Here is a 70918-nt window from a genome sequence, read left to right on the forward strand (position 1 = left end):
TTTTGTCCTGAATAAATAATACCTTGCATCATGAGAGCTGGTTAACCCTGTCCTTGCCCCTGTGATAGAACAGGATGGCAGGTGCTGAACTACCCTCTGACTTGATCATAGTAAATTGCAGCATAATTCACCAGTCTGGAGGGACCTGAGAAGGGTGATGACTACCAGCTGGAGACCTTAGTGGAGTGCCCTCAAAGAGGCCAGGAAGGAAGGCCAGTGCAGTTACCTCAGGAACCATGTGTGACAGAGATGGCAATTTCTTCCAGTGTCTTTACTGCATTAGCTTTATGTACTGTGGGCCGGTGATTGTATATAATTCCGTAGGGGAGAGGAACTAAGAATGGTGGAGGTGATTAGGCAAATTCACACAGGTTGTAACACCTCCAAGGAGGTGTCACCATGCGGAGAGTCTCACCTATACTGGTTCAACTGGATTCTCCAGAGACTAACAGGCAAAAACAGGATGTTTGCAATAATAATCTGAGTTTAAACTGACACCAGTGCTGATCCAGCAAATGGACAGGACCTTCTGTCCAAGGGGGCACCTAATCCTTCTTGGGAAGGTTTGGAAGGACTTTCATCTGTTGAGGCTCCATAAGACTGAGGAGTGGCTTCTAGTAACCTTTGCATATATGTGTTATAGCATGTGTATAGAAACTCTTAATGTTTTTGTATATTTTCTCTGTCATGCTTTCACCTTAAGGATAAACATGCTTGCTTAAAAGAGCTGGGTGGGAACTTGTGACTGCTGGCAATTACAGCTATTCAGAGCCCACAGAGAGAAAGCAAAGTGCAGGTGCTGATGTGGTCAGGCAGTCTGGTTTGCTGGGGATATCGTACTGTAGCCAGGGAACTGTGCAGTGTGGGAAAGACCCCGGTCAGAATGGGGAGAGATGCGAGTCTTTGTACAAGCAAGGTGGTGGCTGAGGAGCCAGGGGGTTAGAGTAAGTGCCCTCAAGGGATCAGGGAGGGGAAACACAGGGGCAGTTGCCCTGAACTGTGATACCATGACAATAGGGTTTCATTTCCGGGGCTGCCTTAGACAAGCAGTGATGGAAAATCCAACCACTTCATCCACTCCAGTAGTGGGGCACAGTCAACATAAGGGCTCTGGGCTCCCCGTTACAACCCATGGTGTAACAAACGCAGTGACATGACCAGAGTCCTGCTGTAGCCTGGCTCTTGTCAGCTGCTCAGATGGCCTCTTGGGGCCATAGGCAGCCCTATGTAAGTTACAGCAGCCCTGAAGGAGCTGCAATGTACACTAGGGGCCTAGTCTGCAATCAGGGAGGCACAAGGTGACAAAGTCTCCTTGGCCTTCTTCTGCTGCCCCACATTTCCTACCCTGAGCAGGCTCAGCTGAAACAGAAAATCAGAACCTTTCTTCTTTTTGGAAACAAAAGCTCAGCTTCTCCTTTGCAGGGCCCAGTGTCACCAGTAGCAAGGAGTTTGCTCAAAGCCCTTTAGCTCTGCAGTGCAATGTAGGTTGTGGAACCAGTTTGCAAGTCAGCATCCCTTCTTGCCAAACGTGTCTTGCTGAAATTGGGGAACTATTTAGCTATATCCACCCTGAAGCGATAAGCATCCTTCAGCCCTTGCTATCTCTGGGTCTCCATCTAGTCTCACAGCTCAGATTGCACAGGTCCCTTGCTTTGATGGTTTTGGAAAGCGATCAGACAGCCTCCCACATCTGAGAACTTTGCTCCTGCCAATCCCAGCAAGGATCAGTTATGTAACAGCAAAGGGAAAGGGGGCGGTTCCACATTAAGAGAACTCCCCACTCCCCCGAACCTATTGTGTGTCCAATATTCCTCCAGTGCTGTGCAAGTTGAATTACAGTGAGTGACGCTTTCCCTAGCTGCCCAGACACGCTTGTGAAGAGACGTGGCTTCAACAAACAAGACACAGACGTGAGGTAAGGGAACTAAATCAACCTATGCATGCAGAGGGTAAAGTGGACACCACATAATAGGGGGACAGTTAATAGGCACAGCTGTTTAACTAGTACAGATGGCTAGGGATGGTTTTCCTGCAATGCATTTGGTTTGCTTTAGAATCTCTTCTGCAACTTTGCATTGACTAATAGACCAGCTGGAAGCAGATTTTTTTTTTCCATCTGCTGCTGAACTTCTATGACAAGCAAGTCTCAAAGCATGTGAGACAATAGAAGCTAGGATGTGCCTTATGCAAGCTTGGTTCAGTTTTGACGTGTGTATTTGCTTCACAGCAGATGGCTTTAGAGAGTCCTTAATATAAATGGATGCAAAAAGGTGCAATTACTGGGCAGAAAAAGTGCTAATTCAGTAAATAAGAGCAGGTAAACATGATGCATTTCTGAAGTATACATTCAGATTTCTGTGCTAGGAGGTAAGAACCGAAGCAATGGAGCTGGTCAGGAAATGATCTTTTTTCCTAAAAAAAAAAGTCAATGAAAACAAGCAAAAACATCCAAACCTCATAGATGTTGAAATTTTTCCATGAAAAATATTGGGTTTTCACCAAAAACAATATGAAAGGGAAAAAATGTTTTCTCCTAAAACTTGAACTTATTAATCAAAAACTTATTGTCAGAGAGACATAAGGCATTCCAGTGGCTGGGAGTTGATGCTAGAAACATTCAAACTGGTAATAAGGTGCACATTTTTAATAGTGAGGGTAATTAACTATTGGAATAACTTACCAAAGTGTGTGCTGAGCCTTTATCACTTTGAATTCTTTCAATGAAGCCTCCATGTCCTTCTAAAAATGGGCCTGGTTCAGCCACAAAGTATTGGGCACAATGCAGAGGAATTATCGGATAAAATTGTAAAATTCTGTGTTTATGCAGGAGGTCAGACTAGATCATGATAGTGGTCACTTCTGGCCTTAAATGTTTGTTAATTACCTTGCATAAAAATAGCTATGTTGAAAATCCCACATTCTTGTTGCAATATTCAATGTACTAGGTCCATGTCTGTATCTTCGGAGAACTCTATCACTGCAATGTTCACTTAGTACTTGCAAGAGGGACTTTAGTCTGTGTCTCTTGCCAATTTTGGTTGGACATCTTCCTGGAGGTTTCATCACATGACCTAATCTTTAAAGATTAATGTTTAGGTCCTGGAGATTTCCGGACAATCCTGGAGGGTTGGCAACCTTTACTCTGGTCCCAAATGGCTGTGCATAATAACAAGAGATTCACAGTGCCCCCACCCAAGCTCTCTGTCTGGGAAAGTCCGCCCATAAAGGCACAGTCCCAGTATCACAACTATTAACTGAATTCTGTTGTTCTTTAACCACACATGAGCATCTGCTACTTAAGATCCAACCCCTTTTGTATAACGAACAGAAATGGCAGATGTGCCTGTTAAATCTGAGAGGAGAACTAGTAATTACTTTCTCCATAACACTCTCCTCTTTGTTTATAATACAAATTGCTAATCCTTTTCACTGAAGTGATACCAACTCTGTTCACTGAATTCTACCCACCAGCAAGACTGCATGATCTCCCCCCAGTAAAGGAGACCATGGTGAAGAGAGTTGCAATTATCGGAGCTGGCGTGAGTGGACTGACCTCCATCAAGTGCTGCCTGGATGAGGGGCTGGAGCCCACCTGCTTTGAGAGAAGTGATGACATCGGGGGTGTCTGGAGATTCACAGTAAGTGAGGGGGTTTGTTGCCCAGGGAGTGAGCTGTTTACATGTTACTAGCTACACCTGTGCGTCCCAGGCCAGTAACCAGAAGAGACTATTTATTAACCGAGAAATGAAGTCAAGCCAGCTCAACAGCAGCCTTAAACAGAACTAGTTTGTTCAAAGAATGGCAGTGTCCCGTTCAGACACTGGGGCGTGGCAGTCACCAGGCCTCTGTATTGGATGCAACCTTTGGATCCCGCATGCTCCCCAGCCCCCTAGGTTTGAGCAGCATTCAGACACAGTGCCAGGATGCAAACTCTCTGGCTGGCACCCTCCATGCTGCCCTAGGCCCCAAGACCAGTGCTGGCCCCCCTCACGTACCTTATGCACGCTCTCCCCAGAGTTCCGCCTCTGTGGGCACTCAAGTTTAACCCTCTGGGGACATGTGACAGATAAAGTGAGGAATTCAGCCCTTGCAAAGGAACACCTTAAGCACACACACTTTACACTCAGGGTATCTCTACACTGGCGCTGGAACTGTTATTTCCAGCTTGGGCAGACATACCTGCCCTTGCTCTGAGAGAGCTGGCATACTAAAAATAGCAATGGACAGGTGATGCATGAGCCGTGGGCAGGGCTAATCACCCAAGTACATACCTAGGGTCGTGGATGGGATCATACCTGGGGTGGCTAGCCCCTGTCCCCACTTCTGCCACCATGGCTAGATTGCTGTAATTCATGTGCTAACTCAATCTGAGCTAGCATGGGTATGGGGATTACGCTCCCTGCCCCAGTGTAGACATACCCTTCGAACACACATGAGGTACAGATCTATGGGGAAACAAGTAACACCTGTATGTAATACCTTCCCTTAGCAACCTCACCAATCTCTTTGGGGTTTGATCAGCGTTCTTCAGGGGATAGAGCCCTCCAGCCTGCCCTTCCTCCTGCTCAGTTTTCTGCATCTAGCAATGAACTCTTGCCTTCTTGTTAGGGAGCTTGTCTCTTTTAAAAGCAGGGCCTGACACCTCTTCCTGCTTCTCTTCTCACGCTGGGGCTTTTCCATTCCCTCTTTCTCCCCTGGGGGACTGTTGGCACTGGGCCATTGTCCCAATTTCAGACATGGTTTGTATTGTGCCACAAAACAAAAGTTTTATTCCACACTGAGGGTTAGAGTAGAAAATGGAGTTCATAGAATCAAATGGAATTCAGAAACATACACGGACATATTCCCAGCACTGTAATGGGGGCAGGGGAAGGGGGTTACATTAAGCAGGTCCTAAGTCCCTGCATCCCAGTCTGTCCTTATTGTACAATGATACTTAACATCTTCAGCCGGCCATACTGGTAACTAACTAATCCTTAGACCACTGTGAGTTAGGCAGCCACAGTGAATGTTGGTCATTAGCAACTACTCATTTCACAGCAAAAAGCAGCTTACTGGCAACTTTTGAATAAAGGCAAAAGTCCCATGCAAGCTGTGACAACAGAGGCTGGCACTTTCTGCAAGAGCGGGGATGCTGGGGAATGGTGGGGCTGCATAGTACTTCCTCCTGCTCTCTTTGCCCTGCACCCTGCCCTGGCATCAGGAACCTGGGCTCGGCCATGTCCCAGTGCTTCCTTCCCTGGCTGCAGCCCACAAATCTGCCTGCAGCCAGGGTTTTCCATGGACAGTGAGGGTCCTTGGGGGCCCATGGGGCTGCACAGTATCTCTCTACCAGCTGTCTGGGCTGCAGACTCAAAGCCAGCAAATTCATTACAAGGGGAACGTCTCTTCCCAAACAATCGTCAATAAGCAAGAAGCCAATTGCTAATATCTGAAAGCCGTTAACATTAAAGTGAAGGGGATGGGATCAGTTCTCAGGGAAAATGTTGCTAATAACCACAAGTTGTCGATATCAAGCTTGCTAATAACCGGCATCCGCTATATTATTAACACCACTTGATGGGTGGGGAAACTGAGGCACAGAGAAGTTAAAATGTGCCCAAGGTCACACCAGTAAATTAGTGGCAGCTGAGGAATAGAATTTTAAGAGCCCTGACTCCCTCGTCCCATGTTTGTTCTTCTAATCCACTCCCCCTCCTGGAAGTTCTTCCTAAAAACTGGAGTTGGCAAAATGTCTTCAGAGCTGCCTAGTAATTGGCCCGAGCAGCAGATGTGACAAAGTGCCAAGCAATACAACAGAATTCAGCTGTGCAAGCCTAAGTGAAACCATCAGCAACATATCTCCCTTAAGGTTGCTGTCAATGTGCCACGATGGAACGTTTCTTCTCAACATCAAGGCTCAGGTGGTAGGTGCTGCAGCCACAGCAGCAGTAGGACAGCAGAGACATGCATTCTGGAGGAGGCATTCTGCCCATGGAGTGGTGATGCAGGCAGAGTGCAACCATGGACGCAGCTATAATAAAAGGCTGTAGGACAGTCTCCTAGCAGAGTGCTAGCTGATCATAGAATCATAGATTATTAGGGACCTCAGGAGATTATCTAGTCCAACCTCCTGCTCAAAGCAGGACCAATCCCCAACTAAATCCCCAAATGCCCCCCTCAAGGTTTAGCAGGCCAACGCTCAAACCACTAAGCTATCCCTCCCCCCAGGGAAGAGGGAACTGGCCTCAGATGACTCATCTAGTAGTGCTCCAGAGGCAGTGCTCCCTCTTGGGTGTGTAGTGCTTCCCTCTGCACTGAGTCCTTAGGGAATGCCAGTGTTGATGTCCCCCCTGCCCTCTGTGCAGCTGCACAAGGCACAGGAAAGGGGCCCTGCTGTTGCCCCACCATGACATTTGTGAAGAGATCAGATGTGATTTGGCCCCAGATAGAGAGATCAATTTAATTCTGTTGTGAGCGCAACAGCCTGGGCCAAATTCTAATTCCTAATCTTGTCTGTGTCCCACCATGAGTGGAAACCAAATGCTATATACAAAAAGGGGTTGATAGGCATATTCTCTCCCTGGCTGCATGTGTGAATGCATTCACTCTTCCCTGTGACACTGTGCTGATAGGAAGATGTTGAAGATGGGAGGCCCAGCCTTTACAAATCCATGGTCAGTAACACCTGCAAAGAGATGTCGGCCTTCACAGACTTCCCGTATCCTGAGGATTTTCCAGTCTTTGTGTCCAACTCCCAAGTCCTGGAGTATCTCAGGATGTATGCCAAGCATTTTGGCCTTCTGAAGCACATCCAGTTCAAGGTGAGCTATAGAATGTAGCAGCTGGTCCACATGAGAGGATAACAGTCTACGAGAGCTGCCAGCTGATGGAGTAACTTCTTTATATAAACAGTTTAGGCTCATGCTTTTGACACTGAAAGCACTGAGCTTGGGTGGTGTCAGACAAGGATCAACAGAATCAGACATCTCTCCAAGGCAGGCTATTTAATATGTATAATTTGTATTGTGGTGCCTATGAGCCCCCACCCAGTCGAGAAGCCAAATTTCTAAAGGTATTTAGGTGCCTAAAGATGCAGAGAGGCATCTAATGTGATTTTTCTAAAGCATCATGGTACCTAACTCCCACTGAAATCAACAGGAGTTAGGCACTTCTGAAAACCCCACTAGGTGCCAATTTGCATCCTCAGGTGCCTAAATACCCTTGAAAATGTGGTCCAGGGCCCTGCTGTGATAGGCGCTGTACAAACATACAACAAAAAGACAGACCTGGCCCCAAGGAACTTACAATCAGAATTGGCTGAAAAAATGGAAACCCCTCCTCACACAAAATGTGGTGACTTTGGGGTGGGGGGAAAGTCCCAAACTGGGACAAAATGTCAGAAATGCAATTTTTTATTATATTGCACGAAGAGTTTTCAAGAAAAAAATCTATTTCAAAATTGAAAACTTTGCAGCTTCCCAGCTAACCATCTGGAAGACTCTTGTCAATTTCACTTGACATTAACAAGACCCCTCCCCTGGGGATGTAAGAGAACCCAGCCACTTAGCCTCCATCTCTGGGTCCCAGAGCTGCAGGATGGGGGAGAAGCAGGGAGGCCAAGAGCAGCCCTCCAGGAAAGCTTGTCTCTTTCACTGGCAAAAGGTTAAATTGATAAGAGCATTCCAGGCAGGCAGCCAGGGCTGTCATAAACATTTTCTCAACAGAAAATCAATTTTTTTTCTGCAAACTTTCTCGTGGAGAATTCTGGTCTTGCGAAAGTGGCAAATTTTGACCAGCTCTACTCAAGGTTTAAATAAATCCTCCTCCAGGCCAAAGTCAGGGCTCTCCCCCTCCCTAGCTGGAAAATGGTCCAGCAAATTTTCCCAAGCGCACATTGTCATAGACTGTTTACTCTACTTATGTTTGTTACACTCAAATCTCAAGCTGATGGATGATATCTGTTTGGTTCAATGTTTCAGACCACAGTCATCAGTGTAAGGAAATGCCCAGATTTCTCTGCCACTGGCCAGTGGGCTATTGTCACGGAGTCTAATGGGAAGCAGGAATCATCTGTCTTTGATGCTGTTATGGTTTGCATTGGCTATCTCTCTGATCCATCCCTGCCGTTGGAGTCTTTTCCTGGTACAGGATGTCTTGTGTTTACTATTAAGCATTTCTGTGTTTGACAAGAAGACTAACAAATCCACAGATGGAAACATTTTTGTTTCCATGTTCTAATTTCCTGGATCTGGCAACTAACGTCATATTGACATACGTAATTAGGGGACTAATTCCCATTTGGTGATGGGAATTAGTCCCATCACCAAATCATTGCTGGCCATGGATTAGAATATCTTGTTTATTTCTGAACCAGTTGCCCGTACAAGCGTAGTTCTACAGTAGATCTAGTATGATTGTCCAGAATACTGTAGTGCTGTCAGATCTCTATTGTAGCACTTTTTTAAAGGTATAGTAGTAACTCCAGCACTGTTAGTTACACACACACACACACAACACACACACACACACTCAGACATACAAATCACTTTAAAATATCTCGTTTGCTTTACTCACTGCTGGGGGCTGAAGGATCAGGAGGTGGTAGTTCCTTCTCTCCTCTGCTCCAGTTATAGATTCCCTGACCAGAAGGGTCCATTGTGATCATTTAGCCTGACCTACTGTATAGCACCGGCCAGAGAACTTCCCCCAACATAATTCCTAGGGAAACATCCACCCTTGATTTAAAAACTGCCCGTGATGGAGACTCCACCGTGACTTTTGGTGATTCTCCTAGTTCTGGTTTCTGTGAGAGGAGAAGCAGGCTGGAGACAGTTCTGTCTGCTTTCCCCTCATTAGCTCTGCTGACGACTGTGTCTGCAGGGCAAGGAGGGGAGAGCCCGTCTATCACTTTTGATTGCGTCCAAGGCCAAAAGGGTCATCTAGTCTGACCTCCTGCATAATACAGGCCATGGAACCTCTCCCAGACACTGTCTGCACAGCCTATCACTTGAATTGGAACTAGAGCCTCCCTTTTAGAAAGGCGTCCAGTCTGCACAGGAAGATTCCAGGTTTGGGAGAATCTCCCATATCCCTAAAGAAGTCACTCCATTTCTCTTGCTGGGACTTAGGAATTAGGCCCCCTCTCCTCTTCAGGAGCAATCTCCAAGAAAGGGCAAAGATTAAGATTACTAGGACCATTTATCCTCTGAAAAATATAACAGCAAGAAGCCAAATCTTGAGGTCATTTTTTTTCTGTCCTCTCTACCAAAATACACCTCCCATTAACAGCAATGGACTCCAGGATATGGCCTGGAATTATAATTGACTATTATTTAAGTGATATTTGCCAGATACCCTTCCGCTCTTCCTAACAGGGATAGAGACATTTCAAGGCAAGTACTTTCACAGCCGCTATTACAAGCATCCAGATGTGTTTGAGGGGAAGAAAGTCCTTGTGATCGGCATGGGGAATTCTGGAGTGGATATCGCCATTGAGGCCAGTCGTGTGGCTGAAAAGGTACTGTTCTTCCAGCTCCTTTCAAATCTGCAGGGAGGGTGATGTTAATTTTTGTTATGTGCAGCGATGGGCAGCAATGAAGCCTTTTAGAAGCCACACAGAATGAACTGTCAGGAGAAAGGAACTGAGAACCTGATTCTAGAGCAGAGGTCCTCAAACTGTGGGGTGCGGAGGAACCTTGGGGGAGCATGGCAGGGCCTGGGCCAGCCCACACAATGGGTCGGGAGGGAGCGCTACCCAGCCCGTCCCCGCCCTCAGCTCTGCTCCGGTTCTGCCCACAGCTGTGTCCTGGGCTTCTAGCCCCACCCCCACCACAGCCAAACTGCAGCTCCACCAGCAGCTTCAGCCCCTGGCCTCTGCTCTGGCCCCACTCCCGGCCCCAGACCCACCCCCAGCTGTAGCCCTACCCTCAACCCCCTTACTCCTGTCCACATCCCCCACCCCCGAGCTGCAGGCTTTGCTCCCAGCCCCAGGGGGGTGCGGATGGGGATAAAGGGGGGCGTGACCCTCAACATTTGGGGACCACTGTTCTAGAGATTATTTCCACAGAATGGGAATATTGCTTTTTCAGAGACCCAAGAGGCAAGGAAAAGTGCTACCCGACCCAACAGTGTCTAGTCCTTTAACATAACCCAACAGCGTCTTTATGGCATTGTGGTCTCCAAGGTCGTGGCAGTTGGACTAAGGAGTCAAAGGTGGCTTTGTCCTACCCCTACACCTCACTCACACAAATCTGAGAGACCTCAAAGACTTTGCTTATTGGCTAGGTGGGTAAAGTCAGGGAACAATCCTTGTCTGGGTTTAGTTTCATAAACTCAAGGAAAGCAATTCACCCTCCAAAGCTTTGCTGCTCTGTTGCCTTCTAGGTGATGATCAGCACTGGCCGAGGCGCATGGGTGATCAGTCGGGTGTTTGACAATGGTTACCCATGGGACATGGTCTTCCTCACTCGTTTCATGAATGTGATCCGGAATTCCCTCCCTGGGCCCATTACAACATGGCTGGTTGCTCACAGGACAAGTCAGTGGTTTGACCATGCAAACTACGGCCTGATACCTAAGGACAGGTATATCCTGCGTTTCTGTTCCATGTGGTGGTATATTGGTCACTGAGTTAGAGAAGGAAGAGGAAAATGCAGCTAGCCAATGACGTACAATGTGTTAGAGGAGCAATGCAAACCCACATGTCGAGAGTGTAACTAGGATTGCCAACTTTCTGATCACACAAAACCAAACACATCTGCCTCTGCCCTGCCCCTTCTCTGAGGCCCTGCCTCTACCCCGCCCCTTTTCCAAGGCCCTGCCTTTGTTCACTCCATTTCCCTCCCCCATCACTCACTCTCCCCACCCTCATTCACTTGCTTATTTTCACCGGGCTGGGGCAGGGAGTTGGGGTATGGGAGGGGGATGAGGGCTCTGGGGTGGGGCCAGAAATGAGAGGTTCAGGGTGCGGGAGGGGCTCCTGGCTGGGGTAGGGGATGCAGGAGGATGTGGGATACAGGTTCCAGGAGGGAGTTTGGGTGCAAGAGGGGTCTCCAAGCTGGGGCAGGGGGTTGGGATGCAGGAGAGGGGATGGGGCAGGTTTGGCTAGGGGACCCTGGGCTGGGGAAGGGAGTGGGAATGCAGGAGTGCGTGTAGGGAGTGGGCTCTGGGAGGTGCTGACCTCGGGGGGGGGGGGGGTCCCTGGAAGCAGTGACCTGTCCCTCGGCTCCTAGGTAGAGGGGCCAGGCAGCTCTGTGCTGTGCACACTGCCTCCACGCACAAATGCCACCCCCACAGCTCTCATTGGCCACGTTTCCCAGCCAATGAGAGCTGAAGAACCTGTGCTTGGGGAAGGACAGGGAGCTCCCCTGCTGTGCCTCCGCCCAGGAGCTGAGGAACATGTCTCCACTTCCAGGAGCTGCGCAGGGCCAGGTAGGGAGCCTGCCAGCCCCACCAACCAGACTTTTTTAATAGTCCTGTCAGCAGTGCTGACCAGAGCCATCAGGGTCCCTTTTCAACCAGGGTTCTGGTTGAAAAACAGACACCTGGCAACCCTAGGTGTAACATAGGAATGTATAAGTCTACACCAGAAAGTAGGGTTTGGGATGTTGATCAGCTAGATTTTCATAGGACAACTGAAGAAGCGGGTCTCCTGACTTGCTCTGTGTAGAGGAGGGGAACACTAGCATTGTACAGCCCCAGGCAGGGGTGCTGGAATGGGGGGAGCCCAGGGAATCATGGCCCTCCCATAGGGAGAGTGATGTGGGAGGAGGGGGGGAGAGAAGTGAGTAGGGGGGCGAGGTCTTGTGGGAGGAGGTGGCATGGGAGTGGGGCCTCGGGGAGAAGGGGAAGCGCACAGGAGCAGGGCCTCAGGGGGGTAGGGGTTGCATGTGGGAGCAGGGCCTTGGGGCAGGGAAGGGGCGGCACATGGGAGAGGGGTCTTGGGGAAGGAGGAAGGAGCAGTGCAGGGGGCCAGGCCATGGTTTGGCCACTAGCGGTCCCCCACTTTTAGGGACCTTCTGCCACTCCTCTGGCCAGGAGCTAGTCCTGCCCACTAAGCTTTCATTATGTAGAGACTCATAAAGAGTCAGACAGTTTTTGAAGTGCTTTTTTGCTCTGAAAAGTGACTCTGTAAAAGTACTGTGCATGAATTGACCAGAACCCGGGGGAGGTGGCAGTGATGTGAATAAAGCAGGTTGCAGGAGGGATGACTTTATTTAAAGACTTCAAGACCCTGGAGCCTCGTTTGGAGTTGGGTGGGAAACAGGACTTTGCTTTCCCAATTTTGAGTCTTCCAGGTCAGAGGTCATTCTCCAGCTTTTTGCTGAAGCACATGGGGTTGCCTCAGCTGCCCCAGCATTCTGATTGTGTTTCTGTTTGTTTCAATGCAGAGATGTGATACGGGAACCTGTGCTGAATGATGAACTTCCAGGCTGTATCATCACTGGGAAAATCACCATAAAACCAAGTCTGAAGGAGATCAAGGAAAACTCAGTCACGTTTCAAAATAGCCCCACAGAGGAGCCTGTTGACGTCATTGTCTTTGCCACAGGATACAAGTTCTCTTTCCCTTTCCTTGAGGAATCTGTTGTCAAAGTCGAAAAGAAGCAGGCATCCCTGTACAAATATATCTTCCCCCCTCATCTGGAGAAGCCAACCCTGGCCGTCATTGGCCTCATCAAGCCATTTGGTGCAGTCATGCCAGTTGTAGAAATTCAAGCTCGCTGGGTCACACGAGTCTTTAAGGGTAGGTGGAGCAGGAAGGTTACTATGAAGTGAGAACTTCCTCAAAGAAAAAGGCAGTGTTTCAGACACAGGTGGTGAGCAAGTGGGTATGTTGTCCCACGGCAACGCAGACCACAAAGGGATTCATCCAGGACTAGGAAAGGTAGTGCTCATAGACTGGTATCTAAATTGGGTTGCTCCACACTTTACTGTCTTACAGAACATTTTATAACTCAGTGACATCCTTACTATATGAACAAGCGAAATACCCAAAGAACCATCTTAGAAATATTAATCTGGATCTGTCCGAACAGAATTCCAGAGCCCTGTTTTTTCCTCTAGGATACAGGTAACTCTCCTTGAAGAAGAGGAGAGTTTATTTGTATTCAGTGGTAAGAAAAGAAGGCCCTGTGTTTGTAACAATTGGGAAGCCATGACACGAGCACTTCCATCAGTTCCTCGTGGATGATGCAGTGGCCACACTCACTCTAGAGTTTCAGGAGGCATTGTTGTCCCCTTGAGATGCAATGCTTCTGAGAGCTCCCCTTGGGTTTGTGCGGCTCATCACAGCCTCCACCACAGTTCTGGGCCTTAAAGGCAATTCCTGACCCACTGATAGGCAGCTATATCCCTTTAGGGGCAGGAAAAATGGAATAGCCTCTGTTTTACCAGGCAGAGCTGGTAATAAACAGGATTCCCCACTGCTGCACTAAGACCAGGCAGAATCCAGCAGCTGGTTCGTCTTTGTCTTTTGGAGGGAGGCAGTTTCTCAGCACCAGGGAGAACAGTGTTACACTCAGGACAACCTGGGGCCTGATTCTGATCTCACATCCACTCGTTCCATGCCAGTGTTGCTCCTTTGGGGAAGCTCCTGATCTCAATTATGCCAGTGTAATTTCAGAGTAAATGCCATGGACTTTAACAGGGTTACTCCAAAATCACACTGTGTAACTGAAATCATGTTTTGGTCCCTGGCTCCTACAGATAAGGATTCAAATCCCAGTCATCCAGGGCCACCCAGAGGAGTCAGGGGGCCTGGGACAAAGCAATTTCGGGGGGCCCTTGCATAAAGAAAGTTGCAATACTATATTCTTGTGGGGGGCCCTGCAGGGCCCGGGGCTTGGGGCAAATTGCCCCACTTGCCCCACCCCCAGGCAGGCCTGCAGTCATCAGGGAAAGTCTCCAAAGCAGTGGCTAGACTAGAATAGAGGAGGTTGTTAGAAGGCACTAGCTAACATGTTCCAACTAACATGTTTGAGAAGTCTGGTGCAGACACAGCCCTGGTGATACTGGTAGTCTATGTCAATGGTTCTCAAGCAGGGGTACACAGAGATCTTCCAGGGGGTATTCAACTCATCTAAATCAGTGTTTCTCAACCTGGGGGGTGCAACCTTTAGGGGGGTTATAGCACAGGTTTGGGGGGGTTGCAAGTGCAGGGCCAGCATTAGGAGGTGGCAAGCAAGGCAGTTGCCCAGGGCCCCATGCCACAAGGGGCTTCATGAAGCTGAGTTACATGCGTCAGTTTCACCACCTGGGGCTTGGCGTCAGCCCTGCCGCTTGGGGCTCAGATGTCAGACAAGGCTCACAAGTGAAAAACACACTGAAGTGTAAGTACAATATTTATATTCCAGTCAATTCATTTTATAATTATATGATCAAAATGAGAAAGTGAGCAATTTTTCAGTAATAAGATGCTGTGACACTTGTGTTTTTATGCTTGATTTTGTCAGCGGGTAGTTTTTAAGTGAGGTGAAATTTGGGGGGTACGCAAGACCAATCAGCCTCCTGAAAAGGGTACAATCATCTGGAAAAGTTGAGAGCCAATGGTTTAGGGGGAAACTAAGTTTCAGCCACTTTAGCTCTTGTAAACCAATTAGTGTAGATTTGAACAGCAGACTTTTCAAACATGTTCATAGATTCAAAGAGTTTAAGGCCAGAAGAGATGTTAGATGAGCCAGTCCAACCTCCCGCATAGCACAGGCCTTAAATTTCACCCCCATCCCCATATTGAGCTCAATAACTTACATTTGGCTAAAGCATCTCTTCCAGAAGGGCATCCAGTCTTGATCTGAAGACATCAAGAAATAAAAAATACACCTGTCAAGGTTCCTTCACCGCTCTGAACTTTAGGGTACAAATGTGGGGACATGCATGGACACTTCTAAGCTTAATTATTAGCTTAGATCTGGTAACTCTGCCACCATCCAGAAATTTAAGTGTCTGGATCACTTCTTGTCCCCCCCCAAAACCTTCCCCTCCCTGGGCAACCTTGAGAGGCTTCACCAGTTCCCTGGTGAACACAGATCCAAACCCCTTGGACCCTGATCTTAAACAAGGAGAATAACCATCCTCTTCCTTCCCCACCAATCCTGGTGAGCCCAAATCCAGTCCCCTTGGATCTTAAAAACAAGAATCAATCAGGTTCTTAAAAGAAACTTTTAATTAAAGAAGAAAGGTAAAAAAATCATCTCTGTAAAATCAGAATGGAAATACTTTACAGGGTAATCAGCTTCATGTAGCTAGAGGAACCCCCTCTAGCCTTAGGTTCAAAGTTACAGCAAGCAGAGGTAAATCCTCTCAGCAAAAAGGGACATTAACAAGTTGAGAAACAAAAATAAAACTAATCCGCCTTGCTGGCTGTTACTTACAATTTGAAACATGAGAGACTGATTCAGAAAGATTGGAGAGCTGGATTAACGTCTGGTCCCTTTTAGTCCCAAGAGCGAACAACACTCCAAAACAAAGAGCACAAACAAGACTTCCTCACCAAGCCTTGTCCCCTTATTGGTCCTTTGGTCAGGTGTCAGCCAGGTTCACTGAGCTTCTTAACCCTTTACAGGCAAAAGAGGCATTAACCCTTAACTATCTGTTTATGATACCACCATTTCGCTTTTGTTTGTTCCAATGGTTACTCACTCTCACTGCTAAAATATTGTCTTATATCTAATTGGAATGTGTCTGGCTTCAGCTTTCTCCCAGAAGGTTAGAGAGCACCTCTTTAAATCCTAGTCAAGATAAGGTGACCAGATAGCAAGAGTGAAAAATCGGAACAGGAGTGGGGGGTAATAGGAGCCTATATAAGAAAAAGCCCCAAATATCAGGACTGTCGCCATAAAATCGGGACATCTGGTCACGCTAAGTCAAGACAAGGTGTAAGAGTGGGTGTGATTTGAGATGATTCATTAAAACAATTAGGTCACTTGTCCATCTGACAAGCCATGAGTTCTCTCTCCTTCGGGGAGGAGGAGCCAGGATTTCCAATCTGAGAACAAGCTCCAAATGACTCAGGCCTCGTCTACACACAAATTGGCACCAGTTTAGCTAAATGGGCACAAACACCTTTGTGGATGCTCTTATTTTCGTGGCTTATTTCAGCTTTGTTTAAATCTGCTCCTAACTGAAGTAAGCTAAATTGAAATAAGCCTGGTTTAAGCTGAAATAAGAGTGTCCACACCAGCCTTTTCACCAGTGTAACTAAATTGGTTTAAAATCCCACCTGAAGTTGAACAAGTCCACCACTTCATGACAACAATCCCTTTTCTGGTTTCTAGGCTTGTGTCAGCTGCCTCCAGTGAGCACCATGGTGGAAGAGATCAACGAGACGAAGAAAAACAAAATTCGCTGGTAAGCCATGGTCACCTAATGCAAAAGACTTTGATTGAGATTTAAAAACCCCTGAACTTTGGGAGGTATCAGAATGCAGTTCCAAATTTGGCAGCTGTTCCCTATCTCTTTATAGGGGTGTCTAAAATCCAGATATGTATTCAGTTAGTCTACTATATCTACTGTGTTTGAAGTTCATCTTTTAGCTAGCGGCTATGTAATTATACAGGAAGTCTGGAATATCTATTCAAAGAAACCCACTGATGATCAAGCAGAATAACTGCACATGAAAAAAAGGGACTGAATTTCAATAGCATCTCCTCTGTTTTACCTATTGATCAGAATGACATCCCTCCTCCTTCTTTTCTGATTCGTTAAGGTTCGGTTTGTCCTATGATGAGATCCTGAAAACTGATTGCCTCGTGTATATTGACGAACTTGCCTCCTTGATGGGCACAAAACCCAATGTGCTGGCTCTGCTCTTGAAAGATCCAGTCCTGGCCATGAAAATTTTCTTTGGTCCATGCACAGCATACCAGTACCGCCTGACTGGACCGGGGAAGTGGAATGGAGCCAGACATGCCATCCTAACCCAATGGGACCGGACAGTGAAGCCCACGAGAACACGAGTTGTAGCAGAGCCTCCAAACTTCTGTTTCAATTTACTTAAACTAATCAGCCTTTTTGTTCTCTTTGCTGCAATTTTTCTTGGTTTCAAGTAGTCCTGGTGTGACGTACAAGCCTGCATGTATAAATCTTTTCTGGCTAGACAATATTTCTATATGAGGAGGCAGGAAAGCAATACATACAAAGATCCTGTAAGAACAGAAGGGTTTCTAAAGTTAAGAAAAACAAAATCAAACTTTAACCAATGTCACTAAAACATTTCTCCTCTATCTAAACTACACACCAAGACTTGTCTACCTGAGACCACTGCACAGATTTAACATTATATTCATACTCATCAGCATCCTTTCATAAAATCAGATAGAGTGCAACATCACACACCTCCCAGGGAAAAATCTTTGGTTATTTGCTTTTGAGGCTGGGCTAGTTAACCGGCAGACTCATCCATATAGCAATGATGATTGCTCCTGTCTGGAAGTCTTGAGTGCTGAAGATATTGTGCAGTTGGCTCAGTTCTGTTCCCTTATTAACAATTTCTTTAAAGTAATAAACACGTCAGCTCTTCCAGAAGGTTGGCTTTGAATTTATTGAGTTGGTTGCCAATTCTTCTGTGCATGTGCTTTGTGTGAGAACGGAAGGTCCAGGGGCTAGGCTTGGATTTGAGAAACCCACACTCAATTCCCTCCTCTGCCTGGGTTCAAGTCCCTTCTCAGACTTCCTGTGTGACCTTGGGAAGCCTCTCTCTGTCTCAGTTCCCATCTGTACAATGAAGATAATAACACTTCCCAGCCTCACAGGAGCTTGGGGAGGAAAATACATGGAAGACTGAAGTGCTCAGATGCTACAGCAATGGATGCCATTTAAGTACCTTAGATTACTACAGGCTGTAGCATTAGCCCATGGAACTTTTGGGTTTTTTTGTTTTGTCTGCCATAGACAACTCCTCATAATTTAGACAAGATTGTCATTTATGGTATGTATACCTGGTAAGGTGTCGTCATGCTTTTTGCATTGTCATAGCTATATTGTTGCAGGCAGATAGACTGCTGAGGCAAACAACAGTGGTAGTCCGTGCCTGGAGTGCTTAGCGCCAATAAACACACCGAGATGGAGAAGCAGAACACAAGTTTATTTGGGATCCCAAAGCGGAGCTAGGAGACTTAGTACGCCTCAGATCCAGCCCAGCTAAAACAAGCAATCTGTTTCTTTATATCCATGAGAACTTTTCTCACTGACTAGCAAGCCCCCGTTTCCCCTCCCTCTTCTGTCCGGCTGCAGCATTCTTTTCTCACACACTTTTTTCTCCCCCCGTAGCAGTTACGTAAGCGCAGGTGCATTAAGTAAACTTGGCCGCAGCAGCTCGTTAGTAAGTTTTCCTTCTGCAAGTTATCTTGTCCTTCTGCTAAAGGTGCACAGGCCTCATTATTTCTGCTTTAGACCAATCAGATCTGTTGCAACTGATAACGGCTGTTACTCCTGGCCTTTCCCATCAGCCAGCCTTTTAGGTCGATTAGAGTTCAAACATGGAAGGACTTTTGCTCATCTGAGGCCTAAACAGGGAGACTTTATATCCTTATTTTCTTCCACTTTTCCACGTTACTTAGGGTTATGCTTAGTGACACCAACAATATTGATCCCAGGATATGAGAGAGACAAAAAGAGAGAGGTAATATCTTTTATTGGACCAGCTTCTATTGGTGAAAGAGACAAGATTTCAAGCAACACAGAGCTCTTCTCTGTGTAACTCAAAAGTGTGTCTCTATCACCACCAGAAGCTGGTGCAATAAAAGACATTAGCTCATACCTACCTTGTCTTAGTGGTGCTTTTAACGTGTGTTAGCTCCATAGTTGTAAGTTCTAGTGTGGACAATACATAAATGTTTGTGGCATTGTGACTAAAAATTCAAGGGTGTGTGTCCCTGGATGGCTACGTTTCAGCTGTCAAGTGGAGTGTATTTATGGAGAGGAGCCACACCAAGTGGGAGTGACCCAGCCAGAATTCCTCTAAACCACAGTCTTTTTTCATATGGGTGCAGTCTATACATTTTCCTTCCTCTCAGCCCCACCCTGATGCAGTATAGATGGAGATGGGGCCATGGGCCTGCTCTCACCTCAGCTGCAAGGGAGTGCACATTGTGACTTCAGTGTTCCCTTCCCCCAACCACAATCTGGCCTTAAATATTTTGCAGACCCAAGCAACCGCCTGATCTGCCTGCATGGCTTAGTTGTCTTGGTTACTATGGTTAGCCATTCAGAATTAGTGCATTTTTCTCTTGAGAGCGAATAGGAATGCATTTGAATTTCAGTGCTACACAGATGTGCGGAGGAAGCGTATAAAGGTCAGAGGAGCTGAGGAATGAGTGAGCTGTAACGTCTGGACTTTACTCTCTCATGTAATCTGTAACCAGACAAACTTCACCCAAAACCCAGTCGAATGCAAAACAAAAAAGACACCACATTGAACCAGAAAGGTGAGTTTCTTTACTTAAAGTCCTTATTCCCAACTGCATTTTTCATGCTTTCAACAATCAATCTGGTAATTTGGTGTGTGTCCAGAACCGCAGGGAGGACTGTGATTGGCAAGTGTGAAAGAAAGGTATGATAGGGAAATGTTATGCTTTGTTTGAAAACTACTAGTTCCACACATACAGAGCAACATTTCTGTATTAATTCATTCTGAAGGCACACATCCAGAAGCGTACCCTTTGCTGTGACTTTGGATAAATATAAGTGGCTTTTTTTCCTCTTTTTCTTTGTTACTGCTTCTCTTCATAAAAGAGAGACAAGATGGGTGAGGACATATCTTTTATTGCAGCAAGTTTTGTACGTAGCAGGGACAAGCTTTCGAACTGCATGGAGCTCTTCTGCAGGGCACTTGTGTTCTTAAAATGACATATACCAGTATAGTTTATAATACATATGTGTGTAGCTAAAGTATACAAAACATGGAGTAAAATAAGTCCCATTTTCAAAAGTAACTCAGACACTTAGGAGCTCAAGTTCCATTGACTTTCAATCAGATTTAGGCTCCTCATTTTGAAAATGGGACTCAATAAAATTGTTCGAAGAGGCCATAGTTCCTATGGAACAAGAAGTAATTGAAGTTGTAGGCAGTTTTCCTTTATATGCTCCATTTTTTTTAAATTGCCTTCTAACTTTCTGGATAGAAAAGTAATAAACATCCTCCTGAATTTTCTCATGATGTCTCAGATTGGGGAATTTGCTTAGCAAGCGTCAAATAAATCATTCTACTTCTTATCTCCCTCCAACTGTTGATTGAACTAACCAATTTGTTTGACACCTGGGAAGCTCACAACAGGGTATGAGACTTTGTCTTTTACTGAGCATTTGGGAAGTACTGGATTACAGATACTTATTTGCTACATAAGCAAAAATTACACATTTTAAATGTTTTTGCCCCCCACAAGGTCTATTGTTTATTGCTTTATTGGGTGTCTTAACAGAAATCCAAACAATTGAGAACACGGAAATGTTCAGTTTTATTTCATCTTAACTCTGAATTTCTTAGGTTTCCAATGTTTGTGGCTTTTTTTTTTTTGTAATAATGACAATATTCTTGCCGTGTTACTTAACCTTTAAGTCACTGATACATGCTCTCATCCTTTGCGGCAGCTTAGCAGTTTTATTGCCTGGCCTTCACTTAGGTCTCCAGGATGGAGCAGAGCCCTTGGGTCAGTCCAGCACTGGGTCAGTATGGCACTATGTAAGTCCTTACTTTAAAGACAGGCCCTTAGCCATACTCACACAGCAGCACAAAGCAGCCTTAAACCTGGCTTAAAGGGTCAGGGGCTGCTTCCTCCAGCATTGGGGAACCTCCAGTGATGCAGGGTGGTAGCCTGGTACCCTGGAGCAGAGGGTGTGGCTATGGTAAAGAAGAGGGGCTATCCTCTGCCAATCAGTACAGCTCCTTGGGGCTATGAATAGGCTTTGGACACATTATTTAATGGTTTATTGGATATGGGATTTTTTTTTTAAATGAACAAATTAAAAAATCCAGCAGAATGCTGGGAAGAGGCTTTGGGACTACAAGGCTAATTAAAAAGCCAGACTGTTGCAACCAGGGGCCCTCCACTTCCTGTGCTTTGCATTTTCCTCCACTTCCTTGTACCTGTGTACACCAGGGTTCAACTCTCTCAGCCTAAGGCATTAGGCTGCAGGAACCGCAGCGGAGAACCCCACAAAGACTTGCTGGTGGCCTACCGCGTGAGAAACACTGTGCTATGGGGTGTTGTCCTAGCAGAAAATTAATAGCTGGGTTTAATGAGAGCTGCAGTGAACTGCACCTGCTGGAGGAAAAGTGCTCAGCTACTCAAACAACGCCATCCTGCACAAATCGCTGCAGACACAGTCAGTGAAGCTTCAGTAAGAAGCATTATGTTATCAGAAGCTCTCCATTTGCTGACCATACCATGAGGGTGGAGATAAGACAAGTTTGGATTCAGTCTGCCCAAATGTCAGAGGTTTGGTTTGGCCTGTTATAGAGAGGAGTTAGCCACCAAGGTCTGATTCAGATCCAAACTCCAGGCAGATTCAGATGCAGGAGTGCAGTTTATTCCCATCTCAACACAGCAGCACAATTTCTATCATCGTCTGAACCCTGCCTTTTCCAATTAACCCTTTCCCAAGCCACAGTTGTCTTCTCTTGATGTCTTCATGATTTAGTTGTTTACAGACATGGCTGATTAAACTTGCTAAATTCGGTCACTAGTAAACCCCAGAATGCCATCTGAGACAATTCTCTCTTGGCACCTTCACCGTAAATTCCAGTTTCTCTCTAGTTATCAAGTGAAGAACTTGAAAGAGTGAAGGAATTCCCTTTCCCTGACTCTGTGAGTACAAATTATTAACGAAACCATCTCAACAAAGGCAAATGAGAAGGATCAAATGTGAATCCATAGAGTGAAAAAGAAATAATCAGAACCGCACATTTTCAGGAACGCTGAGGTCCACGGATCCCGTTGGCAATCAAGACACTTCTGTGCAGTCATATGTGACCTTTGCAGCCTGTTTCACCTTGATCTTTCAGGTGTCTGGTGGAAAGCTGTATTTATACAGTGCCCCATCAGTGTAGAATCTAAGCACCTCGCAATCTTTGATGTATCCATCCTCACAATACCCTGGGAGGCCTTGTGTTCTGTTCTCCCCACTGGTCAGAGAGGGAACTGACACACACAGAGTGACTAAGGGAGGTGCCCAAGGTCACACAGGAAGCCTATATTAGAACAAGTATCAGTGGAGTAGCCCTGTTAGTCTGGCTCTGTAAAAGCAGCAAAGAGTCCTGTGGCACCCTCTTTGCTGCTTTTATATTAGAACAGAAACTTGAACCCAGGTCTCCTAAGTCCTAGGCTAGCAATGTAACCACTGAGCTGCTCTTCCTCTCTGCTGCTTTTGCCTTTTGCATCTCACTCCTACTATGTTCCCCATTCTTCTGGACTGAAACGAGGGCAGGTGCTTATGTTGTTAACTTGCAGGCCTTTGCATGAGGGTTCCTGAGGAGTCCTCTCTCCTCAGACAGAAAACTGTGTAAATTGTCCAAGACAAGCCAGTTCTTACAAACAAGTTTCATGTAAAGAGTTACAAGCATGGGAACAAACAAACACTCAACACTGCTCAGGGTTGCCTGGCCCCAAGGCCCCCCCCAGGATGGCCTACTGCTGGGGCTGTTACAGGAACCCTCTCATTCTCTTAGAAGCAAAGATCCTTCTGTGCCCCAGGTTGGTAACCACTGACAGTCTGTCCTTGCTGGCTTCTTGCTGTGTGAGTGTTTCTTTTTTTTTAAGTGGAAAAGATGCCCTGCTATTCCAGTCGGAATCCGTTATCCTATTGCCTAATATAGGTGTCCTGCTTAGCTAATGACCTCCTCTTGTCAAGGCAGGCAAACGGCATTCCAGGAGATTACAGCCTACTCCATAGTTTGAGGGGTTTATGAGTCTATGAGAGCTAGATGATATCCCAGTTACAGGGCTGGCTGCCGCTCTTTCGCCTTTCTGGTCTCTCCAAGTGTGTCCCCTCAGGCACAAGGCTTCCTGCCTTCACCACTCCTGGGGTGGAATCAGCCATTTCACCCACTCTTGAGACTGGGTGCTGGACTACAGCACCCTTTGTGACAACCACGTTTACCCAACAGGACCGACTAGGTTCAGCACCCGGGGTCCCTCCCTTTGGAGATCTGTGACCAGTGGTGCATACAGTCAGAGCGTTGGCTTCACCCAAAGCATCGTCTGGTTTGGAGCAGGAATAAAGCCCCAAGAGAGAGAGGATTGAAAACGGCCTACACACGTCCATCTTGGCAGTCGATCCTATGTGATGGATGGTAACCTAATGTTGGGCTGCCAGCCCCCTGCTGGAACTCAGTGAGATAGTGAGACTTTGGCTGGCCCTCTCCCCCACTAGGAGAAAGGGAAAGGGCCAAAGAGGACTCAGAATCCTGAGACTCATAATCCCCAGGGCCACTGGGGAAGAGGCTCGTTCTCCAAATCAGACAGCTTGACAGGGTGGGCTGGCCAAAGAGTGATTCAATAGCCTGGGTCCCCTCTCTGTGAGCTGGGGCTGCCAGAGCAGAGCAGAGCCAAGGAGACAGCAGCAGCTGGGGCATGGCTGGAGACAGCAGCAGCAGCAGCACTGGGCTGGGGGGGCAGAGCTGGGCTGGAGGCAGAAATAAGCTAGAGAAAGACCTGGAGCAGCCCAGAGCCAGGAGCTGGGGCAGTGCAGACCAGCCACACCGAGGGAGAGCCAGGGCTGAGCTGCAGTGGGAGCCAGAGCCGGAGAGCAGCCGCCGACTGGGCCACAAGTAACAGTGGAGCAGAGAGAGATGAGCAGCTGAGGAGGGCAAGGGGGGACCCTGGGCAGTGGGGGCCCAGCAGAGGGAGATGTCGCCAGACAAGAGGCCTTGAGCCTGGAGTTGGAGGGAGGACATGACCCTGGACAGAAGGGGCCAATACTAGGGAGAAAGATCTCACCAGAGGCTGAGGGCATGTATCCACCACCATAGCAGTGTCTGACCCGTGGTAACACCACAGCACTGCCAGCGCCTGGTAGGGAGGCCTGGGAGGTGTGAGGAACAGGCTGTGAACTTTCCTTATGTCTCTGACACTGCTGTTCATGGTGTTCTCTGTGCCCATTGGGGGAGAGGGGGAGCTTCTTCCTTTAACCGTTTCCATTCTTCTCCTGATTGACCATGACACGATTGGGGGTCGAGCCCCACAGGAATTCTGGGCCCAGCCTTGTCAGGGTTACAAGGACTCAGCCACACAGGAGAGTGGAAGAGCAGCCCTCGATGTCAGGCAGGCCTCTGGGTGAAGGGAGTGGGAGCAAGGACTCAGATCCTTTCGCTATCCCATTTCACCAGGGTAGTGCAGAAACCAGGAAAGTTCCTCACAATAGCCATTCCCCCGGTTACACTAGACAGGTTTCACTTCCTTAGGCACCCCCCAGGGGGTAACTGGCTCTCAGCCGGATTCTCCCAACTACAACTACTGCTCCGCCTCTGGAGAGAAAGTTCCTTTGGTCTTCTGTACTCATGACCCTTTCCTTTCACGGTCCCAACCAGTTCGATAGGTTGCCAGGAGGCAGAATCTTCAAAGCTAACAGTTTGGGCATTGATTCTAAAAGCCCTTAATTGTTTATTGAGGAGTGGCTTATCCTGAGCCATTCTTGCTCTTTCTGCTTGTCTTTTCTAACAGGCCCCTATTAGACTAATCCACTATCGTGTTACAGTGACCCTCCAAATAACCAGGTCAGCCTACAGCATTCATGAACTATTGCAGAGCAGTTCCAAACTGTCACTGGATCTTAATGGCCATGTCTCACCTCAATGGTTACTTCATCCCCTGAGTTGGTGGCTGGATCTGAAAGAGCCTGGGAATGGTTTCCTCCACAAAAGAGCTTCCACCCCTTTGCCTTTCACACAAATCCTCAAACATAATTTTATCAATTGGCCATATGGGGTGAAATCCTGGCCCCATTGAAATCAATGGGAGTTTTGCTTTTGACTGCAGTGGGACCAGGATTTCATCCATAAATCTTAGTTTGCTGCCGAGCCCCGCTTACGGATTCAAGAGGTTGACTTCAGGCAAGCCAGACTTGAACATTTTGGTGAAGGTTTAAAAGACACCAGTGCCTGGTGCTGCTGAAAAGCAGAGATGTTAAGATAACCACAGTTGTTGGTCACAGATGGGCATTGCCCTTAATCCTAAAGACATTCTCCCTGTCACGGTGGCCTTAGGGGTGGGCCACTGGGGCCCACGGTGCCATGGTCAGGGGGATGCCATGCAGCAGTACAGAGGCACACGCTGCTGGCTGGCAGGGGAGTACCACAAACTCACAGAGGCGATGCACATGGGGGGTGCCCAGATTTCTCTCTGCTTCTGCCCCATGGAATAGGGAGGAGGGGACGAGTGGTGACACAGATACTGCTCTCCCCACTCCACAGATTGCTCCATGCCGCTCCCTCGGGGTCTGTAAAGAGGAGGAGAGTGAAGAGCAACATCAAGCACTCCATGCATCCAGGTCACTTCCCCACCTGGAATGTGCTGTGAAGCAAACAGTGGGAGCTGCTGCCCTCCCCCTACACAGCCCAGGTGGGGAAAGTAACCTGGATTCAGATAGCCCTGACACTGCTCCTCGCTCCTAGCCCCTGAGGGGGACACAGAGGAGCAGCATTTGAGGGGGGAGCGAGCAGCAATGCCAGCCACTCCGTGCATCCAGGTCGGTTTCCCCACATGGATGCAGGGGTTAGGGGTATGTGGGGGGGCGAAGGGGTTAGGGGTACAGAAGGAACAGTGCAGCACAAAGCAAGGGTGGCAGTACACCATATACCATGCCACCCTTCTTTCTCTGCTGCTGCTGACAATGGCACTGCCTTCAGAGCTAGGCGCCCAGCCAGCAGCCACCACTCGTCAGCCGCCCAGCCAGTTCTTAATTTGTGCAGGGGCTTGCTGGGGCTCAGTCCCAGCATCTCTTTCAATACAAATAAAGCACTGAGGGAGGCAGCGGGGGATTGGGGGGTGGGGAGCCTCTGGGAGTGAGAAGCCCACAGGGGCATGGGGCAATGGGGTGCATCACCATGCCCATGGGGTCCAGGAACACCAAAATACAAGTTCCATTGTGCCCATGGTGCCATTTTCCCTATGGCCGGCCCTACTTCCTGCCCTGAAAAATCCCTGTTATTGCAGCAGCCCAGCAATACAAATTTTAACATATGTATTAACCTTTGTCCTTTACTGAGCTGCAGAAATTCCAACTACTTCATCATTTATTTTCCTGCCATACTCCAGCTTAAGCTCTTACAATGCGAGGCACTGAAGGAGTTCTAGAGAGCAACTTTGACACTAACGTGACTCTCTCCTGATACAGGAAAGCATGGTCCAGAGGGTGGCAATCATTGGAGCTGGGTCCAGTGGACTGGTCTCCATCAAGTGCTGTCTGGATGAGGGGCTGGAGCCCACCTGCTTTGAGCAAAGTCATGACATCGGTGGCCTCTGGAGATTCACAGTGAGTGGGATTTCCCTATCCAGTGACTTCTTAACAAGGTGTTTATTTTGGACTAGGCTATGTGTTGCTTTGAATGTTACCATAGTTTACATTCGCAGCCAAGGAAGACACTGTACCCATGGACCTAGGCACATTTTCAGACTAGACTTGGGCTTTCCTTTCTGACTTCACGGGGATAAGGAGATGGAACAACAAGAGCCATAGTCTCTGGCATACACATATCTACTCTTCCCCAGTAAAGTCAGTACTTACACTGGAGCAATGCACCAGAGTCTGGAAATCAGGTGTATCCAGTCCCTCAATAACACCACTATAGAGACAAAGATATGAGGAGATTGAGGGCTTGTCTACATGGGGAAATTGACCAGAGTAGCTACTGCAGAAAAAAACATTCTGGAATAGCTCCCCATGTGGACACATGTAGGATATGTCTACACTACAGGATTATTCCAGTTTTACAGAAACCGGTATTTGGAAACAGATTATATAAAGTGGAGTGCACGCGGCCACATTAAGCACATTAATTTGGTGGTGTGTGTCCATGTACCGAGGCTAGCGTCGATTTCCGGAGCGTTGCACTGTGGGTAGCTATCCCATAGCTATCCCATAGTTCCCGCAGTCTCCCCTGCCCATTGGAATTCTGGGTTGAGATCCCAGTGCATGATGGGGTAAAAACAGTGTTGCAGGTGATTCTGGGTAAATGTCGTCACTCAGTCCTTCCTCCGTGAAAGCAACAGCAGACAATCATTTCAGGCTCTTTTCCCTGGATTGCCCAGGCAGACGTCATAGCATGGCAACCCTGGAGCCCGTTTTGCCTTTTGTCACTGTCACCGCATGTGTACTGGATGCTGCTGACAGACACGGTACTGCAGTGCTACACAGCAGCATTCACTTGCCTTTGCAAAGTAGCAGAGAGGGTTACCAGCCCTATTGCACCATCTGCTTCTTTGGAAATTGGCAATGATGGTTACCAGCCCTATTGCACCATCTGCTGCTTTTGAAATTGGTAATGATGGTTATTGTACCGTCTGCTACTGTCATGGGTGCTCCTGGCTGGCCTCGCTGAGGTCAGCCAGGGGCGCATGGACAAAAATGGGAATGACTCCCTGGGTCATTCCCTTCTTTACATTTTGTCTAAAAGTAGAGTCAGTTCTGCCTAGAATATGGGGCAACCCTACTAAAGAACCAGAGAGGACAGCCACTCCGGGTCAGAGCTCCAGACATTCTGCAGAAATGATGAGCTGCATGCCATTCTAGGGGGTGCCCCTGCAACAACCCCACCCATTCCTTACCTCCTCCCCCACCTCTCCTGGGCTACCATGGCAGTTATCCCCCCATTTGTGTGATGAAGTAATAAAGAATGCATGAATAAGAAACATTGACTTTTTATTGAGATAAAATGAGGGGGAGGCAGCCTCCAGCTGCTATGATATTCCAGGCAGGACTGAATCTCCATTAGTCATTAAAGGGTGGTGGGGAGAGGAGCGCAGCCTTCAGCTGCTATGATATTCCAGACAGGACTGAATCTCCAGGAGACAAAGCTTAAAGAAGCTTTGCCCAGGCACCCCCGGCCGACCTCACCGAGGCCAGTCAGGAGTACTCACAGGACGATGATGACAATGGTTATCAGTCCTATTGCACCATCTGCCATCAGGGAGAGGAGAGAAGGGGATGCTTCTGTTTAGCGCTGCAGCACTCCGTCAATCAATAGCATCCAGTAGATATATGGTGACACTGAAAAAAAGTGAGAAACAATTTTTTTCCCTTTTCTTTCACGGGGATGGGGTGGGACTTGACGACATATACCCTGAACCACTCGCGACAATGTTTTTGACCCTTCAGGCATTGGTTGCTCAGCCAAGAATGCAAATGCTTTTCGGAGACTGCGGGGACTGTGGGATAGCTGGAGTCCTCAGTCCCCCCTCCCTCCCTCCAAAAGCGTCCATTTGATTCTTTGGCTTTCCATTACGCTTGTCACACAGCACTGTGTTAAATCCCTGCTGTGGCCTCTATCTATCATAGCCTTGGAGATTTTTTCAAATGCTTTGGCATTTCATCTTTTGGAACGGAGTTCTGATAGAACAGATTTGTCTCCCCATACAGCGATCAGATCCAGTATCTCCCGTACGGTCCATGCTAGAGCTCTTTTCGGATTCTGGGACTGCATGGTCACCCATGCTGATCGGCACTCCACGCTGGGCAAACAGGAAATGAAATTCAAAAGTTCGCGAGGCTTTTCCTGTCTACCTGGCCAGTGCATCCGAGTTCAGATTGCTGTCCAGAGCGGTCACAATGGTGCACTGTGGGATAGCGCCCAGAGGCCAATACCGTCGAATTGCGGCCACACTAACCCTAATCTGACATGGCAATACTGATTTCAGCGCTACTCCCCTAGTCTGGGAGGATTATAGATACTGGTATTAAGAGCCCTTTATATCGATATAAAGGGCTTCGTTGTGTGGATGGGTGTAGAGTTAATTTGGTTTAACGCCGCTAAATTAGGTATAAACGAGTAGTGTAGACCAGGCCTCACTCTGGAATAAGCATGTCTGGTTTGTTTTTGTTGTTGGGTTTTTGGTTTTTTTCTGTGTTATCTGAATCCACTTTGGAAGTGGATTAAGCTAAACCAGGAAAGGCACTCTTCTTCCAAAATAAGAGTGTCCACATAGACAGTTATTCCAGAACAGCTATAGCTCTTCAAATTCACCTTATTCTGGAATAACTTCCCAGTGCAGACAAGTCCTGAGGTGATGGTGTGGGACCCATGTGTCTGTTCTGCGTACCAGTGGGCTGTTTAACCCTACTTTGATGAACCAAATCAAGTAAACCCCTCTCAGTCAGTCATTTTTGGAAAACATGGTTGCATATTTTGCATTTGACACAGGAAGCGGGGAGGATCTGTGTCTACAGATCGGTGATAACGAACACCTCCAAGGAGATGATGTGTTTCAGCGACTTCCCCTTCCCAGAGGATTTCCCCAACTACATGAACCACTCCAGGCTCCTGGAGTATTTCAGAATGTACGCCAAGCACTTCAGCCTTCTCAGTTACATACACTTCAAGGTAAGAAGGGAGTCAAAGGTTTGTGTGTGTGCGGTGCTGCAGTTGACATGCCAGGCCTTCAGGTCTGGCCAAGCTACGTTTGGTGCAGGACCCAAAGAGGTGTCGGGACAAAGACGGCTTAATATTTAATGTCACCTTTGTGCTCCCCGAATCCTGGAGTTAGCCAGGCTGGCAGTCTGACCTCCACTGCTAGTGAAAGGAGACTCAAGGCTGCCCTAATATACGGTAGCTGGTGACAGGTCACACCGCTCAGCTATCCTTTTCAGCTCCTTAGCATCACTATCTTGGTGCAAAGGGGCTGGAGCAGGGGTCTTGCATACTTACAAAGAAAGAAATATCCGTACCTCCAGGCTTACCCGAGCACTGAGGCCCAGATCCTCAAAGGTTGGTAGATGCCTAACTCCCAGTGGGATTTAGGACCCCAAGTATCTTCAGGGATCTGAGTCTAACCGTTCACACATGGAACCGGTTTACTATAAAGAACAATCCATAATGATGTTTTGATTTTCATGTGGTTTCCTGTAAGACCACAGTTCACAGTGTAAGGAAACGCCCAGATTTCTCCACCACTGGCCAGTGGGATGTTGTCACTGAGACTGATGGGACGGTTGAGTCGGCCGTTTTTGACGCTGTTATGGTTTGCAGTGGCCATTATGCAGAACCCCATTTACCGCTGGATTCTTTCCCTGGTAAGTCTTGCATTTACGACTGAATGTATTACAGAAAGCCGCACGGCGCGTGAGGTGAAATTCAGCCCTGGCGAAGCCATCTGTGGCGGGATGAATTCCAGTATTAGTGAATAAGGTGAATTCACATATGGACTGGAACACGGCTCCCTTTATGCTTCCCTGCCTGTGTCCTTCTGATCTGCCTAGAAGAGATGGTCTCTGTAGTAAGAGGGTAATTTATTCCTAATGTCCTTTCAGCCCTTGCCTCGCTAATGAGACTGCCAACAAGGTTATTAATTAGCCCCAGCTGTGAGGGTGGTTTTATGTGATGCAGGTAAAGCACAAACTGAAACTCACTGCCTGAGTGGTCACCGGTATGACATAGCAGAGTAGAGCTAATACGCAACTTCCCAGATCTACAGATAGACAGCGTATAGCTTTGCAACTAAGGAGAAAATCAGTCTGACCCATTTTCCGTGAGTTTTCTGCCATGCCTCACTTTGGGAAGCCCCACCCTTAGAATCCCCGGGGGGGATGGGGGGGAGGTTTCAGAGCCCGGTAAAGGAAGGCAATTGGTGGCACCTTCTCTCATGACAAGACGAAAATCTAGAGGGCCAGATCCTCAGCTGATGTAAATTGGTGTAGCTATTGAAGTCCATGGAGCTATGATGATTTATATCAGCTGAGGACCTAGCACAGAATTTGCAAAATATTCTGAAAGATGATGATGGAAAGCACTAATATATAAGAAAAACAATGAGAAGTCCGGTGGCACCTTAAGACTAACAAATTTATTTGGGCATAAGCTTTCATGGGTAAAAAAACCCGCTTCCATCTGAAGAAGTGGGGTTTTTTACCCACAAAAGCCTATGCTCAAATAAATCTGTTTTTCTTTAAGGTGCCACCAGGCTTCTCGTTGTTTTTGTGGATACAGACTAACACAGCTATCCTTCTGATACTAATATGTAAGCTAAGACAATTCATTGTTATTATTTGTGTATATTCCATGATCTCTGCAAACCCCTAGGCCTGAGCTGAACCTACTCCACACTAGAGGAGCATGAGGAAAATGAAACATTGATGTCAACGTATTAGCAACTCCAGATTTAAAAAGGTGGCATTGTCTTGGCATAAGAATAAAAACCAATGGGCCCAGAGGATAGGATGTTGGATCCTCTCAGAGTACTCAGGCTCCACATATCACCCAGTGAAGTCAAGACTCCTATTGATCTCAAGTGCACTTGAATCTGACATTAAGGAAAAATGGTTGGACACGAAGTGGGAAGATTAAAGTAATTAAACTGGAATTAAGGGTCAAAAGCAATGCTGTCCAGGCAGAATTGTCTCAATGAAACAAGCACATTTATCTAATGGCAGGAGATGCTCCCTGTTTTTTCACAGGTATAGAAAATCGCTTTAGAGGCCAGTACCTTCACAGCTGGGAATACAAAGACTCTGCCAGTTTCCAAGGGAAGAGAGTCCTTGTGCTCGGTGTTGGGAATTCTGGAGGAGATATCGCCGTGGAGATCAGTCGAGTGGCTGCTCAGGTACAGCTCTGGGATGGTGTAGAGATTTGGAGTCTGAGTTTCTCATGCACACACAGTGTCACTTTGGGGTGGCTATAATAATAGTCCAACGGACCACAAGCAAAGGTAGATCAAATCCTGGGGAGCACCAGCAATGCTGATTGTGGTTTCTCTCTCAACCTATAACTACAATATCTACTGTTACTACTTGTATAGCGAGTTGCCCCAAGTACACATGCCACCCTTTTGAAAGCGGAACGTATGCAATTGGCAAAGAATTCTAAGTAGATCAGAGGTTTCTGGACAGAAAGCATCTGTTCCTGTGACCACTAATCATCCCCTCCCTGCCAATTTTCTTCCTTTAATTCCACCATCCATTTTTGCTCCATCTCACACTGGTCTCCACCTACCCAGTTCCATCTCCAAAGTAGCTTTGCTGTTTCCAGATCAGTCACATGCAACCTGGCACCTTCAGGTCCTAGATGTGCCCCAGAATCCTTCGTGTAGGCTGCCAAGGAGCCTTCTTTGAAAGAAATGGAAAGCAGGATGTTGAAAAGGTTTCACTGATAGTCCTGCACTCATGAGCAGGACCTGGGACTATTCTCCCACCCATCCCCCAAGTCAGGAAACATAGCTAGTATCTTGAGGTCTTCAAAAACCCTAATAACTGCCCATGGAAAGTGCCTCAGGAAGGATGCCAGACGATATTAGAATGGCATGAACAAACTAACAGCCGAGGACATGCTGAGATTAGGCATTGCAAAGTGCACAAAGGTTCAGATCAAGAGCTATAAAAAGATACACTGCAGTTTCCTGGACTGTTCTGCAAATCAGGTTAGCAGATAAATTGGTGGTTTTGCAGCCACTAGGAGTCAGAGAGACACTGTGAACTGACTTGTTCATCTGGATCCTGGTTCCTTGCCCCAATCTCCTTATCTTGGGATATTCTGGTTAGCTCTCTACCCTTCCATGCTGAAGGTCTCCTAGCAAATATGCAAGATATGATCTGACAGTAAGAACGAAAAAAGGAACCCAGATTCCCAGGCAATACATTTCTCAGGCCTCAATTATTTTCCAGGTATTTCTCAGCACCAGAAGTGGCACGTGGGTGATTAGTCGTATTTCAGACCATGGCTTCCCTTTTGACATGATGCTCACCACTCGCTTTCACAACTGTCTCGAAAACTTCCTCCCATCAGCCCTCATGAGATGGCTAAGGCTGAAGAAGTTCAATACATGGTTTGACCATGCAAATTATGGCTTGATTCCTCAGAAAAGGTGCTTTCTTTGTTTTCTGTGTAAATCTCCCGTTTCATTTGGGGAATAGTTACAGACTAGCAAAGCCCTACATTGCCTTGCTCATAGGCAGTTCTAGTTTAGGGATTAACACCTATCTGCCAATGGTGGGAATTTTTCACATTTGTTTCCATGTCATACTTTCGTGTGAATCGATCCTTCCTGGTAAGATTGACAGCTGCCCCTTCTGGATAACAGTGGAACAGACTGGATCTATAATTTAAGGACTTAGAACATTACCCCTACAGAAGGCAGGAGACTGGATAGCTCAAGAGTAGAGCTAGGTGAATTTTTTTATGCAAACAGTTTTTTCACTGCAAAAATGCAGATTGGGGTCAACTGAAACTATTCGTTAATTTGGGTCGAATTTGACAAAAGTTTCAGACAAAAAATGAAAAAAAAATTTGGAAAAATCAAAATGTTTTTGTTTTGGCATTTTCAAATTGAAATGTTTCTACTTTTTGGAAAGTGGTTCTCTTTGGAATTTATGTAGATTTAATTTTAAAAGAACCAGGGGCAGCTCCAGGCACCAACACCTCAAGCATGTGCCTGGGGCGGCAAGCCATGGGGGGCGCTCTGCCAGTCGCTGCAAGGGTGGCAGGTAGGTTGCCTTCGGCAGCATGCCTGTGGAGGGTCTGCTGGTCCCGCGGCTTCGGCAGACCTTCCACAGGCACGCTGCTGAATCCGTGGGACCGGGGACCTTCTGCAGGCAAGCCGCCGAAGGCAGCCTGCCTGCCGTGCTTGGGGCAGCAAAATACCTAGAGCCACCCCTAAAAAGAATATTAAAAAACATTTAAACCCTCTCAAACTAAAAACAAAATGAAAACAATTGTTTCAGGTTGAACAAAACATTTTGTTCAATCCATAACTATGTTTCGGGGGCCGTTTAGGATGAGATTTGTTTTGTTGAGGAAAAAAAATTTGTTTCAGCTCAACCTGAAACAATTTTTTTTTCCAATTTTTCTGTTCAACCAACCTCCAAAGTGAAAAATGAGTGATTTGCTCAGCCCTATTCAGGAGGCTGACAAAGATCCTTTAGCATCTAGGTGACTGGTTCAAATTCGACCTAGGTCAGTGACAGGAACTTAGGATCACTAAGTTCTGAGCGCTGTTTGGTTGTCTACATGACATGAGTTGCTGGCTCAGCTTTCCACTGAAAGAAACATTACTATTGACAAGAAAAACACCATTGTAAGGCTAGAGTCTCCTTTGCACAGCCTGAGCAGCATGAAGATGGAACCTGACTACACCTGGCCACCTGACTCCCAGTGGTATGAAGCCAGCACAGCCAGCTTCTCCACCGACCATCCTACCCACAACCCAGGTGGGCTGGGGGTTAGGCAGAGGTGAAAGTAAGCGGTACACTCCTGCCGCAGCTACCACCCCGGGCCCTTTAAATCGTCCCTGGAGCATTGGGTAGCCACAGCAGAGCTCTGGTGGCTATTTAAAGGATCTAGGGCTTGGCAGCTGCTACTGCCCTGGTCCTTAAAATAGCCATTGGAGACCCACCGCTACCACCCCAAGGCTCCGGCCGCAGTGCTCCGGGGATGATTTAAAGGGTCCGGGGCTCTGGTAGCCGCTACCGCCCTGGGCCCTTTAAATCATCCCCGGAGCCTGCCAGAGCCCTGGGGCCGGAGCGGTAGCAGCTGCCACAGCCCCAGACCCTTTAAATAGCTGCTGGAGGCCCAGAACTATTTAAAGGGTCCAGGGTGGGAGCGGGAGTGGAGCCCCGAGCCCTTTAAATCACCGCCCAAGCCGCTGGCTGCTGTTGCTACCCCGTGGCTCCGGCAGCGTGGCTCGGGTGGTGATTTAAAGGGCTCGGGGCTCCCACTGCCGCTACCCTCCGGGGTCCTTTAAATCGCCACCCGAGCCCTGCTGCTGGAGCCCTGGGGTAGTGGCAGCAGGGCTCTTGCGGTGATTTATAGGGCCAGGGGCTCTGGCTGCTGCTACTGCAGTGGAGCCCCAGGCCCTTTAAAGCTCCTCCAGAGGCCAGGCCCCCTCCTATGGTGATTTAAAGTGCCTGGGGCTCCGCTGTGGTAGCAGCAGCTGGAGCCTCAAGCACTTTAAATCACCCCCAGGGCTCCCAGCCGCCTCTGCAGCTGGTAGTTCTGTGGGTGATTTAAAGGGCCTGGGGCTCCCAGCTGCTGCTACCACAGCCTCAGCCCCAGGCCCTTTAAATCCTGATTTAAAGTGCCAGGGGATTTAAAGGCCCCGCCTTTTCTGGTAGAGGCCACACGCCCTCTCAAGGATACCAGAGTACTGGTAAGTCCCTTAAGTTACGTTCACCCCTGAGGTTCGGTGGAGCACAGCTCTGTTCCTCCTCACCCAGTTGCAGTGTGGTGCCTAGGGATCAGACCCAGCTGTCATCAATTAGAGCAAAATTAGGCTGCTCTAACTTATGCCACAACGCCTTGAGGATCAGGAAGCTATATCAGCCCCAACCATTCTCCATCCTCTTCTACATGAAGTGCACCTTGGGGCAAGAGAGAATCTAGCCGACAAATGGTAGTCCCAGCTGGTACTGGACAGACAGCTCTGGATTCTGACTGCTTCTGCTCATCCACAGAACAGGGCAAGTTCCCTCCACATTTCCCCATCTACACACCTCACCCCTGAGCACCTACGTGCTCCATGTCTGGTCTTCCCCCATTAGCTCTTCCACACCTCACAGTTCATTGTAGTATAGCCAGAATTCCAAATCTGCTTTGGTCCTTTATCATACCCTATGTCAGAGCAAACACTGCACTCAAGCTCTCTCTCCCTTCCTTCTGTGTGCCAGTCCAAACCTAAGCTTAATTGTGAATGATGAGCTGCCAAGTTGCATCCTCTCCGGTACAGTTGTGGTAAAACCAAATGTGGAGGAGTTTATGGAAAGCTCAGCTGTCTTTGAAGATGGGACCGTAGAGGAGAACATCGACATGGTGGTCTTTGCTACCGGATACACTTTCTCTTTTCCCTTCCTTGAAGAGTCTGTTCGCAACAACTGCAGAAGCAAGTACACCCTTTACAAATACATCTTCCCACCCCCTCTGGAGAAGCCGACGCTGGCTGTCCTAGGCCTTATAGCGCTAACAGGCTCCATCATGGCAGGAACAGAAGTCCAGGCTCGTTGGGTCACAAGGGTCTTTAAAGGTAGGCAGACATACACACGCTAGCTTTGATTTAGCTGGTGCGCTAAAAATAGCAGCGTAACCACGGCCACATGATCTGGCCATCTGTGTACAGTCTCAGCTAGCCCCTCCCACCACCCACGTTGCCATTAGTAGAATGTGAGTCGCACAGCCAACGTGACCCTAGACAGAGCAGAAATTCCACAAAGAATTAACACACTAGCTTCTCTGCGACACATGACTTGGAGCCTCAGCTGTGTAAACTCACCTAGCTCTGCTTATTTCAGTGGAGTGGTGTTGATTTGCACCAGCTGAGGATTTGGCCTTTAATACTTAGATCAGCTCTTGCTAAATATGTCCAGCCTCCGATGTAATCAGTGAAGGAGCTCATAGTGGACTGATTGGTTTGACGACTTTGGGATCATCTGTGCAAAGCACTAGTATGTTTCTCTTATGTTCCCAGGGTTGAATCAGCTCCCTCCTGCCAGCAGGCTGATGGCTGAAGTTGCCAAGAAGCAGCAGCATCTAATTAAACAGTACGAAATGCTACTTATTCTATTCCATATTCAGGGCGTGGTGCTCCAGTCAGTAATATCGCTGCTAAACAGGGGAAGGTAGCCCCTCTATCTATCCCTGTCACCAGAGACTCTGAGTGCCTCACAGTACGTTGCTGTATTTATCCTCACCACAATGCTGTGAAGCAAGGCAATGCTGTTATCCCCATTTTACTGATGGGGAAACTGAGGCACCTCAGCTAGACCTTTCAGGAAGTAAGGGGCCTAAATACCTTTGGGATCTGGGCCCTAGAAACCAAGTGACTTTCCCAAATTCACATGGAAAGTCTGTACAGGAGCAGGGACTCAGTTCTCTCAAGTTCTAGACTAACACTCTAAGCACTGGACCATCCTTCAACTGAGTCGGAGGTGTGAATACAGGACATGTAGACATACCGTGTTAGCTGTAATCTGCTGCTGCAGCACGGGTTAGCCTCCCAAGTAGGTATCCAGGGTGCCAGGCTGGCTTGTACAGACTGCGCTGAAGCCCATGCTGCTGCAGCTTGACTGCTACTGGTACCAGCTCCACACATCCTGCACTGACACCTCCGATCGCAGGGAGACATATGCATTTCTATGGCTAACAAGACCCTAGAATGCCATTAACCAATGCTCCTGAATAGAGGGGGGTTGGACTCACAAGAGTTCATTGAAACATTTCTTTTGTTTCATTCATGCCCTCTTCCAAGTTTTTGAAACTGAATGAAACTGAGTTTCACGCAGATTCAAAACCACCCAGAAATGGCACCAGTTTGATACAACAGCACTCAAAATAGATCCATTTCTACTGGGAACCAGATCCGAATGAGCTCAAAGGGATCACAAACTTTTTGACAACTTGGACCAAGTCTCGAGTTGCAACAGAACAAAACCAGGTGAGCTTTGCACAGTTTGGGATTTATTTGATCTGGCTCTAACCCTGAAGTTAATGTTTTCCTCTAGAGCTGTGGCACCATCTTGTGGCTAAGAATAGCAGCTGTTTCCTGTGCCTGGATTCCCCTTCTTTCTAGTTCAGGAGAAACAGGAGTGAGAGTCAACCACTGATTATAAAACTGAAATAGTTCTGATTGCAGGCCTGTTGATGAGGCTGCTGGTAGAACAGTGTGTGCAGCATTCTACACTAGTGCCTGTTAAAACAATGTCTGCCAGGATTGCAGGGTGATCCTCTGGCAATTATAACACTGCATACAAAGTGTCCCTCTAGTAACCACACCTTAGTTCTGGGGGGGATCCCATCAGCTGACTCCATTTAAGTTCCAAAGGAATTTCCTTTCATGACCATGCTGGAGCTCCAGGATGCCCATTCTGATCCTTGTGATTTTCTGGCTATGCTGCAATTCTCACTGCTTCCCTCTCTGTACCTAGAATCCAGCTCAGAGAGAAAGTGGCAGGGAAGACATGACAACAAAAATCTTGTGGGTTTAAAGCATAGGCAGCAGGTATAATAGGCCAGGGGAAGCTAAGCCTCCCCAAACAGAATGTGGTGCGCCTCCCTCTGGAGGCATGTCACTAGCCTGCTGCCTTTGGAGCGCTATGACCAAAAAGGCGCCCAGGCCATGGCCCCACCCACACTCCACCTGAGGTCCTACTCCCACCAGGGGCGTCTCTAGGGTTTTTGTTGCCCCAAGCATGGCAGGCAGGCTGCCTTCGTGGTTTGCCTGTGGAGAATCCACTGGTCTCGCAGCTACTGCTGAAGCCGCGGGACCAGCGGACCCTCCGCAGGCAAGCCGCTGAGGGCAGCCTGCCTGCCGCCCTCACGGTACCGGCAGAACGCCCCCTGCAGCTTGCTGCCCCAAGCACGCGCTTGGCATGCTGGGGCCTGGAGCCGCCCCTGACTCCCACATCCCACTCTTACCCTGTGGCCCTGACCACATTGCTCCTCTTCCCATCTCCGCTCCACCTCTTCCCCCTAGCCTGCCTCTTGTGCCTCTTCTCCTCTACCCCCATGGCCTCCCCTCTCACTGTTCATGCCTCTTTGCCCCCGAGAAGCAGAGAGGCACAGGGAAGGGAGCTCCTCAGGGGAGGGGGTGAATAGAGGTTCTAGTGATGGGGGGGAGCTCTTGAAGGAGGGGGTAGAAAGATGTGTGTGGCAGGGGGAAAGGCTTGGAGGAGGGGGAACGAGCAGGAGTGGGACCTAGGCAGAGTGGGGGTGGAATGTGGGTGGGACCTCAAGGGGAGGATGCTGAGTGGGGCTGAGCCTCAGGTCGGAGCAGGAGGTGGAACCATAGTCCAGGCACCGGTGGCCCACCCAGTTCTAGAGAGCTTCCGGCACTCAGGCCCAGCCTTCCCAATCTGGGAGGCATGCGCCACCCATGGCTTAGAGAGAACCATAAAATATGAAACTATCCATGACACTGAGAATGATCTTTAAAGGTCCATTTGCTTGGGCATTGTAGATTTCGATCTATGACCTTCAAAACCCATCAACTCAACAATTGTCTCCCCTTCACAAGGACTGAGGCCTTTTTTTCATTACAAAAAAAAGGCGTGTTCTTAATTGAAGCAAGAGCTAACTCAAGGCAAAATCCTAGTGAAGATCAAAACAATATTAGAATTGGAAAAGGTACAGAGAAAGGCAACAAAAATGATCAGTTTCCATCTGAGGAGAGATTAATAAGACTGGGCCTTTTCCAACCTGGAAAAGAGATGACTAAGGGGTACTATGATGGAGGTCTATAAAATCATGACTGGTGTGGAGAAAGTGATAAGGAAGTGTTATTATTTCTTCTCATAACACAAGAAACATGGTCACCCAATGAAATTAATAGTTTTAAAACAAATAAAAGGAAGTATTTCTTCACACAATGCACAGTCAACCTGTGGAACTTGTTGCCAGGGGATGTTGTGAAGGCCAAAACTATAACAGGATTCAAAAAAGAATTAGATAAGTTCCTGAATCGTCGGTCCATCAGTGGCTATTAGCCACGTGTCCCTAACCTCTAACTGCCAGAAGCTGAGAGTGGACGACAAGGGATGAATCACTCAATGATTGCCTGTTCTGTTCATTCCCTCTGAAGCAGCTGGCAATGGCCATGGTCAGAAGACAAGATACTAGGCTAGATGGACCATTGGTCTAACCCAGTAAGGTCTTTATGTTCTTATAAGGAAGTTTGTAGTTTTCACATGAGTTAGCAGGTTGAGCTATACTTAAAACCTAAACTTTAATTCAACTTGCTGCCACAGGTGAAAACTAAAACCTGCCTTCTCCTCACTAGCATTTCCCCTTGACTTAGAGTGTGTCTTCACGGCAGAGTTATCTGCATTGGAGTTACTCTTTTCAAGTTAGCCTGGCTTGAGTGAGAGCAGCCACACTGAAATAACCCACCAGCTGCTGTCGCCACATTGGCTCTGTGTTCAGGCATTATAACCCCTTCTGGTGAACTCCCGATCTCCAAAGGCAATGGAGGGCTTGGTCCTCCCTCCTTGGGTATTCTTTGACACACACCCCTTTGTGACCAGTGGGATCTGGTTCCTGATGAATGGTGTCTCCACCTACTGGCTGGGGGTACAGGTGACCACACTGCTAGGACCTGTAGGAATAAGCTAACTGGTGTAGTAACGATGCCCAGATAAGAATGACAACTGTTTGTTTCCTGGAACAGGAAAAGGGGGAATTAAGGAGAGGAGAACAGGAGACACACTTGGGGATGGCACTAAAATGGATCCCTGACCTGTGTTACAACAATGGCTATTCCCAAAGTTTCTATGGGCCCGGTTTGTGCAGTGTGGCTGGAGATCAAGGGGCAGACTGGCATCGCTGTGGGCAATTTCACAGTTGGCTGATTGGTGTCCCACGCAAATCAAGCCACATCTGATTTCTGGCCTCCAGTGCAGGAGGGGCCTGTGGGCTCTGTTGTCTTCCAGCTCTTAAGAGTTGCCACAGCTTATGGTTGTTCAGGCTTCCTGGAACAGTGTGGGGCCTCTGAGTCAGCTTCAGGCTTCTGACCAGGAGAGTCAGAAAATGGCTTCCCCTCCATGCAGCCAAAGAGAATACATCCCTTTCCCCCTCCCCCGCCCCGCACGGGTGCTCCATTTCCGAAGTCACACAGGGGCCAGTCCAGCATGTCCATGATTGGGCCCTCCAGCACAAGCCAGTAGGAAGGCAGCCTCAAGCCTGGTCTACACTACGCATTTAAACTGAATTTAACAGCATTAAACCAATTTAACCCTGCACCCGTCCACACAACAAGGCCCTTTATATCGATATAAAGGGCTCTTTAAACCGGTTTCTGTACTCCTCCCCGACAAGAGGAGTAGCACTGAAATTGGTACTGCCATGTCGGATTAGGATTAGTGTGGCCGCAAATCGACGGTATTGGCCTCCGGGCGGTATCCCACAGTGCACCACTGTGACTGCTCTGGAAAGCAATCTGAACTCAGATGCACTGGCCAGGTAGACAGGAAAAGCCTCGCGAACTTTTGAATTTCCTTTCCTGTTTGCCCAGCAGGATTCTGATCCAGCACTGGTATCATGCAGTCCCGAAATCCAGAAAGAGCTCCACACTTAGCCTGTCAATGGGAGATACTGGATCTGATCACTGTATGGGGAGTCAAATCTGTTCTATCAAAGCTATGTACCGAAGATGAAAGACAAAGCATTTTGAATACATCTCCAGGCTATTGATAGACCAGAGGCCACACAGGATTCAGCACAGTGCTGCGTGACTACCGTGATGGAAGCCAAATAGAATCAATGGACACCATGGGAGGGAGGGAGGAGGGGACTGAGGACTCCAAGCTGTATCCACAGTCCCCACAGTCTCCAAAAGGATTTGCATGTCTGCTGCTGCTCTCATGCCTGTAGGTCTAAAAACATTCTTCAGGGTGGTTCAAGGTACACTTGTCAATTTATCCCCCCTTCCCCTCCTGTGAAAGATAAAGGGTGAAACATCTTCCTGCATTGTTTCAATGTCACCGTTGTTCACTCATGCTGCTGTGGACACATGCTGCGGGCGCCTGTACATGCGGCAATCCCCGCCCTTCCTTTCGCTGATGGCAGATGGTACAAAATGGTGAACCGTCATCCATCTCCGTGATGTGCTCCTGCTGCCTCATGAAGGTCGGCCGGGGCACCTGGTAAAAATGGGAAGACTCCTGTCATCTGCAGACGGTACATGAAATGCTTGGACCGTCCTCATGCCGTACGCTGAGCCTGAGCTCTGCAGTCCCGCCGCTCCCACCGTCCCTTTCGTGTCTAAAGAAAAGATTCTGTACTCCCTGGACTATCATAGCAGGTGGCGAGGCCTGCGCTCTATGTGGACGTACGAGGGCTCAGACATATACTTACATAATGTGAACCACATGGACTATCATAGCACCTGAGGCTGCCTCCCCATCAAAGTAATTTTATACGATCTATAAGTGCGAGAGACTGAGTGCGATTCAATCGATATTAGTGTAGCGCGCAGCGTGCGCAGTAATACTGAATATCACAGCCGCCGAGAGGAGTCACACTTTACATGGTCACAGGTAGCCCAGAGGGTTGGGGGAGGAGGGAAGCAATGGGTTGGGTTGTTGCAGAAGGCATCCTAAATGGCAGCAGCTCATGTAATTTCTGCGGGATCTCTGGGGGTTCTGACGCCGGATTGCTGTGTCTCTGCTCCTAGTACCTTGCCCCATATTCTAGGCACGGACTTGATATTATTTTTAGACAAAACAACAGAGGGAATGACCCGGAGTCATACTGCATTTTTGTCCACTGTCACCCGCCGACTCTAGCAAGGCACCAGGACACGCCATGACAGCAAGCAAAGACGGTACAAATGATTGATAACGTCAATCGCAATTATCCAATTTGGCAAACCAGTACAAAAAGATGATTGATAAACTCAATTCACTGAATTCCAACTGCAAACATGCCAAACTGAATGATACACTTATCATGCACCAATTTACATATGCCAGAACAGTGCAATAGGATGAAATCTCTGCTATCCGTTGCCTAAAGGCAACATTAATGCTGGCTCGTGAGCACTGCAGTACCGCCTCTGTCAGCAGCATCCAGTACACATACGGTGACAGTGACAAAAGGCAAAACAGGCTCCATGGTTGCCATGATATGGCATCTGCCAAGGCAATCCAGGGGAAAAAGGGCACGAAATGATTGTCTGCCGTTGCTTTCACGGAGAAAGGATTGAGTGATGACATTTACCCAGAATCATCCACGACCACTGTTTTTGCACCATCATGCATTGGGATCTCAACCCAGAATTCCAATGGGCGGGGGAGACTGGGGGAACTATGGGATAGCTACGGGATAGCTACCCAAAGCACAATGCTCCAGAAATTGACGCTAGCCTCGGTACATGGACGCACACCACCGAATTAATGTGCTTAGTGTGGCCACATGCACTTGACTTTATACAATCTGTTTTACAAAACCAGTTTATGTAAAATCGGAATAATCCCGTAGTGTAAACATACCCTGAGTCTCCACACTGTGCTGCTCCCTGTGCTGCTGCAGCCCTAGACTGCTGCAGCCCTAGAAGCTACACCCATACATGGCACAATGACTTCTGGGAACATATCTTTGTGCTGCAGTAAGCTAAGCTGCTCTGTGAATTGTGGAAGAACTTGTCTGTCCTGTGTGAACACATAGGGGAATTGTGGGAAGGCACTGGACTATCAGCATTTGAGGGGAGCTAGCCTGCATCCACACCATAGAGTAGTTGTGTTAGCAGATGGCAAGTTGTACCAAGGTGAGTTTTAGCCTATAGGGACTAACCAACTCAAGTTAAAAGCATCACCACACTTTCTGCACAAACAGGACTCAAGTGAGAAGCAACACTTGAGTAATAACTCAAGTGAACTTTGCAGTGAAGACAAGCTCTTCACTAACTCCAGTGAGTTAACACACCTCTTTTTTTATATCCTGACAACAAGGCCTAATGCAGAAAGAGTGAGGATGTGTTCCACATCCCAGTGACTGTCACATCTACTCATGATCTCACTGCCTGGGCATTGGTTCAAATTAAGATCAAGTTAGTGATTGAGACAAAAAATCACCTAACTAATGGCTGATGGTGAACTCTTGCGAGACGAGTAGACGATCTCAGTCTAGCTCTTAATAAACTGGTGACAAATGACCTGAGCAGAGCAAAGCAGGGAGACAGAGGTGGGAGGATATGGTCCCTTATCTTTTTAACTCTCCTCAGAGCGGAACCCTTTTAACTTTCATAGCCCTTCTCTGGATCATTTTATTTCTGCTGCTCCCTTTTTCAGACAGGGTGGTCAAAACAGAACCAAGATTGTCAGGGTTCTCTCCCCATTCTGAACTCTGGGGTACAGAAGTGGGGATCCACATGAAAGACCCCCTAAGCTTATTTCTACCAGCTTAGGTTAAAAACTTTCCCAAGGCACAAATTTTTCTTTGTCCTTGGACAGTATTGCTGCCACCACCAAGTGAGTTAGACAAAGATTCAGGAAAAGGACCACTTGGAGTTCCTGTTTCCCCAAAATATCCTTCCAAGCCCCTTCACCTCCTTTCCTGGAGAGGCTTGAGAATATTATACCAACCAAATAGGTAAACAAGGTGAGCACAGACCAGACCCTTGGGTTTTAAGGACACTAAAAACCAACCAGGTTCTTAAAAGCAGAACTTTATCATAAAGAAAAAAGTAAAAGAAGCACCTCTGTAAAATCAGGATGGAAGGTAATTTTACAGGGTAATAAGATTTAAAACACAGAGGATTCCCCTCTAGACAAAACTTTAAAGTTACAAAAAACAGGAATAAACCTCCCTTTCAGCATAGGGAAAATTCAGAAGCTAAAACAAAAGATAATCTAATGCAATTCCTGCTTACTTACAATTTTTGTAATCTTAGATGCCCATTTCAGGTAGGGGTTTAGGAGATGTTTTTTTCCGTCCTTGTCCCTCTCTGGCCAGGAGAGAACAACAAAGAGAGCACAAACAAAAACCTCCCCCCACAGATTTGAAAGGATCTTCTTCCCTTATTGGTCTTTTTGGTCAGGTACCAACCAGGTTATTTGAGCTTCTTAACCCCTTACAGGTAAAGGAGGGATTTTATGCTAACCTTAGCTGTATGTTTATGACAAAGATGAAGGGCATAAAATTGATGTATATGATGGCATTATGTTTTCAGTGTTATTCTATAGCCATGTCTTTAATGGTTTGTACATCTGACCATTTGCTCTGCACGGAGCTTTGCATGAATCAGGGAAATGGGAAGGAGTTTCAGTCATGCATTTTGGGTTTACACAGAAATACAATAACCTCTTTGTTTTATTTCCTAATGAAGGGGTCTTTCCAACAAGGAGAGCAAAATCAAGACGAGTTACATTGGCTACATGGATGAAATCGCATCATGTGTTGGTGTAAAACCCAACGTGCTGCTGCTGTTCCTGAAGGATCCCAAGCTGGCCCTGGAAGTTTTCTTTGGCCCATGCACCCCTTGCCAGTATCGCCTGGCTGGACCAGGAAAATGGGTAGGAGCCAGAAACACCATCCTGACCCAGTGGCACAGGGCTGTGAAGCCCCTGAGAACTCGAGTCATCAATGATTCTTCCAATCACTCTTTGGTTTTCCACTGGCTTACAATTCTTGGCCTTCCTGCACTTCTTTGTGCTGGTTTACTTATTTGTAAGTATTCCCCTCAGCTGTGGTTCCCCAGCGTAAGATTAGATGTTTTTCCCATATGTAAAATGGGCTTTATGAAAGGAGGGCTCTGAGTAGCTGGTGACGGCTCTAAGCTGTGCTGCTAGAAGACAATAACTTCAATGTCTGGAACCATTCATCAGTTCCAAAAAAATTCAGACTCTTCCAGCCCAGCTCATCCCAATCAGATTGACACCGGAAGCCACCCCTGGCCTCGGCACTTTGCGAATACACACACTTGCTCTCCAGCTAATATGAAGTTGGCCCTGAGGTAAACTGCTGGCTGAGGAAGCCCAGACAATGCAGAGCCAGAGAGAGCAACAGAGACTATAGGGATTGCCAACTCAATCAATGCCTCAGATTATTACAATTGAGATGTCAGATGTTTCATTTCTCTTTCACCATTGACCCTGCTTGTTTACTGATTACATATGGTTTGTCTTGGATTATGAAAATAGACTAGTCACCTTCTCTTTTGTACAGAGAGAAGTTGTATAGATAAGTTTCTAATCACTTTCATTTTCCGATTCTTTCCCATTGGTGCTTGCTACTAGATGTAGTGTTTACCTTAGCCGATGAGCCACACACCCTGGTGCCCTGCACCTTATGTAGTTATTTCCAACAAATAATTATCTTATCTCATACCCCACTCAACGTTAAGCTGGATTTGATTTACTGCAAAGGCAATGGAGCCTTCTGAATTGGTTTTGTACTGGACATGGAATTTGTGCTACAGCAGAATTTCAGTGGCATTTATAGACAGTCCATTATGTCAGTATGGGCAGCCATAAACCATGATACATATTGTTGAGGACTGCCAAATGACTCAGCTTCCTGGAGGTCTTCAAGCCTTGAACATCATTGATAAGAACGCTGTGACTTGGCTTGATCAAACTGCATACACAAAATAAATAAATACAATAAATGTCCAACAATACAAACAGGATGCAAATCTTTAGCATTCTGATTTTAGTAGCATTTTACAGTTATTTGGACAGAGGCAGGACTAAGAATTATCTAGACCATCCCTGACAGGTGTTTGCCTAACCTGTTCTTAAAAACCTCCTGTGGTGGAAATTCCATCACCTCCTTCGGTAATTTATTTCAGTGCTTAACCACCCTGAAAATTAAGAAGTTTTTCCTAATGTCCAACCTAAATCTTCCTTGCTGCATTTTAAGCCCATTATTTCTTGTCCTGACTTCAGTGGCTAAGGAAAACAATTTATCACCCCCTCTTTATGACAACCTTGTACATACTTGAAGACTAATATGTCCCTCCTCAGTTTTCTCTTCTCCAAACTAAACAAGCCCATTTATTTCAACCTTTCCTCATAGGTCATGTTTCCTAGACCTTTAATGATTTTTGTTCCTCTGCTCTGGACTGTCTCTAGTTTGTCCATGTAGTGATTCTATGGCTGTCCATCCCCATCAGGCTCAGAGGGAGGCTACTCTGTCTCACTATGTCAGTAAGGGTGTCAATTAGCAGGCTAGGGCTCTGAATCTCATGGCGGGCAAAGCAACAAGCAGTCTTTAGCCCAAGGTCTCCTGGCTTGGGCAGACAGCAACAGACAGTCTAAGAACTCTGATCCTTTAGCTGCAATCTTCACGCTGGAGCAGGCAGCAAACACTGTCTGGAGCTCTGGATGGGCAGAGCAATAGGCAGTCTTTAGCCTATGTGAGTAGGCCTGCTGACCTCAGGTGACTAAGCCACTGCCCCCCCAGGGGATCTGGGCCCACCACACTCCACTAGGTCCCAGCCCAGGCCTCTAACAGTGGTAAGTGGTCCCACCACTATGTCAGCAAGGCAGTTACTGAAAAACATTGACTCATTTTCTGGCCACACAACTGGACTAATGTCTGACTTCCCTGGGCTACTTCCTACCCCTGCCTATAGGGCTCCGTTGCTCATGGATCTTCAATTTTCTTGGGGTAATCATCAGGCAGCAGTCTCGGCAGCTCCCTTCCTTCGGGGTTCTCCTCCGGGGCAGAGATTAGCACAGCTCAGTCCTTGGTCCAGGAGCTGGCCACAAGGCAGAGACATCTGACTCCTTCCCTGGCTCTGGCCCACCTGAACTAGAGACCCTACCTCTTTTACTTCCTGTTCCTCCCCCCTGCTTCTGGCACAGAGAGTGGTTCCTCTCCGTCAGGCTCAGAAGGAGGGCACTCTGCTTCACTACAATCCACATTTCCTGAAGTGTGGAGCCCAGAACAGGACACAATACTATAGTTGAGGCCTTATCTGTGCTGAGTAGAGTGGAAGAATTTCTTCTCATGTCTTGCTTATAACACTGCTGCTAATACAGCCCAAAATGTTTGCTTTTTTTGTAACAGTGCACATTGTTGACTCATGTTTAGTTTGTGATCCACTATAACTGTCAGATCCTTTTCTGCAGTACTCCTTTCTAGGCAGACATTTCCTATTGTGTATTTGTGCAAATGATTTTTCCTTTCAAATGGAATACTTTGCATTTGTCCTTACTGAATTTCATCCTATTTAATTCAGACCATTTTGTCAGAATCATTTTGAATTCTAATTCTATCTTCCAAAGTACTTGCAACCTCCCCCCACCCAGTTTGGCATTGTCCACAAACTTTATCAGTGTACTCTCTGTGCCATTATCTAAATCATTTATAAACATATTGACTAGAACCAGACCCAGGACAGAAATCAGCAGGACCCACACAATATGCCCTTCCAGCTCAATTGTGAACCCTTGATAACTACTCTCTGAGTTCGGTTTTCCGGCCAGTTCTGTACCAACCTTATAGTAGATTTGTCTAGGTTATATTTCTCTAGTTTGCTTACGAGAAGGTCATGGGAGACAGTATCAAAAGCTTTCTAGAAGTCAAGATATGACATCTACTGCTTCCCTCCATGCCCAAGGCTTGTTACCTTGTCGAAGAAGGATATTAGGTCAGTTTGACATGATCTGTTCTTAACAAATCCATGTTGACTGTTGTTTACCTTATTTTCTTCTAGGTACTTACAAACTGATTGTTTACTTGCTTCATTATTACTGTGGATAAGAAGTTAAGATGACTGATCTATAATTCCCTGGGTTATCCTTATTCCCCATTTTATACATTAGGAGATGGGATTGGTTCCCAGGGGCTTGTGGGAAGAGATTGGTGGACCATTAACCAATTACTGTTGTTACTGGGCATGGCTGTGTATTTTCATTGCAGTCACCTGGTGTTAGCAAAACATAACATAAGCTAACTCCAAGCCTGCCCTCTCCTTCAGGTTTGGTGACTGCTTTGTGGTGTGGCAGATCTGAAGGGCATGAATGTGAAGCATGTTAAGGAGGAAACTTGCAATTCACACCCTATTAAATCTCTACTGAAGACAATGTCTATGAGAAGTAGTAAACATCATTCCTGGCAGTAAATATCTGTGTAACCCCTGGTCAGTGTGTGGAATGGATCTCGATCCACAGAGGCTATAGATCTGTTACAGCTCTCAGTTAAAGAACCTGGCTCTTTAGCTCAAGGCCTAAGCTGTAGACACTTATCCTTTCAGCTATGAAGATCCCTAGTGTCAGTCAAGATAGTAGCCCTCAAATCTGCATGATTGGGCCTTAGCAGAATGGATACAGCAGTTCCAAAACAAGCAAACAAAAAAGGTAATACTGCAGTCCCTGATCTCCTTAAAGAGACCTGCTTTCCTGTGGCAATTTCCTTCAACGACATAAAACAAACAGCAGAGATTCATAGTTTGTAAGGCCAGGAGGGTCTTCTGTGATCATCTAGTTTGACCTCTTGCATGACACTGCCCATAAAACATCACTGGACTAATTCTTGTTTGAACTAGAGCATATCTTCTAAACATCTAATCTTGATTTTAAAAACACCAATGATGGAGAGAATCCACCTTGGTAAATTGTTCCAGTGGTTAATCACTCTCATTGTTAAAAATATGTGCCTTATTTCCAGTCTGAATTTGTCTAGTTTTAACTTCCAGCCATTGGATCTTGATTTCTGGCCATTGGATCTTGACATCACAATGCCACCTCCAACAAAGCCCTTGAGGAGAGCTAGCTAGGCTCAAGAACAGCTTTCAATGGACACTTAAAAGGTTTTGCTCTTCTCCCTGCCATGCAGACTGACTTTGAATTCTGAAATGGTTTCCTAGAACTGTTGAGTCCATTTCTGGACATGTGGGTATTTATAGTGTGGGTGGAGCCATCATCCTCAGTAGCAGATACAGAATGAGAATTCCACATCACCCGGCTCCCTCTCCCATCTATGTGAGTGAAAATAAGCAAAACACATAAAACCAAGGTATGTGTTTTTTAAAGTGTATTTTTTGTCTGGTGAGAAATACACATGTGAGCATGTATCGGACCCAGGGTTTCTGATGCATGTTTACTGGCAAATTATTTAGAATTCCTCAACATAGGAATCTTGCTTTTAGATTGTAAGTTTTTTGAGCAGGGCCTGTCTCTTCCTCTCTTTAGAAAGGACCTCACATACATTGATGCTGCCTCAGTCTAAATAATGAAAATATTGCTCTTATTCATATTCATTATTTTATGGCACCAAAATGTGACTTAGGTGCTTCTCAGAAGACATGGTAAGTCATGGTCCCTGCCCTAAAGAGTTTACAGTCAAAGACCCTGATCCTGCAAAGAGAACTATACAGAGAGACTCTTGCACCCATGTGACCCTAAAAGTTCCCCAGTGACAATTGGCACACTATTGTCATGATATTTACCCAAAAGGTGGCATGTAATATATCATTGGAAAACTAACAACTCAGTGATCATTAATATTTTTGCATGATGTATGTATGGTAAACCCCAAAAAGACTTTATAGATATATACTGGAAATATGTGACTAAAATATGTTTAAACCAGGCAGGTCAGGGGAATTGATAAACAGGTTTCCTCCAGAAAAAGGAAAGAGGCCAGCACCTCAAACCAGGTGTGGCCAAATTCAGTGGGCTATTCATTTGTATTGGAGGTTGTGGAAGAGACCATTTGCGTTGTAAAAATCACCAGAAAGGAGAAGAGACAGCATGAAGTCTACACCAGACAGCATGGCATCCACACCCAACAGGGAAAGGAACTTTATCTGGAGATATGTTTCAGAAGAATACATTTCCAGTGTTTACTGGCTTATGAAAAGAAGGGGAGCTAGCCCCTAAGTTATCCTGAGAAGTCAAAGAAGCCCAACGCTTTTAGCTCCATGTGTTGGATCCTGGACAGAGGGTCTGGTCAGTGATGGTGGAAAAGAGACGTGGTGAGAAACACTTCTTTGAACAAGACACCCTACTTTGTTAAAGCAGGTTTTAGTCTTGGATGCATATTTTATTTCTGTTTCCTCATAATCCTTTCTGTCTTTATTCCTTGTACTTGGAATATAAACCTATGGCTTTTTGCTTAATGACCTTGTTTTAATTTTACTATAAACTAGCTCAGTGCTGTGATTGAATCAGAGTGTTTGTCAAACCCCAGTTAAATGAATGAGCTGCAGTGTATTGTCTCTTTAAAGGAGCAACAAACTTCATAACTTCTGTAATTGGTCAGTGGAGGGCCGGCTCTAAGCACCAGTAAACCAATCACGTGCTTGGGGTGGAACATTTTCAGGGGCAGCATTCCGGACACTTTTTTTTTTCGCTTCGTGTGGCAAAAGCCTAGAGCCGGCCCTGGCAGCAGCAGCACGTCGTGCGTGGGGGGCGCAGTTCACGCCGCAGGGGAGCAGCGTCTGCACCTTGTGGCTGGGCCGGGCAGGCTCTGAGTGGGGGACACTCGGGGTGGGGGGAGCCACTTACAGGTGCCACAGGGCATCCGTCCCCCAGCGCCGCAACTGGGGCTCGGCGAAGTGGCCTGAGCTGCCCAGGGACTGCAGCAGGGTGGCCAGAAGCAGCAGCAGCAGTGGGGCCATAGAGGGCGGGGCACTGCCATGCAGAGCCCTTGTCCCGCTCTCTGGCTTTCCGCTCCCTCTAGGGCTGCCCTGCCCTGGCTCCTCAGCCCCCTGCCAGGGCGGTTCCCTAGTTCCGCCCTCCTGGGTCCCGGCCGGTCCTGGAGGCAGGAGCCCTGGCTGGAGGGACCCTGGGCTGAGGCGCAGCCTGGAGCCCAGCTGCTTATCCCGACCCTGCCAGCGCTGGACCGGCTGGAGGTGAGGAGGGAGTGGGCAGAGTCAGCATTGTTGGGGGGGAGCCCAAGGCCGGGGGGGGCAGGGGGTGTGGGTGAGGTGAGGTCGGAGGGAGAGCCCAGTGCTGGGGTGGAAGGGGGTGTGGGTTTGGGGGGAAGAGAGAGGGTGAGTGGGGGAGGGCACTGGTGTGTGGGGAGGTGAGAGCCCAGGGCTGGGGTGACGGGTAGCCAAATTTTTTTTTGCTTGGAGCGGCAAAAAACCTAGAGCCGGCCCTGGGTCAGTGAGAGAGGTGAACAGTGCAGGGAGGCAATTTTGGGGAAATTCGGGACTGGGAGGGTGGTGGGAACACTCTGCAACAAGTAACTGGGTGGTGGAATCCAAGGTATGCTTCTTTCCCCTGGTCTGGTGGATGGCCATCTTGATTAGCATCAGGAGGAGGTCAATGAGGAGGTCTCATGACTTTGTGGGGCCACAGATCTCCATGCAGTCTAGTGGATAGAACAGTAGCCTGGTTGTCAGGAGACCTAGGATGAAATCTTGCCTGTATGAAGTCAATGGGGATTTTGGCATTCAATGGAGCCTGGATTTCAGTCCGGGTTCTATTCTTGGCTTTGTCACTGATCACTGTTTGACCTTGGGCAAGTCACTTCACCTATTTGTGCTTCTGTTTCCCTTCCCACCCTTCGTCTGTCTTGTCTGTGTAGATCGCAAGCTGTTTAGGGCACAGACCATCTCTCACTATGTGTTTTTGCAGTGCTAGAACAATGGGGCCTGAATCTCTAGCTGAGACCTTTAAGCACTACCGTAATTCAAATAATAATTAGTAAGAAAAATGCTGCAGGGTTTCTTCCTTTTATGTAAATGACTCCTTCTGTTATCTCAGAATTATGAGTCTTTATTTCTTATGTCAAGAGTTTTCAACAATCAAAGTGAGGACGCCACATTTGTGTGGGATGGTGGTAACTTTGGGAGTGAAACAAGTAATGTGCCTTGAAATAAGCTTTGCAGAAGCAGGGCCTAAATCTGTTTTGGTACTGCCATGGATCCGCAGGATTGGTTCTACTCTCCAGCCTTTAAACAGTCCCTTGGAGGAATGCCTTCAGTGCGCTATGCCCATTAGGGTTCCACTCTTCTTCAGGGTAGGCCACATGGCCTCAGCGCCTCCGAGACTGAGCTGCTAAGCTCCAGCCATCCCATTTCACACCATGAACTCTGCCCACCAAGTCCAACCGCAAAAGACTCCTAGTCAGAGACTTTTTCACTCTTCAGTGACCAATGCACCTCAAGTGTTTGTGGTGACACTAGGCAGCCTTCTCAAAACAGAGTAGGATTTATCAATCAACAGGAACACGGCATTGGAAAGTCCACGGGTTAACATAGACAAGCAACAGGCTTTGTTGCAAGGATATTCACCAGCAATCACACAGCAAAAACACTAACCCAGGAACCTATCCTTGCAACAAAGCCTGTTGCCAGCTCTGTTCACATATCTATTCAAGGAACACCATCATAGGACCTAAACATACCAGCCACACTATCAAAGGCTCATTCACCTGCACATTTATCAATGTGATATATGCCATCATGTGTCAGAAATGCCCCTCTGCCATGTACATTGGCCAAACCGGACAGTCTCAACGCAAAAGAATAAATGGACACAAATCAGACATCAAGAATTATAACATTCAAAAACCAGTCGGAGAACACTTCAGTCTCCCTGGACACTCAATTACATACCTAAAAGTCAGAATTCTTCAACAAAAAAACTTCAAAAAACAGACTCCAATGAGAAACTGCAGAATTAGAATTAATTTGCAAACTGAACACCATTAAATTGGGAGTAGATGAGTCATTGCACAAACTAAAAACTATTTCCCCATGTTAATTTTCCCCCGTTACTCATACCGTTTTGTCAACTGTTTGAAATGGGCCATCGTGATGATCACTACAAATGTTTTTTTCCCTGCTGATAATAGCCTACCTTAATCGATTACTCTCTTTAGAGTTGGTATGGCAACCCCCATTTTTTCATGTTCTCTGTATATATCTATCTTCCTACTGTATTTTCCACTGCATGCATCTGATGATGGGCTTTAGCCCAAGAAAGCTTATGCTCAAATAAATCTGTTAGTCTCTAAGATGACACAAGTACTTCTCGTTCTTTTTGCTGATACAGACTAACACAGCTACCACTCTGAAACCAATCCCTAGTCAAGTAAGTCACTGTCATGTATATCATTCATAAAAATATTACAGAAAATTATTACTGTGGTATAGGTACCCCATTAAAGGATTGCCAACCCCCAAATGTTCAGAATTCATCATTCGGGCCCCACAAAAATCATAAGATTTTTTTAAATAATACCTTTTGGATTCCTTTTATCTTCCTGCTGGCCTTTGAGTCTTTAGCATGCAGAAAGGCCTGAAACTTACCTTGTCAGTTTTGCCATCTCTTGCAATTTTTGCATTAGTCTTGCAGTATTTTCCAATAGCCTCAGCTCCTGGAGTCTTGTGTCTATGTGAGAATCTCTGCTTCTCTGCTTTCATTTAAAAAACAAACAAACACACACACATCTGGCCCTCATGGTTGCAGAGAAAATCTGGACAATAGGACCCTTAAAAGCTCAAACATCAGAAGGCAGATAGAAAGACCCCAAATTTAAATCTTATTTTTAAACCAGTTTTCTGATTTATTTTATGGTCCAATTGATGATTTTTTAATGCTCTTGGTTGGCAATTCTGTATATTTAATCACTTGACTCTAGGACCTGGGGATTTAGAGTAAAAACATCAAACTTCATGAGAGTTTTACAGGCTCTCTTCAGCAGTGCCAGCATCTTGCCCTATTTAGCAGTTTACTTAAAGCCACAGCTCATGGAAACAATTATATGATAATTTCATATTTCATTTTAAAAATAAAGTGAGGCCTAGCCTATACACAATACTAGTACTAGTTTAGCTATACTGGTTTCTCTCTTATATATCCTGTGGCAGGGCATTGACTCACTGGGGTGGTGCCTCCTGCTGGCTGTCTCAGGAATTAGCTCTTTCCAGCCCAGAGCGCCCTCTGCAGGCCAGTGTCTTGCCTGCCACTGGCCTCATGTCCCTCCTGGTACCCTTTACATCAGGGTTCTGCCCACTAAGGGCAACCCCCAACCCTGTATCCCCACCTTGTGTCAGTGGTTACTACCAGTCATCATCTAGTCCCCACTCACTGGGCTAGACTGCAGTCTGTAATGGAAACTCATCGTCAGCAACGGGTTTAGGCCCTGCTGCCTTTGCCTGTCTCTGGGCTGCCTCCCTGCAGCCCCAGTACCATTTTGGCCTTGGCAAGGCCTGTAGGCTGGGGTTTTACTAGGCTGGTGCTCCCCAGCTACCTCTGCCTTTCCCCAGCACTGCTTCACCTAAGGTAGCCTTCTCAGATACCAGGCAGCCAGGTTCTCCTCTCACAGGAAGCTAGTGAGAGAGAGTGTGTCCTAGTCTCTGGCCCTCAGCCCTCATACAGGGCCAGCCATGGCCTGATTGGGGTTTGGCCCTACCTGTGGCTGCTTTCCCCCAATCAGCCTAGCTTTTTCCCCACCCCAGCCCTCTCCCAGGGCTGTTTCAAGCCGTTCAGGGCATGGGTGGGGTGACCACCCCACTACATAAACTCTTTATTTTGAGTCCCAGTACAGTGCTATGTCCACTAGGCCACTACATGATACAACCTCCTTGTTTGGGCTCAGTTATATCAGTACAGATTATTCCTGTATAGGAAAGAGAATCCACTATACTGCTATATGGTGCCTTTACACCAATACAACAGCTTCCACACTACTAGCCGTACTGGTATAAATATATACTTTTTAAAAAAATCACACCCCTATCTAAACTGTAGGAAAACAGTGCGTAAGTCTACATTGCAATTAGACATCCATGGCTGGCTCACGTCAGCTGACTTGGGCTTGAGGGACTTGGGCTAAGGGGCTATTTAATTACTTCAACTCTCCCTCTGGGATTCTCCCACTTCTAGGATCCTAGAACCCAAGTTTCAGCCTGAACCCAAATGTCTACACTGCAATTAAACAACTCCTTAGCCTGAGTACCGCCAACCTGAGTCAACTGGTACGGGCAGCCGCAGATTTTTAACTGCAGCGTAGACATATTCTGTGTGTATAGTAGGTCTCAGTTTCTAGCTCTCGTCCTTGCAGAGGAAAGATTGGAAACGTAACCTTTGTGCAATTCACAAATTCAGAAAATAAAAGGGAGGGGAAGGGGGAAAGAACTTCCCATTTATTTTTAAAATCTCATGATTTTGAAGTCAATCTCATGATTTTTTTAGCGTGATTCCTGGATGTTGGCAGGTTGGCAATACAGATGCTCCCCGATTTATGCAAGTGCTCCATTCCAGAACGCCTTGCATAACTCGAATTTTGCATAAGTCGGAAACACATACCCGACCATTACGCAAAAAAACCCAAACCCAAACACACACACACACACTCGTATTTCTAGATTACAGAACTTTTTCTGTAAGTGCAGATTTGGGTAAGTCAGGTTTGCATAACCCAGGGGGCATCTGTACCCACTCTTTGCCAAGATGTGCTAGCGGATTGTGTGATAGCTCCTAATCCAGCATCCAACCAGCATAGCTTTATTACAAGCCCATCACAGGCCTCAGGTTTGCTGAGATTTGCAAACTTTGCTGTGTCCTGCAAGAATCAGAAAAGCCAGGGAGGAATCTGGAGCTTCTCCAATCTTCCCTGGGCTGACCCCAAAAGAAAGGCATATTTGAACTCTGGAGAAACAAAGGCTGCGAGATGCCCCCGGGGGTTAGAGTGACCTCACTGTCTTGCAGTTCCCACACCCGCAGCACTGCCTGTCTCCTTGGAGTGGCAGTTCCATCAGGCTCCTGCAGATGGCGCTATCGGATCCTCGGATAGGAGGCATCCGCCCAGGCCACTGCGGCAGCGGGCATCACGTGACCGGCGTTGCGCGGGCGCTGCGCGGTGAGGTCAGACGCCGTTGGCGCCGGCTTGGCCGCCCGCCATCTTGGCCTCTGTGTGGAGGCGGTTCGCGCGGCGGTAGCTGCCTCACCGAGTCCCGCAGCCGGGTACAGGCCAGAGCGCCTGCCCCGGACGCCGCGCGCCAGGTAGGAGACCGCAGGGGGGCCGGGAGAGGGGAGCTGGCCGGCGGAGTCCTCCCTTAGGGGAGCGGGGCTCGCCGCTGCTTCCGCCGCGGCCGGGCGGGGCCAGGCCCCTGGAGCCGGTGGGAGCGGCACTCAGATGAGAGCGGCCTGTGTCGCATGGCCTGGGGGGGGGGCTCCGTCTGGGCCCCACTTCCGCTCGGCGTGGGGAGAACTTGGAGGCGCGGGGGCTGTGGCGAGGGGAGAGGGTTCGGCCCGCTGGCATGGAGAAGGGAGAGGGCTCCCTGGGAGGAGATGATGGGGGGTGCTCCCCGTTAGTCGCCTTTTACTTTCTCTTGTGGGGGAAGGGGCCCGGCCCCATTGTGCGCGGGGGGAAGAGGGTTGGGTAGGGGGCCCAGCCTACAGTGCTGCTCTGCGGGGAGGTGAGGCGAGGCGAGGCGCGGGGGGAAGAAGTCCGAGCCCCATAGCGCTGTTCCGGGGGAGAGTTAAACGAGGCGGGAAGGGATCCCAGCTCCATAGTGCTGCTAACGGGGGAGATGCGAGGCGCGGGCGGAAGGGGCCCCAGCCCCGTAGTGCTGCTCTCTAGGTCTGAGCGAAGGGCCCCTATTTCTTTGCAGTGAGTATTGGGTCCTTTTTTCTTCCTCTTCTTGAGGCTGGGATGGGTTGAGCCTGTATTTCCTTCTTGGCTCCATGACGAGTGATCGATTGGTCCTGCTCCTTGCAGGCGCTGTGAGCTCCATGGGGCGCTGCAGAAGTAGCATCTCTTCCCTGCTCACCCCTAGTTGTATGAATAGCCACGAAGAGGAGGGTACTGGGGACAGGAATATTGTATGGTGAAACTGAGCTTTTTCCTCTCCATTGAGGGAGCTGATCACACAAATGGATTGTTGCAAAATTGGAGGCATGAGGCATCAGAGGGTCTTTCTGGTCAATGTAGTTTAGTTATTTTATTTATTTCTTCCTCTTACCCTAAAATGTTTCAGTGGTCAAGATATGGGAAGGCATGGGCTATGCAGTTGATGTTAGTTTGTAGTTGTTTTTATTCAACAATTTTGTGTCCGTATTATGGGATACTCACGTATTATTTCCAAGGTTCTATGCCCTATAATGTCTGTTTTGATGAGATACTGACATTTTTGTACTCATAATTCTTGAAGTGAATAGGGTGAGTAGACATTGCAGGATTATTCCGTTTAGCTTCAGAATAAAACGCAGCTCACTAAAGTCTTGTTTATGTCATTGTTAGTAGTGGTAGGAATGCTAGTGTAGACATGGTTTCAGGAGGCTGCTGGCATTTTAGCATGGTGCTGTCTAGACCTGCTGCTGGTCTACATTAAGCATTCCCACCACTGAGGGAAGCAGTGGTTGGAAATTTTGGGGGCAGAGAATAATTGTAGATGCAGCTCAACAGGTTTCCAAGAAAATACAATGTTTCTTTGCTGATTAATCAAGAGGAAGCATCCCTGTCTGTAGTGAAGAGTGTCCAGTATACATGCTGTTCCAAAGTGTTTCTCATTATCCCATTGCCCTGTCCCAGAGGATTCCAGACTTGATTTTTGAAAAGTTACTTACAAAGGGAAATAGGAATTCATGAAGAAAGGAGTGGAATGTATGAAAAAGATCTGACGGGTGACTTTTGGGGAGTGAGGGCAGTGACATTCGGTGGGTTTTCTTTTTTTTTATTGTTGTGTTTTTGTGTTAAACAGGAATACCAGACAGATCTTCCCTGTTTGTTCTGGTTTCAGATGTGTAATGAGAGGTTTTTTCACCCATTAATTCAAAGTCCGTTTTTCCTTCCCAAGTGTTTCTCAAGCATTTGAGTCAAATAGGTGTTGGCAAAAATAGGCTACAAAATTTTGAACAGTTAGACTAAAAATCCATTTCCCTCTTGGTAGTTTAGTTTTCAGTCTCTGATCTAGAATAATATAATTCCACTTGTCCTTCAGTTTTCTATAGAATTTCTGGGTAGGCAAGAAGTGAATTTCTAATGTAAAAAATTTTTTTGAAAGAAACCTTCCATTCTCCTTCCTACATAATAGAGAAGCAAAATGGGCACAAAATTAATTTTATTCCCCTAGCAGGTCACCTTTAATATCTGTGTTGCTAGAAGCTTGTCAGTTTTCAGTTTTTCTTTCCATACTGTGCTGTTCAGAGTAAAATGTAACTTTTTATCAAGCTTAATATAGGGGCATTATAGTATGTTTGTTACTCAGTGGTGTTCTTTGAATTAAAAAATGAATGTTTTCAGTTCTTAGGACTTGGCATGCCTTTGACAAAAGCATGGTTTGTGCCATGGAGTGCAGCATGTTCTCTGATGCGATGAGTTAATGATAAACGTTAAAAGATGCCACTTACCTTTTAAGAAGGTATATTTATAATGGATTTTAATGGAGCTAAAATGGGAGGCAGCACAGTCTAATATCTAGATCGGTGTCGGCAACCAATGGCACGTGTGCCGATTTTTAATGACATGCTGCTACCTGCCGGAGTCCCGGCAGGCAGCAGCGTGCCATTAAAAATCCTGCCCATCCCGGCCTGCTCTTCTCTGCGCCCGCCTGCTCACCCACGGGCAGAGAAGAAGCAGAGGGGGGGATGGAATAGGGTCATATCCCCTCCAGCCCTCTGCCTTGACCCCCCCTCACATACACCCCTGCCCTGAGCCCTGACTCCGCCACGCACACACCCAGCCCTCTGCCCTGAGCCCTGTGCCCCCCTCATACACACCCAGCCCTCTGCTTGACTCCTTCACACACACACACCCACGACCCCAGCCCTGACTCTGGCACCCCCGCACATACTCAGTCCCTCTCTGCCCTGACACCTGCACCCCCCTCACATGCCTCTGCCCTGACTCTTGTGCCCTCCCCCCAGCCCCAGCTCCCCCCCCTCCTACCCTGAGCACCAAACGGGAGCTCCTGCACCTCCACCCCCCCCACATTCTCACCTGCACCCCTCGCAAATGGGAGCTGCCCAGGTAAGTGCCCCACATCCAAACCTCCTGCCCCAACTCTGAGCCTCCTTCCTTATTCTAGCTGCTGGCCAGACCCTTCACCCCCAGCCCTGCGCTCAGTGCACTCCCACCCTCAGCTCAGTGCAGAGAAAGGAAGAGAATGGGCCAGAACCAAGGAGAAGGTAGGTGCCCACTGTATGTGGACAGGGCCGGGACCCCAGACCGGCAGCGAGTTGAGCAGGTCCAGCAGCCAGGATTTCGGCTGACAGGAGCCGACGGATGGAACCCCTGAGCAACAGTGGGCACTCACTGCTGGTCTAGGGTCCCGGCCACCGGCCCCGCAGAGCCCGCTGCCAGTCTGTGGTTCTGGCTGCTGGACCCTTGCCAGCCGGGGTCTTGGCCACAGGCTCCAGTGAGCTCGCTACCTGCCTAGGTGAGCAGAACCCCAGACAAGCAGCTGTCTGAGTGGGCCGGTGGTGTAAGATCAACATTTTAATTTAATTTTAAATGAAGCCTCCTAAACATTTTGAAAACCTTGTTTATTTTACAATACAACAATAGTTTAGTTATATATAGACTTATAGAGAAAGACCTTCTAAAAAAACATTAAAATGTGTTGCTGGCACACACAACCTTAAATTAAACTGAATAAATGAAGACTCGGCACACCACTTCTGAAAGGTTGTCAATCTCTGATATAGATGGAGACTGGGACTCATCACCTGTGTTCTGCTCAGACTGACATGCTGTGGCCTTGAGTGTACCCAGTCACTGCACTGCCTAATTTTCTTAATTTGTAAAATGGAGATTACCACTTTTGTAAAGTCCTTAGTATGATAGATAAATGTGCTATATATGTGTAAACCATTCTTCACAAGTTCTCCTTTGAGGACTATACCTTTCGAATACAGTAGTAGCGTAAATTCTCTTTACTACTTATTTAAACCATTTAATTGGAAACATTGCTTTAGGAAAAAAACTTCTACAAAAATAGTTGCAAAAGTTACAGTTGAAGTTTTACTGGAGTACTTCTGGTTATGTAGGTTTATAGAGAGCATCTTCAGCCTGTGGAGAAATCAGATATAACAGTCTGTTCTGAGAATTGAAATGGTTGCAGGTAAAAGATTGCACATTTTAGGACACCTTGTCTAGGATGTTGTTGCTATGCTGGGGTGAGTTTTTGTTTTGATCAGCAGAAGGTATGTAAGTAGGGGGATTGGACACACAATGTAGTAATCGCAGCAGAGAGTCCTTTGGCACCTTATAGACTAACAGACCTTTTGGAGCATGAGCTTTCGTGGGTGAATACCCACTTCATTGGATGCATGTAGTGGAAATTTCTCGTAGTAATCGCTTCTTGGCCTTCTGGTTGAGGGGCGAAAACATTACGCTGGAACTGGGTTGTGAAGTCTTCACCCCAAATACCTTTAATTAAATGGGGAAATGACATCAAATTGATAGACAAGGCAGGTGACTTTAGTGGCTCTATTTTGTATGGACAGGCAATGTGTATCAGGGTGGCCAAATTAAAGATGTTGCAGTAGTCAAGGTGGGATGTACAGGGAGGCACTAGCCTAGGATAGGAGACCAGGTTCAGTTCCCTGCTCTCTCACAGATGTTGTGCGACCTTGGGCAGGTCACTTAGTGTCTCTGTGCCTCAGTTCCCTGTTTGTAAAAGTAGGGGTAATATTTCCCTACTCACAGAGATGTTGTGAGGATAAGTACATTAAAGATTGTAAAGAATTCTGAGATCTGATACAAAAATTACATACAGCTTTTTTTTTATGAGGGCCTGGACGAAAGATTTTGGGCAAGTCTACACTATAATCTTAAATCAGCTTGTCTTAGGTTGACTCACAGCAGCCACTTTCACACTACCCTCCTTCTGTCGGTGGTGCACTAGGAGCTCTTTCACCGACTGAAGAGGAGCACTGGGGTGGACTGAGAGCCAGAGCTCTCAGCTCTGTGCAGCCCTGCACTGGAGCCCAGTTTTCCCGTGGGGCTTCTTGCCTCCCTGCTCCCAGCCAGGACCAGGGGGACAGCCACTTGGGGCTTCTCGCCTCTGGCGGTAAATCCACCCCAGAGTCCAGTCAGCTGCCGTGCTTCCAGCGGGGATCCAGGACCAGGGGATACGGGGGCAGCAGCCCTTGGAGTGGGGAGCCTGGGCAGCAGCCCAAGCTGGGAGCTTGGGTGCCAGCCCAGCTTGGAGTGGAGACCTGACAGCAGCCTGGCTCGGGAGCTGACTTTCTTGTCGATTTCATGGCTCCAGAAATCGTGAGATTGACAAGAATGACAGCCAACAGCCCATGTAAGGAATGCAGTGTCTACACAGACATAAGCCCTATGCCTCTCTGGAGATGGAGTTGTTATCATGATGTAATTGGGCACTTATATAGGTGAGAGAGCAAGTCTGTAGTGGAGACACTGACATAGTTGGGTCGACATAAGCTACCTTATGTAGACTTACCTGGTCTAGACTACAGAGTAGTGTGATATGAAGATGAAAAGACCAGATGATGGAAATATTGAGGGGGAAGAAGCACTCACCTTAGCCTTGAGGCTTTAGAGTTATGGGTTGAGAGAATTCTTTTTCTCTTTCCTAGCAGCAAACCTGGGGGAGAAGGAGAGGAATTTCAAATTTATCACACACCCTGAATCCAGAGGTTGCTGTAAATGATGGAGTCTTCAAGCAGGGTATAAGAGAAAAGTAACCTGATAACACCTTCCCCATTTCCATTAGCTAGGGATGGATGCTGGACTTGACATCATGGAATTACCATTTTGCTTACTAGTAGAAACTTCACTCATTGTTTGTATTGACCTAAGGCTTTAGTAGTCCAATCTGTTTGCCCTGTAATTTTTTCAACCCTTAGTTTTAGTTTTATAGATCTTGACACAATTTATAATATATTCGCCATAACATGGACAGAAACAGGTCAGAAAAGAACACAGCTGAAAGGTGTAAAAAAGATGAACATTGGATAGGTTTGTAAAACTAGAAAAAATAGAAAGTTAAGTGTTCAAAAATACACAAGGAGCAGAAGATGATGGAAATTGTAATAAAGTACAAAGATACTGTAATATGGAGAGATGAACAGTTTCAATATCTACAGCGTACAAACTGTTTTTATTCTGAATTCCTCAGACACTATATAACATTAATTCTTTAGCATTTCTTTATAAACTGTTAATTACAGATTGCACTAACCCATGTTGAGCTTTTTATAATTTGTAGTCTTCAAATTTAATCTAGTACTTTTTTAGTTCATGGCAAAATGAGGCAACAAGTGCAAAAACACAGGTTAGAAGCAAACACTGTACCTTTATCCAAAGTATGTGTAAAACAAGTCTTAAAAGATACCCATGTAAGGGGAAAAAACAGTTTGTCGGTTTTTGATATTTTATGATTGAAGGTCTGATTTTTTTTGTTTTCCTGTTTGCATTTTTACATTATACTCCTGGGGGAATTCTGTGCCACTGCGCATACGCAGAATTTGTCCCCCGTAGATTTCTTTGCTTCCTTGCAGAAAAATTACTTTCTGACGGGGAAACCAGAAAAGCAGTCATGTGACCCTTCCCCCAGTAGTATGTTTTGGGTGCCCAGGGCTGCTGGCAGGGAGGTAAATCACTCTGGTGGGGGGGGGGATTGGGGAAGTCCTGGTTGGTGGCCCCTACCCTGTGCCCGCCTCAGCTGCTAGGCTAGATTGGGGAGGACAGGACGACTTCTTCCCCTGCATGGCATCTGGGGCCAGGTCAGACCCATCCCCAGCTGCAGGAAGCTCTGAAAACTCCCCATGCTTCCTGCAACCATTGCTCCTCTGCTGCAGGGGGAGGGATCCCTGTGCAGGGAACTGCTCCCCCATCCGCCCAACCCTCATGCATCCAGTCCCCCTGATGCTTAGACCTTCTTGCCAAGCCTCACCCCTCAATGACCCCAACTCCTCCTGCACCTTGACCACCCCGACAAGCCACCTGCACCCAGATCCCCACCCCACTGAGCTCCAACCAGTTGCATCTGGATCCCCATCCCACTGAGTCCTATTCCCCCAGCATCGGGACCCCTGATGCCCAGCCCCCATGCCGAGCTCTAACCCCCCCGCCCCTCCGACTAAGCTCCAACCATCTTCACCTGGATCCCCCTGCAGAGTCCCATTACCATTGCATCACAGCAGGCCCCTGTGCATCCAGATCCCCTCTATGTCTGGATCCCCCACTGAGCCAACTGCACTCAGATTGCTCCTTACAGAACCCTCTCAACCCATACCTGGATCCCTCTGCATTTGGATCCTGCCTTGATGAGCCTGCCTGACCGCACCTGGCATGGAGTGACAGGGCCCTGGGGTGTTTCTGGGGCAGGGCCAGTTCTTTCACTGTGTCAGTGTTGGGTGCAGCCTCACCACTGAATCTGGGTTTGGGGGCTGGGGGGAGGGAAGGGAAGCTGCAAGTGATCTCTCACCTCTGTGCAGCTAGTGGTCTGTGCTCCCCAGTGCCATGCTGGAGCCTCCACATTTATTTGACAAATACAATTTGCAGAATGCTGCAGAATTTTAAAATACTGTGTGCAGAATTTTAATTTTTGGGGGGCACAGAATTTTTTATTTTTTGGTACAGACTGCCCTAAGGAGTAACGCTGGAAATTCAAGTTCCATGTAGCCTGAAAGATGGCTGGCTGGAGAACTGATGAATCATAACATCACAAAAGTCAAAGGTGTTGGACAGTGAGAAGAAGAGGGATTTTTACTTGGACTGTTTTAAATACTACTTGTTGTTAAACATCTTATTCAACTTAAAATCATAACAGAGCCTTTAGTAAGAGGAAGGTTTTATTAAACATTCAGATATTTCATTTAGATGTAAGATTGAAGAAGACATCCTCTGAGATAGGAACAGCCATACTGGGTCAGGCTAAAAGTCCATCTAGCCCAGTATCCTATATTCCAACAGTGGCCAATGCCAGGTGCTTCAGAGGGAGAACCCTGAGATGCTCCTACAGAAAAACCAAGAAAAACTAGATATGATATTCCTGACTTTTTTTGCTTGCTTGCTTAGAAAAATTAACTTAAAAAAACAAGGCAAACAGGCCCTTTCAGGCCTTCCTCGTGCATCATAAAGTAGCAAAAAAAAGGCACGAGCCCAGCATTAAAAAAATAAATAAATAAAATCTGATAATCACGTGACCTTTAATACTTTTCCTTTTGTCTGTATATTTTTTTACTAAAAGCACAAAGGTCTAGAGATAACCAGGTTTACAGTATATTTGCAAAACTATAATAGTTTAAGAAACTTCTATAAGTGAATATATCTGAAGTATTTTTCTCATACTGCCTTAATTTAAGTTAAATATTTGGGGGAGGGATAGCTCAGTGGTTTGAACATTGGCCTGCTCAACCCAGGATTGTGAGTTCAATCCTTGAGGGGGCCACTTAGGATCTGGGGCAAAAATCAGTACTTGGTCATGCTAGTGAAGATAGGGGGCTGGACTCAATGACTTTCAGGGTCCCTTCCAGTTCTCTGAGATAGGTATATCTCCATATATTATTTTTTTTGTTTGTCAGAATTTAAAATGTGAAATATAAATGTCTGCTGAGATTTAATTCACCAAATGGAACTGATTTAACTTCAGTTTTTCAGAAGACAGGGTGGATTTGATTTAAATCATGATTTAAATCACTAGTCGGGAAGACTTAATTTAATCATGGATTTCTACATAAAAATGCATTCTTGTTGGTTGTTATAACCTTGATACATATTCTTCACAACTCAGAGATAGATGTAGGTTTCATTTTTAGAAGGTACACACTATACATTTTTAAAGTGATTTATTTTGAAAACTTCTCAGATTAGTTTTACAGCTGTATGAGAAAATGATTGGTTATTTCATTTACCAAAGGTAATTAAAGCAGATATTTATGAAGTCATTACTATTGGTAGGATTTTCTTGCCATTCTGTGTTAGGAGAACATCTCACCAGACAGACATTTAAATTGCTTTATTTAAATAAAACAAAGTTATGTCTTCTGGATTTTTTACTTCAACAGCAAACATATAATATTTTAACAAAACAAGCATATGAATTTTTGAATTTAAACATTCAAGTTTTTTAAAATCAGGTTTGTTTTTGTTAAAATTGTTTTTAGCTAAAATAGTTAAATGAAATATTAAAAAAACAAATTAAATCAACTGTGTCAGCCAGGTCAACATGAGAAACCAAAAATATTGGCTTCTGCAGCTCACTCAGTCGTCTTCACCTTCATTTTCCTGTTTGTAATCTGGAAAAGAAAAACAGGCTTTCCTGCTTTTTCAAGTCCCAAACGATTTCTCAGTTTGGAATTAATTAGTCCAAAGGAACTTTCTGCACCAGCAGAAGAAGTTATTGCTGTTAAAAGTGAGATTATCACTTCAACAGTCTCTGAATCTGAGTGCTTAAGTGACTTCCACCAGTTCACTGGTGTGACTTTCTTTAAAACATCATCAGCAAACATGTATTTCTTGAATGGTTCTTATTCCCAAACTGGGTCTATTTTACTGCCTGCTGCCTTTATAGATTTCCCCTTCTAGTGAGAGAATGGTATGGTAGATCTCAAATCAATGAAGGCTACGCTCAGAAAGACTTCAAGGCTTATGAAATAGCTTCTCAAACAGTTTAACTTTTGTTTCTACTGTCTGTCCCTCCCTTCTCATATTTATCTCCAGACTTCTCCTTCTCCAGATCTATTCTGTCCCCAACAATCTTCTATTAATTGAATTTTTTGAAACTTTGCACTTTTAGAGAGAGGTAAGGGATTGACTCAGTGTACACAAATTTGCAGAGGGACAATAGGGTTGAGATCTGTTATTTGTCAACTGTATTTATTTATTTATTTTTGCTTTAACAAGCATGTTATCTCTGGAGAGACAAATCCAAAGTTTGAGAACTGCAAAACTAAGCATCTCTTGATAGTATCTTCTAGACTGAGCACTGAGTCCCATTGCATACATAGAAAGATTAACCGAAATAATCTATACAGAAGCTCCTGGAATCCCATAAAATTGGGTCCCTAATCCATGAACTACTGGAACTCATTTACAAAACTTTTCTTAAAAATTACATAAATACATTCTCACACTATAGAATTAGAATTTATAATCCCTATTCCATGATGAGATATCTTTGAGCTATAATAGTTTTAATTAAGATACATCGTTAGATAGGTTTTTCCTTAAAAAGCATTTTATCAAAAAAATCATTAATTTTTATCCTCCCTGTGAGAAGACTGTTAGTGGCGAAGAACCTCTTGAAAAAGATTCCGTGCCCCCCCCCCCCCAATTGTTTGACTTTTCACTGCTTCAAGAATAAAATTCAAAATCTAAGTTGATGAGTTCCAAGTAAGGATGCATAGGGCCCCTATAGTATTTTGCTCTCTGACAACTTTTTCACTTGTCAAAGATAAATTATTTCATTTATGGGTCTTGCCCTCTGATACTGTTTACACTTGTGGTTGAAGTCCAAGAAAAGTACCTGAAGCTTGATTTTTTTGCATAATAAAATGTAAAATTAAGCTTTTTTTCCGTACTACAGCTGGCAATTTTTTTGAAAGCAATGGATTAGTCCACATGAAATTCTTTCCATCTTCACAAGTCAGAGAGGATATTGCATATTATTATATATACAATAAAGTGTTTGAGACATTACAAGTAGATATTTGGAATAGCTATTCTGGAATAAACTGTTCTGAAGTTCCATAATAGCTTCCTATGTGAACACAGCATTCAAGAATGTCACTTTATTCCAGAAAAATTAGTGTACTTATGTTTTTTCCCAAGAACAGTTGGTCCAGTCAGTTTCCCCATGTACACAAGCCCTTACTGGGCACCTCTCCTTTTGAATAGCACTTTCTCCTACAGCATAGATGTATTGAGAAGGTAAAAAAGTAGATAGGGGTCATAAAAGGCACAAATCATGTTTGTTCTGGCAAATTCATTTCTAGAGTGGAAAGAAGGGCTTAAATACTTAAAAACCACTAGAACATCTTTTGTGCATTGATATAAAGAATTCTGGAGTAAAGTGTAATTTGCAATTGGGTGTGGGAGCTGCCTTGAAAAAATTTCCTGAAGGGAGCCTAGTCTAAAGCAGAGGAGGGCAAACTGCAGCCCACGTGCCAGATCTGGCCCATCAGGGCTTTCAGTCCAGCCTTTGGGATTGCCAGCCTCCGGCACAGCAGGGCTAAGGCAGGCTCCCTGACCCCGCGCTGCTCCCGGAAGTGGCCGGCATTACATCTCTTTGGCCCCTGAGGGAGGGAGAGAGGGTTCCATGAGCTGCCCTCGCCTGCAGGGACTGCCCCCCACAGCTCCTATTGGCCAGGACAGGGAACCGTGGCCAACGGGAGCTTCACGGGTGGTACCTGCAGGCGACAGCAACGCACAGCGGAGCTGCCTGTCCCATCCCACCCCCAGGAGCTACTGCTGGACATGGTGGCCACTTCTAGCCTGCCTTAGCCTCACTGCCACCCCAGAGCCATTCAAGTTAAGTGGTGCCAGGCTGGAGTCCGCACCTCGAAGCTCTCCTGCAGCCCAACCCCCTGCTGCAACCCCTCCTGCACCCTGACCGCTGCCCTGAGCCTCTCTCCAGCACCCCAGCCCCTTGCCTTGAGCCCCTTCCTGCACACTGCACCCCCTCCCGCACCCCCACCCTAGCCCTACATTCATAGCCCTGTGTACAATTTCCCCACCTAGATGTGGCCCTCAGGACAAAAGTTTGCCCACCCCTGGTCTAGAGGCTGCTTTGAAAAACTTCTTGCTGCTGCTGCTACTTATGCTTTTTAGAATAGATCTCTTAGCAGGGGGATTGAAAATCCAGTTTCTACCTAAAAACTACCCATTAGTAAGACAAGCTTTAATTTTTCTGTGATTGGGGGGGCCGATATCCTTTAAATGCTGTGTTTGAGGCCTGAAGGGGAGAGATGGTGCTGGCAGAAGCCAGCACCGAATGAGAGTTGTGGTTTTTGAGAAAAAAAGGCTGGGGCAGAGAGGATTCTGGGGGGAAACTCTTTCTCTGTCAAAAGTGATAATTTACTGTAGGATGAAGTTGGGGATTAGGTTATACTGGCACATGGAATGAGAGGCCAGGATTGCATTCCTGGGCTGAGCTGTTGCAAGTGGGGAAAGTCTTCTGGTCTGCCTTTTAATCCTCCTGCCAATTGCACCTTCTGTTTCATGTTGGGAGCCTGCAGGATGCTTAGCCTGGCCGTGGGAGCCCAGGGGCACTGACATTGTGACCAGAAAATGGTTCTTTGTGAAAGATCAGCTGTGCGGGGAGCAAGAAGCTGTCCATCAACTCAAGCGGCCTTGTTTCCCAGCTTGTGCTGGTGCTGGGAATGCTTGAGGGGTAGTATAGGAGAGACTAGAGGGAGAATGGAAAAAGAGAGGCAGATGACAGTGGTCAGGAGGAGAGAAACAGCAGCGGATTATCTTGGCTCCAGTCCCTTATGTTATATTGGTCCTTGGAATTCTACACATTAAGAATCTGAATTAAAGTTAACTAACACGAGTGTTACGCACGTAGCAACATGGCCTGCTCAAAAGACGGGGATCTGTTTTGTATCAGCTTATGTTTCTGGAGGTTTATCGAGAATGGTCCTGGGAAGAGTTCACCCTAGTAAAATGTCCGTGAGGCTTCAAAGGCATAGGTGATTGTTAAGAGGCCTACATCTGAGATAAGCCAGTCTGCTGATCATCTGCTGCTGGAATTGCATGGCCTTTCACTATTGGTTTCTGTGTAGGTAGAAGCAAATCCAGTAGTACCCTAACATTGTTACCTTATCAGAAAAGGATGACATGATGTCCACTACTGGTGAAAGAGAAGTGGACTGCTTGTACCTTCCAATATCACCGGATCTGCTCATTCTACACCAGTTTTCTCCCCATCCAGGTCCGAACCTCTGGTAGCAAGTGAGAAAACACAGGCATTGCAAAATCTATTAGGCTTTTTAAAATTAAAAATGTTTTTTCAGCATGGTTTCCTTTTTTTCCGGAGTACTCATCAGTATGCATTCATGGTTAGACTAACCTGTTGCCCCATTGAGGCATTTTTTTTCACTGATTTTGAAACATTTAAAGTCTTTCTTTTCATCTGGCAACTTGCTTTTGCCGACTACCTTTAAGCAGAAACTTGGACTTGTCCCTTTTTTGCGGCTTGGTGATATATGAAGTTCTGAAAGGTTTTAGTCTAAAACTTCTTATAGTCGCTTTTTTATCTGAAATTGGGGGTGAGCTGTACAGTAGGGAATTTAGGATGAAAACCCTCATAGCATACCATTGGTTCAGTGGTTCGAAAGATAAAATGTTTTTCTGAAATTCCATTGTGTCGGTTTGGCCTGTAGTGTCTTGAGAAGTAATAAAAATAAAATCACATGAGACTAAAAGCTAAATAATTGAGGGGAAAGGCTTTGTAGTCACTGTTTAAAACTTTTGCAATGTCTACTTAACTTCAGTGCCTAATAAACATTTGGAAGAAAAATGACTGATTTGAGGTGTAAGAGCTCACTATCCATACTTGAGAGAGAACCCTGTCTCTTGAAATCCTCTGGCAAAACCAGCAGCATCCTGATATTTCTTAGGTGAAAAACCAAACAGAAAAACCTTTTAAAAAAACTCTCTTTAGGCTCTTTTTTACATAATGTAGATGCATGTCCAATATTTAAGATGATTGGTCATTTTTAAAGGAAGACTCACAGAGATCAGTTATGCCCATGGTGAATCAGTAATTGAAAAACGTGTTTAAATAGATAAATTCTCTTCTTTGTTGAATAGAAAAAGTGATTCACAGTGGTTGGTATTACAGGCGAAATATCTTTATATCCTTTATGAAAAAGATAGTTTACCTAATACTGCTCGTTGATATGATGCACATGACTTGCTTTGGTAGTAGTCACTTAAAAATATTTCTTTGGTATTTATACTGAAGAATGAAATGTTCAGTGCTTTCACAGTTTTGAAATGTATTTACAACTTTTTCCCCTCATTCTATGAAGAACTCTTGCAGTCCTTCTAGCAAGTCATCTGTATATTTTACCAAGATTGGGGGAAAAAATTACCTGACACCTTAGTTCCCTCTAAGCTGTGCAGCCACGCAGCTACATATTAGGCACCATGCAGGCACTCAGGCTGTGGCAGGGAGAGATGCCTCTCCTCCCGCAGCCCGGCCCTGAACTTGTTGCGGCCGGGGGAGAGGCACCACTCCTCCAGCCCTGCCCTGAACCTGCTGCAGCCGGGGAACAGGCACCCCTGGCCCAGACCTGCTGGAAGACAGGCACCCTGACCCAGACCCATCGGGGCTGGGGGAGAGATGCCCCTCCCTCCCAGCCAAGGTGCTGTTGCAGGGAGAGAGCACTGGTGGGGGGCAGGGGAAGGGGAGAGTCTTTGCCCACCGAAGTTCCACCGCATCCCCATCCCAAAGCCTGCATCCCATCTGGAACTCACCCCCCCTGC

The 70918-nt window shown here is 46.7% G+C and overlaps 3 protein-coding genes across 16 annotated transcripts in view; all 3 read left to right on the plus strand.

The window, feature by feature from the left end:
* Positions 1-1786: 1786 nt before the first annotated feature.
* Positions 1787-17505, plus strand: LOC116839876 (flavin-containing monooxygenase 1-like). The gene is made up of 9 exons (XM_032806124.1): positions 1787-1915; positions 3472-3638; positions 6615-6803; positions 7962-8124; positions 9357-9499; positions 10366-10565; positions 12372-12727; positions 16257-16329; positions 16688-17505. The coding sequence occupies exons 2-9, from the start codon at positions 3507-3509 to the stop codon at positions 17028-17030; spliced, it is 1599 nt and encodes a 532-aa protein (XP_032662015.1). The 5' UTR covers positions 1787-1915; positions 3472-3506; the 3' UTR covers positions 17031-17505.
* A 1563-nt stretch (positions 17506-19068) lies between these two features.
* LOC116839875 (dimethylaniline monooxygenase [N-oxide-forming] 4-like) lies at positions 19069-45372 on the plus strand. 2 transcript variants are annotated; one of them, XM_032806122.2, is made up of 9 exons: positions 19069-19406; positions 26311-26448; positions 29333-29512; positions 30039-30201; positions 31582-31727; positions 32785-32984; positions 35782-36134; positions 36576-36648; positions 44925-45372. In XM_032806122.2, exons 2-9 carry the CDS (start codon positions 26317-26319, stop codon positions 45352-45354), a joined length of 1677 nt encoding a protein of 558 aa, XP_032662013.1. In that variant the 5' UTR covers positions 19069-19406; positions 26311-26316; the 3' UTR covers positions 45355-45372. The 2 variants fall into 2 exon arrangements, with proteins under 2 accessions (XP_032662013.1, XP_032662014.1); XM_032806123.2 differs by lacking the exon at positions 19069-19406 and having other exon boundaries at positions 26412-26486.
* An 11001-nt stretch (positions 45373-56373) lies between these two features.
* The window catches only part of PRRC2C (proline rich coiled-coil 2C), a 128049-nt gene continuing 113504 nt past the window's right edge, over positions 56374-70918 (plus strand). For all 13 annotated transcript variants that reach the window (XM_032806130.2, XM_075067965.1, XM_032806139.2 and 10 more), the window contains exon 1: positions 56374-56508. The gene's annotated coding sequence lies outside the window, so the exon portion shown is untranslated. The remainder of the gene's footprint in view (positions 56509-70918) is intronic.

This window comes from Chelonoidis abingdonii, chromosome 7, assembly GCF_003597395.2.
Source record: "Chelonoidis abingdonii isolate Lonesome George chromosome 7, CheloAbing_2.0, whole genome shotgun sequence".
In the NCBI taxonomy this organism is placed as follows: domain Eukaryota; kingdom Metazoa; phylum Chordata; order Testudines; family Testudinidae; genus Chelonoidis; species Chelonoidis abingdonii.

What these genes read in the sequence shown, in the direction of transcription:
- LOC116839876 (XM_032806124.1), top strand. Translation starts at nt 3,507, where the DNA reads ATGGTGAAGAGAGTTGCAATTATCGGAGCTGGCGTGAGTGGACTGACC. An exon ending in GCCGTTGGAGTCTTTTCCTG is followed by an intron (nt 8,125 to 9,356) that starts GTACAGGATGTC and finishes TCTTCCTAACAG; the next exon opens with GGATAGAGACATTTCAAGGC. An exon ending in GGCCTGATACCTAAGGACAG is followed by an intron (nt 10,566 to 12,371) that starts GTATATCCTGCG and finishes GTTTCAATGCAG; the next exon opens with AGATGTGATACGGGAACCTG.
- LOC116839875 (XM_032806122.2), top strand. Translation starts at nt 26,317, where the DNA reads ATGGTCCAGAGGGTGGCAATCATTGGAGCTGGGTCCAGTGGACTGGTC. An exon ending in ACCGCTGGATTCTTTCCCTG is followed by an intron (nt 30,202 to 31,581) that starts GTAAGTCTTGCA and finishes GTTTTTTCACAG; the next exon opens with GTATAGAAAATCGCTTTAGA. An exon ending in TCAGTCGAGTGGCTGCTCAG is followed by an intron (nt 31,728 to 32,784) that starts GTACAGCTCTGG and finishes ATTATTTTCCAG; the next exon opens with GTATTTCTCAGCACCAGAAG.